The sequence below is a fragment of the Falco cherrug genome, chromosome 13, assembly GCF_023634085.1.
Source record: "Falco cherrug isolate bFalChe1 chromosome 13, bFalChe1.pri, whole genome shotgun sequence".
Taxonomy (NCBI): Eukaryota; Metazoa; Chordata; class Aves; order Falconiformes; family Falconidae; genus Falco; species Falco cherrug.
In genome coordinates this window covers 34530445-34595441 of record NC_073709.1, presented here as the reverse complement: position 1 = coordinate 34595441, position 64997 = coordinate 34530445, and the positions used below count along the sequence as shown (strand labels likewise).

At 55.3% G+C, this 64997-nt stretch overlaps 1 protein-coding gene across 3 annotated transcripts; it reads right to left on the bottom strand.

Annotated features, from left to right (window-relative positions):
• Positions 1–6327: 6327 nt before the first annotated feature.
• Positions 6328–32156, bottom strand: RRBP1 (ribosome binding protein 1). Of its 3 annotated transcripts, none has more exons than XM_055725840.1 (24): positions 32013–32156; positions 25287–25988; positions 21423–21571; positions 21076–21198; positions 19908–20060; positions 19465–19583; positions 18522–18675; positions 16774–16912; positions 16242–16429; positions 16029–16066; positions 14755–14845; positions 13977–14069; positions 13520–13612; positions 13335–13415; positions 13144–13233; positions 12620–12712; positions 11083–11154; positions 10800–10895; positions 10270–10353; positions 8891–8989; positions 7966–8049; positions 7389–7487; positions 6734–6877; positions 6328–6448 (listed from the first exon to the last, which is right to left on the bottom strand). In XM_055725840.1, exons 2-24 carry the CDS (start codon positions 25966–25968, stop codon positions 6410–6412), a joined length of 3003 nt encoding a protein of 1000 aa, XP_055581815.1. In that variant the 5' UTR covers positions 25969–25988; positions 32013–32156; the 3' UTR covers positions 6328–6409. The 3 variants fall into 3 exon arrangements, with proteins under 3 accessions (XP_055581815.1, XP_055581814.1, XP_055581813.1); XM_055725839.1 differs by lacking the exon at positions 8891–8989 and adding an exon at positions 29923–30853 and having other exon boundaries at positions 32013–32107; XM_055725838.1 differs by lacking the exon at positions 8891–8989.
• Between the last annotated feature and the right edge of the window lie 32841 nt (positions 32157–64997).

The window sequence follows — 64997 nt, the reverse complement described above, 5'->3', positions numbered from 1 at the left end:
CTTCCCTTGTAAGAACTGAGGGGGCTTTCTCTGGCCGGCCACTGGAGCCCAGGCGCTTCCAGGCTGCCCCCTCCCCTGAGCTCTGGGCAGCTGTGTGGGGACAGAGCTGCACTGTCCCTGCCGCTCCCGGCACAGCAGCAGGCTGCCCTGGCTTAGCCGCAGGGCCAGGGAAATGGTGGTCCATGACCTCACGCAGCATGTGCCCTCTCTGGCCACACTGCGCGGTTCAAACCTTGAATTCAAAGGCAGGCGGTGACTGACTGCTCTGACTTGGCACCCACACGGGTCACCGCATTGGGAGCACAAGGGTTTCCGATGCAAAGAGATCCACCGGAGCGAAGCTTTGTGACTTTTGAGAAAAGCAAAGCGGCCTGGTTTGTGCTGGGGCTTTTCGCCTGTGTTTCAGTCAGCTCTGAGCTCACCCAAAAGCGGCTCGTCATCGTCCTCATCAAGGGCTCCTCCTTGCTGAGGTGTCTGCAGGACTGGTCTCTGTCCAAAGTCCAGGTTGAGAAGGAAATGTGACACAGCGGGACTGGTGCTGCCTGACAAACCACGGGAACTCGCAGCCCCAGATCCACCTGATGACGCGCCTCCAGACTGCAGGCATCTTCCAAGAGACAGCCAGCCCAGGTGACGCCGTGGGGGACTTCTGCCTGGGATTTCCTCCCTCGGTTAGGAAACGCACCAGGAGAAACCCTGCAAAGGGGGAAGGATGTCAGACCTGGAAAGTAGGAGTGCAGTTTGCACAACAGGAAAGCCCTTGATCGCATCAGGGACTTGCCTCCAAAGTGCCTTAGTCCCAGGGATCTTTTGAGGGATGAGAAGCCTGAGGTGGCACTTCAGGCCTTGGCTACATGCGCTCCCACAGCTTAAGCTGAGCTAAGGGGGTTTGGGACCCTCGCAGGAAGTCCCCAGGTGTTGTACTGGCCTCTGGAATACTCCTGCATGCCAGGGCTGGCAGTAACTCAACTTTCAGAGCTATAATGCTTCAGGCTTGTCCCCGCCATGGAGTTATTGGGCCCAATTTTATTATCTCCCAAGGCTGTTTATCCTGCTGCCGCTGGAGACTCTGTGAAAAGCAAAGATGTTTCTTCCTGTGGCTGTTCAAATCCTTTCCGTTAAGGTTTCTCCCACATCACCCAGACCTTTTGAAAAGGCAAGGCGAGCAGGGAGAGAACATGAGGAACGTTTCCTGTAGCCTGGCCACTTGCTGGGGAGGAAATGGCTTCCTGGCAGGACTACATGAAGAAGAAAAAGGCGAAGGGGTTCAGGTGATGGACCCAGCTCAGAGCCACGCCAGCTCAGCAGGACTGCAGCCCAGGTAGGGCAGCTTGGCTGAAGCAAGAGCACAGCGGGTAGAAACCCTTTCAAGTCCACGTGCGGGCAAGGGTTTCCCAATAGCCATTTTTGTCCGTGACCCTGGGGAGAGGATTGGGATGGGAGATGGAGACTGGTAATTGAGGCCTGAGCGTGAGCAGCAGGTGCTGCAAAAATAATTTAGTGGCTCCAGCAAAGGTGACCTTGGGTGTCTAAGCTGTGGCTTGATAAGCCCAAGTAGCCAGGTTGAAAGGTGATGTAAGGGGTCCCTGCGGGGGGATCCTGTGAGCTGTACCTGCGAGGGGATCCTGCGAGGTGTACCTGTCACCGAAATTGGGAATCAAACCCCTCAACACCAATGCAGCATTAAGAAGCAGGCACTCCTTTATTGCAGCGCTGGGTGCTCGGTGGCATCTCCACAGACCAAGCACACCTGTGTAGGTTTTTACCGTTATTTATACACAAAATTACAGGGTCGTACACTCCCAAATACAACGATTGGTTAGACATTTACAAATAATTGTAATATTTGCTGTGTCACCCTTCTCTGTTACTACACTTGCGCGGGGGAAGGGCCTTCACCTGGGCAAGGGTCTTTTTGACCTGTGGGCGTGATTTTTAGTATTATAATGAAGCCAGTTCACTTCTGGACACCTTACAAGTAAGTTTTGTTGCCGGGTTGGAAGGCTGGATATCGGCCTTGCCACGCTGTCCAAGAACTCATCCTATACACAACAGAACCTGGGCGCTCTGGTTATGGTCTGGAGAGTAAGGACTGAGGCTGTGATGGTCTATAGCATGGGGACTTCAAGGAACAGTCTCGGATAATCGGCAGTACAGCGATTCATACATCATTGGTTAATAAGGTGCTAACACGATTCCACCATGGAGGTTAACTCTTTAGAATCAAAATGTTCTTCTATGTAACTGTTACATTAACACAGACTACAGAAAGATTCAATAAGATCTGCAAGTAATTTGCAACATACCTGCAAGGGGTCCGTGCGAGGTGCCATCGTGAGGGGGTCCTGTGAGGGGATCCTGCGAGGTGCCATTGTGAGGACATCCTGCGAGGGGATCCTGCGAGGGGATCCTGTGAGGTGTACCAGGTGTACCTGCGAGGGGATCCTGTGAGGTGTACCTGCGGGGGGATCCTGCGAGGGGATCCTGTGAGGCGAGTCCCGCCCAGCAGCCGGCCTCCACGGGGCCCGGCCCAGCCCCTCGGCCGCGGCTGCCTGAGGAAAACCTGCTTCAGGACGGGTGAAACAGCGCGGAGACAAGGAGCTGTGAGGGAAAGAAATGCGAGGAAGGGCCCTGCGAGCACGGAGGGCAGGGAAAGAGGGAGCTGCAGGCGGGGGATTGCCCTGCAGCCCCCGGAGACGAGGCCTGTTCCCCCTGCGGGGCCGCAGCCCGCGGCGGGCGCTGGCGCCGGGGCCGGGGAGAAGCGCGGGCGGGAAGGAGCGGCAGCGAGGAGCCGCCGTGAGCTGAGCTGAGCCCCCGGCCCCGGCGCCACTCAGAGGGGGCAGAGGAGGCGGCTCATGCGAGAAACGCAGTGAAGCACCTAAAAGCCGACAGGCAGCAGTTGCACAGCTGACAGGAACCACCGAGAGGCAGGCAGGAGCCTCAGTGGCTGCGAGAGAAGGCCTGGGGCTCGGCCCGCTCAGCTCTTCAGAAGGGACAGTCAGTACTGGTGCAGAGGGGCTCCACAGGAATGTCAGTCAGCTAATTGCTGAAAGGAAGACTGCTCACTTGATAAGAGTAAGGACAAAAGAATGGTGGTAGTGGGACCTCCTTCTCAAATGGCCCCCCGAAGAGAGTGAATCCCCTGCTCGGGGAGCATGCCTGGAAAATTTAAAATGAACTTTACCTTTACATTGAAGCGAGGAAGCAACTAAGCAATAATTAGGTAGTAGGTGTAGACTCTGGGCAGAACTAGCCAACTTCACTGTATAAATATGCACTGTGAGCACAACTAGGTGTGCAAGTTAGGCGGAGCGATCCCCCTTGCACCTGGCGCCGCAATAAACATACCTGCTTTGTGACTTACCCGAGTTACAGAGTTTAATTCAGCACGACAAAGGTAACTCCGGCCATGGCTGAAATCGGGCAGAAGGATCCAGCATTCCCATCCAAAATCACCCCAGCTGGGCAATTGCTTCATCTTTACCAATTAAGTGCCTGCCTGCGGATCCCAGCAGCCGATCTGCCTGCCCCGCGTCACAGGCTGACAGGTGCCCAGCCGACAGCACGAGTGCCCCCAGCAAAGCAGGCATGTTGCAAAATGCCACCGGCTCCCGGGAGAGCAGGGGCTGGCCAGTGCTCAGCCCTGTGCTGGTGGGCAAGGCTTGGCTTTCCCTACCCCCTCAGGGTGGACTTCCCCTTCCACCAAGGTGCCGGGGGAAGAAAAAAATCCCAGCAGTACCACTTCAGGTGTGGAAAATAAAGTTAAGCCTCTTTCCCCAAAGAGAAGTGAGGTTTTTCAGCTTTGCTTAGCAAGAATCTGCCCATCTTTCTTCCTAAACCAGTCAGCTGGGCGATGTGTTCTGCAAGGGCATCATGTCCCCCATGCTGGGGACACCAAATCTGCTCTCATGCAGTTTCTGGAGCATCATCATCAGAGCCCTTCATGTGCTTGGGACACCGGCTGCCCTCCTTGCATGGGCCAGTTTGGAGGCTTTGTAACTGCTTGTGTGTTAACGCCTGGGTATCATCTGCCCTGTTTTGCACAAGAGCTCACAATAAAGGAAATTGTTACAAAAGCAAAAAAGAAACAGCTGAAAAACGGAAAGATTGCATCACTTTGCTGCACATGGGGGTGCACTGGGGGGCACTTCCTACCGGGGGCTCTCCGAGGGCGATGGCCACCCCAATACGCTCAACAGCTTGCTTCAGCCTATAGGTTGGGGTGGGGTTTTTTGCAATCTTGGTAAAATCCAGGCGTTCCCTCACTTTTTGAGGCTCTCCAGAGGCAAAAGGTGTCGGGCCAGGCATGCTGCTGACATGACAGTGCTGTCACTGGCCGTCCTTGCTTCATGAGGTTCTCCCCATGCTCCACAAAGTCCAGGAAGAGAAACTGAAGGCTAATGGTGGCTGCGGGGAAAAGCTCTACTCACGGGGTTTGTCCCTCCACTGCGGGGAGATGGACCTGCCAGAGCCCGGGGTACTTGTCGGCTATGCAGCCTATGCACGTACAACAGGGCTGGGGGATGCAGCAGCAGCAGGGCTTGTAAATGAGTGTGTGGGGTCTCAGCTGCCACGCAAGGGGCTGGGGCCACCACCTGCCGGGGACACACAGCCCTCTGGCCACGTGCGACACTCCACCAGCTCCTGTCCCGCAAGGGACTGCAGGCAGTGATGGAGGGGTGTCACCGAGCCACCCACCGAATCTGGGGAGGCGGGGGTGGTCCTTCTCATGGCTCACCGTGACCCCCCGAAGGTGCTCAGCCCATTTCTGCAATGAGCACTGACGAGCTCAGCACTGATGGGTGCCCCACGTTCTGGGAGCGGCAGCCCTTGCTTGCTCAGCAGAGCCCCAGAGAGCTCGGTGCCTCTGGACAAGGGTGGGAGGCAGGTCTGGAGGGGGGTGGGGGGTGGGGGGCTCTCAGCTTGCCGTTCCCTCAGCCAGAATTCAGCAGGACCCCTTTTTCTTGCCTGATCAGAGACAGGTCACGCACATACCCCACAGCCCAAGTGTGATTTGCACATCCCTTCTCCATCATGACCCCAAAAGCTGCAGTGCTGGGGGGACAGGACACGTGTCTACCCAGTCCTGCCTGCGTGGAGTCTGGTGTGTCTAACATAGAGGTTGAGCACACACTGACATCTCTAGGAACAAAACGGAGACGGGTCTGGCCTTCATCCCCCTTCCTGGCCTTGGTTCTTCACACACCCCAGAGGCATCAAGTACTTTGGGGGCCTTTTCCCCCCACCAGCTCCTCAAATCCCGCTGATGTCAGTGCCGGGCTCAGCAGCTTTATTGGGAGGAGGCAGGCACCGAGCTGTGACGTGGTCTCTGCCATTTCCTAAGAAACCAACTTGAAATAAAAAAAATAAAAAAAAAAAAAGAGAGAGAAAATAAAAAAAAAAAAAAAGGGAAAAATAGGGGAAAAAAGGGTAAAAGGGTGGGTATGTGTGGATTTTCAAAAGGAAAGCCACAACAAGGGGCGAGCAGAAGGCTGGAGAGCATACCCTTGGGCAGTACCCAAGGACCACCACCACACAGGACCCACAGGGACAGAATTTCAGGGGTGCACTGAGGTTCAAGCGAGCAGGAGCAGCCTGTGCTGGGCTGGCATGGCTGTGCTGCTGTGCCCTGTCCCCATGGCAGGGGACCTCGGGTGCACCGTCAGCGTGAAAACTCACGTGGCTGGAAGGGAAGGCTTCTCTCCTTTGTGTATCTTGGAGAAAAAACAGAGGGGATGGCTTTTTGCAGCACAGCAAGCAAGGTGGCGAATAGAGGATCTGCTCCTGGCCACAGCAGGGTCCTTCTTCACTGACCCCAAGCACCTGGCTGGCTTGCAAACTTCATAAAAAATTAATAAATAATAACCGGGAAAATGAAGCAAGGATAAGCTCTTTTCACTACATCATTTTAATTGCATCGACACCCAGAAATACACAAAAGGATACGTGCCAAGAGCCACCCATCAAAGAGAGGCTTCCTTCCATGGTGGGTCTCACTTTCACACTTCTTTCACTCCAACAAACAAACAAAACAAAACAAAAAAAAAAAAAGAGAGAAAAAAAGGAAAATAAAAGAAAAAAATAATTGCACCAGTTGATGTACAAACACAGTCTTCCCTTTTCACACATTCGTGGGTTCTGCCTGCCCCAACGTGGTCAGTACGGCGCCCTGGGGAACAAACGGTAGTTGTACAAAACAGTATGAAGATTTTCTTATAAACATATGCCTGCACTGTTTACTGGCTGGGTTTTTTTGTTTGGTTTTTTTTTAAGTTTCAAAACTAGGTTTTAAGTCACTAATGGCTTGTAACTTTTATCTACAGTAAATTCAGCATATATTTTTATTTTAGTTTTAGGAATGTGTAAGGCATTTTGGTAAGGTGACGGTAAGGTCTAGGTCACAGACTCGTCAGACTGAAGTCCCTTCCTTCAAACTGTCCTCTTCCCCCTGGAGAAGGAAAAGAGAGGTGGGTTACTCAGCTGGGTCTCAACCTTATCCTCGTGGCAGCTCAAGCATCAAAGCGTTTCACAGATGGGCCAGGTCCTGCCTTTTGAGCAGGGAGAACCATGACCATCATCTCCTGTGCTCCCAGACCTTCCCAAAAGCCACCCAGATGGTTTCTGGCAGCAAGTGCCACCTTGTCTCTGGTTTTCAACCACTGCCTGACACGCGCTCCCCCCTGCCCTCCACCCCAGCACCAAGGGGAGGGATGACTGTGGCCACCACAAGTACCGTTTCCTGAAGTTGTTCTTTCAACTTCTTCACTGTTTCTCTCTCTTTGGCCAGTTGGTCCTGGGTAACCTTCAGTAGCTCCTGTAGCTTGGTTGCTGCCTGGCCCAGGTCCTTTGTTAATTTTTTTTCTTTTTCAAGTTTTTCCTACACGGGAGACAAAAGAAGGCATCTGCCTGAGCCTCCCTTGGCCGTCTGGTGACATTCCCCCCTCCAAAACATCTCAGGTCACCTCAGATCTGCACTGAGCCACCTCGGCAGCCAGAAGCCAGAGGAGCACCCAGCTCCCTCCCTGCTGAAGGAGCTAGGTATCACCCCACCACACCGGCTCCCTTGGAGATGCCATGGGCCGAGACAGCCTCGTGGCAGGAGAATGGTTTCCCGAGATGTGAAAAGCCCAGCCTGGTGAAAGTATCGGCTCGGATCATCCGCCTTCTCTTGGTCAACATGGACAAAGTGGCTGTGACTTGCCCCCTGCTGTCCATAAGCCATGCTGGAGCTCACAGCCAGCCCTGGGCAGGGAGCAACCTGCAGGGGAACCATCCACCTTGCCCCACCAACCCCAGGAAGGATAAGCTATGCCCCTAGTCCTGCCTGGAGACAGCTTTTGCTGTCTTGGTCAAACCCCAAGCACAAGAGAGCAGGGCAGCCAAATCACCTGGAGATGCTGGGCCTCCTCCGTGCCTGGAGCTGCTGCATTTTCAGCTAGTCTCAGCTTTTCCAGCTCTGCCTGCAGACTGCACGCCAAGCTCTGGGCCTGGAAGGGGGACACAGACCCGGTAAGCGGCAGGTGCCTCCCACACCCTGCCCCTCACCACCCCTGGTCCCACTGGCCCTGCCTCGAGGGACCAGGTGGGTCACGCAGCCACTGTCAGAGGGCTGGATGCTACATGTGATGCGCCTGTGGTTGCTGATCCATGGGGAAGATGGCACTTGTCACCAGCAGCGGCGTGAAGCCTGGCTAAAGCCCTGAACCTTCAAGGGAAAGAGCTGGCAAACCCCACGGGTGGGCCAGGAGAGGGGCAGTTCCAGGGACCAGCAATGCCACGTGGCTTCAGTACAGCTGCTGCCGGAAGCTCTTCAGATGCGTGAGGGAGTGCAGCCATGTCTGAGATGCAGACAGGGATGGGGAAAAAACCTTCAGAGCAATTCTTCAAATTAATTCTTGAGCTTCATTAGCAGCTAAGAAACCATAATGGCTTTGTAAACCCTTGTATCCTCCTCACCACACCCACCTCCTCCAGCTCCAGCGCCAGCTTTTGCCGCAGCACTTGCTCCTTCTCCACTAGTGTTTCGTTTTGCTCCAGCTGGGTTTTCAACTGTGTTGAGAAAAGGAGAAAACACCCAGAAATAAAATTAAAAAAAAGACCCAAGAGTGAGCTGGTGGGGACATCGCCAAGAAGGCTATACAGAAGAAATGAAAATTGAAGCTTTCCCCAGGGCATCAAATGGCAATAGGTACCAGCATCCCCGCCCCACAGAAAAGCTGGGATAATGCTGATGGCAAGCCCAAGGCTTGGCTTTGCATTGCCAAATTTTGCCTGCCCCTTGGGCAGCGCCAGCTGGGACCTGGGACGAGAGGTACCCCATAGCAGAGGACCTGCCCGGCAGATGCCCATGCCAGGCAGAAGGCTCCACACTTAACTGGATTAAAGGAGATGGAGCCCGGCTCGCGGCAGCAGCACCACTGGTGAAAGGGAAGGGCCACAGCTAATGCCCTCAGCCCAGCTCCAGCAAGACTTACGGAGCCTCTGTAATCCTAATCCCTGCCAGCTGGAAAGGGATCCTGGCGCAGCTGTCAGGCTGTCCCCTTCCTCCAAGAAAACCCAAGCCTGAACCCAATGGGCCACCATCGTGTGACCATGTTGGCCCAAGGGCTTGCAGCATCCCTTGCCTGCCTCCCCCAAAATCCTGCCAGCCTACTGCCAGTGGCAGAGGGCTCCCAAGCGGAACAGCCTGGCAAAAGCCGGCTGGCGACGTGTTCCCAGCAGGAATAGGACGAGGGGCTGGCTTCCCCCCCCCCCCCCACAGGACAGGAGATGACAACCGTGACAGCCCTGAGCAAAGCCATGTGCGGTTCTCCATGCGGTTAGAGACTGTCAGACAGGACAAGGGACACAGTTAAGGGTCAGGTCAGTGCCCCATGGGCAGCACTCTCACCACCCTAACCTCGAGGGGTGCAGGCTCACTTGGGTAAGCTTGTGACCCTACTTCTCCATCCTGTACATGACTCTTCATCTCACTTAACTGCTGCCTGACCTGGAAGGAGGATCAGCAAGCCTGGCTCAGTTACGCATCTCAACACTGTAGCCGTTACAAGACCCACAAGGACCTACAGGTAAAGTTCGCTAGCTTTTTTGCTTGCACACGAGCTAAAACGTTTGGAAAACCATCTCAGTTTCTGCTGGACGCAGGACAGTGGTACCTAACACAGGCAGCCTGAGGCACAACAGTTCCCAGGGGTGCAGAGCACATGCTTGCGCCTCATCCGCTCTCCTTTGATCACTCAGCATCTTGGGTTAAAGCCACTGCTGAGGCTTTGTACTAACATAGTTGTGTTAAAAAAAGCAATCAAGGCAGGGTAACAGGTCCCGTTTTGCCATAGATCACAGCTGGGGTGGCTGGGGAGGCAGTTACTTGACCACCACCACCTCAAATAAACCCCCCCAACTCCATCCACCAGAGCTCCATCCTGCATTGCAGCAGCACCGGCAGTCACACTGTAAGCTAGCAGCATGCCTCGGCCAGAAGAAAGGGCAGGTTTCTGGATAAGCCCAAATGTGTTCCACACTCAAAGGCACCTGCCCATCTAATGAGATTAAGGCTAATGACAACCCTGCGCCACATTCCCTCAGGAGCAAGAGGCTGAGCAATAGCAGCAAGGCTGGGAAGAGTCACGGCACCCAAGGGACACTGCACTCCCAGCTTGTTCTACTCCAAGTGGCTCCACCAGCCAGCGGTACCCCCAAGGACTTTAAAAACAACCTCCTGAGCCTCTCACAGTGAAATTACGGATTTAAACCCAATAGCTCTTGTGGTTTTGGCAGATCTGGCCCTATATCCCAGTCCTCTCCCCCACTTACCTGCAGAAACCTAGCCCCATCCTTCGGCTCCCTGAGTGACCCCTACACACGGGCTGCACAGCCTCAGCCCTCCCAGCCAGAGGAGGATGGATGGATGGATGCTTAAGGCACCCAAACCCCTACCCCAGGGTGGCGGTGGGGCAACCAGTGTTCAGTGGTGGGGTGGCTGGTTTCTTCTGCTACATGCCAGCTCACACAAGCCTTGCTGCTCTCCCTTCCCACGCCCATCACGGAAGGAAAGGCGGGTAAAAAAAATTTTCTCCTGGGTCTTCAACATCCCCTCTGAAAGCTGGATCAGCCTGGTGCCTGGCAGCACCAGGTTCCACTGTGCCCTGGCCGTGCCTTCCCCCTCTCCCTGAACCTGCAGGGAGGATGCTGGCCCCACCACAGGGCTCGTGAACCAGCCGCACACAGAGCAGCCAGGTCCCAGCTGGGCAGCTGCAGGATCCCCCTTACCAGGGTCAGCTCCTTGCTCTGCTTCTGTGTTTCTGTCTTTGCTGCCTCCAGCTGCTCCTGGGACTCTGACAAGAGCTGCCTCAGCTGTTGAGGAACAACAATAACAACAAAAGTCCATTTATGCACTTGGTTTTGGAGCCGTTTGGCTCAAGGAAACATTTTTACGATGCAACGTCTTCTCAAAGAGGCCGTGATGGCGTTACTTGCTAACGTAACCTGCCTGCCGATGCCTGCTCAGAGAGAGACAGCTGTGACACAGCTCCGCCTCACCCAAGCCACAGAAATCCCACAGGCCACCGTGGAGCAGCAGACAGCATCTCCTCACAGATCTGTCCCATCACCTTGCCAATGGATCTCCTGAATTCAGGTGTCTACAGCCCAGACTGGAGTGAACACCTCCATCTGTTTTCTCCTGCTTTGCAAAGCTGCAGGTCCCCGATGCACCCCCCAAATCCCTGAAATGTGGATGGGTGGCGAGTCAGGCTTAGAAGAAAGAAGCGTTTAAGAAGGTAAATGGCCGCCACACTTACAACTTCAACTTCTTTTGTGTAGTTCTGGCGTTCGGAGCTGGCTGTCTCCAAGTGATTTTCCAGTTGCCTTTCCAGAAGAGACGTGTATTCCTTTAGCTGGATGAAAAGGGAGGAAAGCATGAGGGGGCTGATTGTCTGTGGTCCAACACATCCCAAACATCCCGTGGTCCAAGCCTGCCTTTCCCAGGGCAAGTCAGGAGGTGGGTTCCGACTCAGCCCAAGCACAGTACGCATCCATCTGGCACCTGCGCGGTGACCTTCTCCCACACCCAAAAAGCATTACCTGATCTGTGCTCTGCAGATCTGCTTTCAACTTCTCCACCATGTCTTCAAGAGGTTTCAGCTGGAGTTGTGACTAAGCCAGAAAGGATCAGAGAAGGTCAGTGAATGGCACCTCACATGGACACTGAGCATCTTTCATTCAACCAGAAATGGTCCAGCGTTGCACTCCCACCTCCCCCACTTCATCCTGTACCCCAGTGCAGAAGGACCTGACACCAAAGTGGAGCTCCACAGCCTGCAGGGCAGGAGCTCCTCCTCCAGGGAAAGACGAATCCAACATTACATCCGATGCAATTACAGCTTGGGCTGTAAATCATGGAGCAAGGTAACAGCTTTTGCCCACAGGACCAGCTGGCTGTGGTCAGCTTTCAACACCTGAGAAACCGGCACCAGGCTCGGTGCAAGTTCCCTACCGAAAGCACCTTTGGTTTGGAAGCGGCAAGGCAGACATTCCAATGAGGTGTCCGAAAAAGCACAGAGTTTGCATTTAAACCTGGCCTGATTCTTGAAGAGAACTCCACAGTTGCTGAATTTTTTGGAAGGGAGGAATTCACCTCTTCTCCACAGAGAGGCAGGACTGCTCTGGGACCTGCCGAAGCCAGCAGCCATCCATCCCACCACGAACACCCTGCTGCCAGCAGCCACCAGCAGCCACGTCACCCTGCGCAATGAACAGTGCTGCTCCAGGAGCAGCCACCTGCCGGCAGACACCACAGATCTCTCGTACCAGAGCTCCCCCACCTCCCTGCAGCCCCACTTGACTCCAGAATCCCGTGTGAGCGGTGGGGAGCCAGGCTGGGGAAAGCAGCTCCATCTCCGTTCTGCGTTCAAGAGGGAGGAGATAAGTCTGCTCTGCAGAAAAGGCACAGCTGGCCAAGTTCTCCCAGGCTCCAGCTAAGTCACGAGAGCTCGTGAAACACGCTCCTCACTCAACCCCTGGGCAGCAAGGGCTCTCTGGCAGCTGCTGGCTGGCTGGCTGACTAGGGAGAGCGGTACCGAGAGCTGGACAGACAGCTGGACCCAGAGCTATGTGCAGTGCGTGGCTTGGACCTCTCCTTTCCAAAGGCTGAACAAACGCCAAGGTCAGCCTGGGTTTTGAGAACAAGCCAAGTTCCTCTGACAGCGGGAGCCCCTGAGCCCCGCACGTGCTCTCCTCCCGCCAGGCCACCCCCGCCAGCAGGGCTCAGCCCAGCTTCCCAGCACTGGGTCACTGCAGCGGTGACAACCACCATGCCCAAACCCGGGAGCTGCGCCATTCCTCCCGCTCCGCTGGCAGGCTCTCGGCACCCACCAGGCAGGGAGGTGGCATCCAGGAGGAAGAAAAGCTTAGCTCCTACGTGAGGTGGGCTTCTTGGCGGCTGGTTTGGTGACAGGAGGGGTGGGTTTGGGGTGAAGAGAAAGTCCCCGTGTCTCAAGAGTTCGAGGCTGGCAGGAACAGTTAGGGCCATCAGCTGATCTATAGCTCACAGCCCCTCTGCTCCCCCCCCGAGTCTGGCCCCACGCACAACAAACCCGAATGGTGTGCCCTGAACACGCACCTTCTGGAGTTCCTCTTCAGATGCTGTGAGCTTTGCCTTCCACACCTGCTCCTCCTCCTCCACACTCTTCTGCAGGTCTCGCAGCATCCCTTCCTGTTGGCAAAGCCTCAATGAGCCCAAACCTCCCCCGGCCCCCCCCAGGCTGAGCAGTGTCAGGGCTGGAAGCCCTGGCATACCCAACACCTCTCCAAGGATCTGGGTGACAGAACTAGGTGCCTCAGGTGGGGCTAGGGGCTCCCAGCTGCCAGGCTGGCTCAACCACCCTGATCACCAGAGCCTCTTGCCGTGCCATACCCCACCACCACCAGGAAGGTTTCCAACACAATTAGGCTGAAGAAAAGCTTTAAAAATCCAGACTTCTCCTATTCCCCTGTCTCACTCACTGACAAACAGCTTTCCACACAGCACCCACCAATACACCAAGAAATGCCCACCATGAGCTCACGGACAGCCTGGGCTGCCAGAGACCTCTCAAGAGGTATTTCTAGTGGAAGGACACCCCAGCACAAAGGGCTGCAACTTACTGTCTCTGCAAGGATAGCTCTGTACTGCTCGCATTCTGCTTGTAAAGTGCTTTGCGCTTCCTCTGCCTCTTTTAATTTAAGTGCTGAATCCTGAAAAGAGAGGGAAGGGATGGAGAGAGAGAGGTGAGGAAAAGGAACGAGTGACCCTCAGGCATTCCCTCGCCCTTCCATTTTCCACCCCCTTCACTTACCAGTGGCTCTGTTGCAATTCTCTGCTGCTTTAACGCATCCATGGTCTTTTCCTTCAGCTCTTGTAGCCACATGTCATAATCCTGAGTTTGAAAAAAAAGAAGACAAGGAAGAAAAAGGATGCTTAGACACTTGTCCTTCCCATGCGGTGGAGGCTCTGCGGGGGGCTGGGAAAGCCCGTGCCCACCTGCTGCGAGGACACATCGACCCCAGGGAGGACAGAGAGCAGCGTCTCCTTGGTTTGCGTCTGGAGCACATCCAGCTGTTGGGCCAGCTCCTCCTGTAACAGGGAGAAAGTGGCATGGGATGGAGATCTTGGCCGCCTGCTGTCCAGGCTGCCAGTGCCAGTCCTGCTTTTTTACTGGGGTGAGCCAGCACCGGGACACCAGCCAACAGAGAAAACTGCTGCCGCTGAGAACCATGAAAACATTCTTTCCAGTTCAGCCGTCCCCTGGTTCCCCCATGATCAGTACCAGGACACAGGGCCCTCAAGACAAACTCTGGAGACGCTCGCAGGAGGGTTGGGCCAGCGCTGTGCCCAAGAGGAGGCAGGCAACCCAGGGCAAGCATCTCTGGTGGCTCAGGGAGGCTGAATGTTCCCTTAAACCACCAGCACCACCACTACAGAGAAATCCCAGGCTCACCTTTGCTTTTGTAGCAGCAAGTAGTTTTTCCTCGCACACCTTCTCCACCGTGGCCAACGCTTCCATTGCTTTCCAGTTCTTCTCACGCAGGTCCTGCCGAGACCACACACACAGAGGCCAATAAGCCACACATCACGCCAAAGGCCACCAAGCTGCTTGTTGGCACTGTGGAGGATTCAAAGCCTCCGCTCAGGAAGAGAAGCAGCAGCCAGTTGCTTTGGCCAAGGCTCTTCCATCCCACCGCCCACGTGAGCCCCCTTCCCCTCCATCCCTGCAGCCGCCCAATGCACCGCACCGTTCAGGGGGGGACTCAAGGGAGCAGAGCAAAGCTGGGTACAGGCAGGAGCCCCAGGAGCAGCTCTCAGGGCGCCTGCAGAGGACACAGGCTAAGTGGAAGGCTGCAAGGCTGCCTCCACACAACCGATACCACCTTGTAGTAGAGGGATAAGGAGCAGAGGGACCCCTGCTCAGGGGCTGCCTTGACCCTGCTGGGGTAGGATCTCCCTGATGTACCACGTCTTAAACCTCCCAAGAGAGCTGGGGGCGGACATCTCCACCCAGGCAGCCCACCAGCTCAAGCTGCGCAGCCTGCCGGGGAGATTCCTGCTCTGGCAGACGAGGCAAGCCACCAGTGCTCCACGGGGCTGGAAGAGCCTCTGGCCGCACCATGGAGCCATCGGTAGCTGACTACAATGGGTGGTCATTCAATCTCCAGAGATCTGGGTTTTGGAGGAGAAAACCGTGAGCAGCAAAAGCTGAGCCCAGTTAGTTCACTCACATTGTTTTTAATCTTCTGTTGCTCCATCGCCTCTCGCAGCTCTGTGGCCTCCCTTTCCAAGGATGATAGTTGGTCCATCTTCTCCTGGAGCCTGGAAGGGCAGGATGCAGGAGTGAGTCTCAGCATCTGCGTTCCTCCCAGGTAGCAAGCTCCTGAGATGGGGACCACAGCCCTTCCTATCCCGGTCTGCTCCAGGATCTATCCACAGCAGGAGGAAGAGGGAGCAGGACAAAAAACCACAGCCATGGCAATACCGGAGGGAGATCTAGTTTTCTACCTGCTTATCAGCAATAACCAGCCAGTGAGTAGCTGGCTGTACACCCAGGACAAGAGGAAGAAGTAACCTGATCCAACGGCTAGAAATTCCAACTTACACAACTGGGACTGCTCCCAACACACTCCCATCCACGGCTCACTAGGCTAAGAGAGCCCACAGTGCTGCTTTTGAAAGCATCACCCTACTACCTTGAGCGACCATAAATCAGGGCTGTCGACCAGCCACCTGAGAGCCTGCAGCTTCCCCCCACAGCCCCAGATCCACCATCTGCCCTGAAGGGAGCCTCAGCTTGAGCAGACCAAGGAAGTTTCAGGTCCTTGACAAGAACCACTCAAGTCTCTTGAGGGTCCCAGGACAACTGAACAGCTGCCCTCCTTTAAAGGAATGCTGCATGCTCGCTGGCAGTGAGGGCATCTAAGAAATCCTCCTCCTGTGCAGACCCTGAGCCGGTGGAGGTGCCCAACACACAGACAAAGGGCAGCAAGCACAGGTCGTGACATGGGAAACTCCAGTGAAATGCCAGGAAACCTTTCTGCACTGGAGGGGAGGGCAGAGGTTGTTGAACACTAGGACCCAGAGAGGAGGTGAATTTCCACCCTTGGAGACACCTGGAAACATCCCCCGAGAGCCTCCTCTGGCTGGCCCAGCTTTGAGCAGGGGCCTGGATCAGAGACATCCCACCCAACACCCCATCCCGCCACCACCAGAACCCCCTTATTCTGCAGGACCAGCCAGCTTCCATGTGTCTGCCAGCAGCTACAGCCTTACTTCGGAACGGACTGGCTGTTATTTGGGGCCAGCACCGGAGCCAAGTTTTGTTTTACACAGCTGTGCTGGCCAGGATTGACCTTGCCTTCCCAGCTCCACAGTCCCCGAGCCTGCCTAACAGAGAGGGCGGGAAGCCCTCACCCATAGGGCTCAGCTCCTGGGGAAGCCTGGGACACAGGGACAGCAAGCTGGAGGTGCTGCGGCAGTTCCCATGTGTAGCCAGACCCACCTTGACCGCAGCTGCTTCATTTCTGCTTCGTTGGCTGCCTGGAAGACAGAAAGCACTCTCATTACCTGTCCTAGGCAGTGATGCAGGTCAGCCTTCTCTGCAGCATCCCAGAGCAAAGAGAACACAGGTACCGCGTTAACCCCGCGTAAAAACCCCTGCTCGAGCGGTGTAACCCCCTCTCCTCCCCCCACCCCAATTAAACGAGCATGTGACCTGCAAGTCTCTGTCTTTTTCTGCCTCCCTCATCTGGCCTGCCTCCAGCAGAGCTTCGATGGATTTGATCCTCTCCAGGAGTCTCATATTCTCCAAGCTGGCATCCTGCAGTTTCCCCTTCATGTTGTCCAGCTCCAGCAACTTGCTTTTGACCTCTGTTTCGGAGCTCAGCAGCTTGGCCTGCAGTTCTGTTGGAGGAAGGGCAGAGAAACACGGTAAGGTAGGTGCAAACAAACCGGGAGACTCCCTGCCCTGCCTAAGCAGGACTCCTGGCCAAGGAAGCCTTGGCTGTGGGTGCTTCCAGGAGGCACAGATGGGGCAGGGCAGGGATGCAGGACAGCCCAGGAGAGAGGGACTGGAGTGGCATCCTAGGACAGGACCACAGAGCAGTCCCACATCTTGCTCGCACCAACGCCAACCTAACAAGTCCCTGGGTCTACTGCTTGCCCCAACCAGCCCCACCAGTAAGCACCCGTCCCCGAAAGCTCCATGCCTGCCCCACAGCCCCCCCATGCTGATCCAAGGCCCTCACCAGCAATGCTCTGCTGCTGTCCTTTGGCCTTTTCTGCCTCCGCTAACAAGCTTTTGTAGCTGGTTTGGGTTCTGCAGAGCTCGTCACTGACTTCGTCCAGCCTCTTCTGCAGCGTCGCCTCCACTTCCCTTTGGGAAGCCTGCACAGCAGGAAGAGAAGGCTTTCCATAGCGTGCCAGGCACCCCAGCCAATTTGAAGCAAAGCTCCATGTGTCACAATGTTATTTTTAAGCTGTGCTTTGAGGGGTGGTGGTGGTGTAAGTCATCCTTCCCCCCATGCTCCCCCTATGCATGAAGCATCTTGCCTCATGCTCATGTTTTATCATTTGCCAGCCCTCAAGTGGGAAGCAGACAACACCCCAGCATCTCCGTTCCGGGCCAAGACCACGGCCATCTTCCCCGGCCATCCTCCCCTCCGGAAAGCCAAGCTCTGAAAAACCTCTTAAAGCCCTGCTCCTAGCGCAGCCCCAGGCCAGGAGGGAGAGGTACTGCCACGGTGCTTAGCAGGACAGAGACATCCAGCCACGTGTTTCCACACACGGAGAAATTTTCTGTGCGGTTTGGGCCAGGGTATACTTTTTTTTTCCATCTTAGAAAGCAGTGAAGAAGAGGCCTGGCCAAGGCAGGCCCTTCGAAGGGGAAGGCAGAGGAGGGGGACGAGGAGCATGCTGCAAACCAGCAGCTCTACGAGTAGCGCCCTTGCAGATGGAGGGAAATTGCTTTGCATGGAGGGGACATAAAGTGGTAAACCAGCAGCCCCATCTCTGACTAATGCTTCCAGAACCACCAAGCAAGCAGGACTTTTCTGCTTTTTGAGGATTTGACCCTGTATCCTCAGCTCAGAGCTCCAGGTGTTACTGTGGAGCACATTCTCCCTAAGTGCCTTCAACACATCGCTAGCTTTAAAGTCTTCCAGGTATTATGGTTTGTTTAATTAGTATTAAGGTGTACAGCAAGCTGGAAGCCCTGGAGAAGTTCTCCAAAAAGCATGCCAAGAAGCTGGTGTTTTGGGTCAGGAAGGCGGCTTCTGCCTTCACACCGGCTGCATGCCTACATCACCCCCCTCACTCCTCACCTGCAAAAGCAGCAGGGGCCAAAACCAGCCCAGCAAAAGGAGATCTGCACCCTCAGGCACCCAAAAAATTATAAGGATATTGAAGGCCCCTTCCTTTAGGACCGCCTCTGCAAAACCACTTTGGCATGCACAGATAAAGGCCTCCACCACAACATACCCTTCACTGAGAGGCCAGAGCAATTCGGAGACCACAGTGCAGGAGGGACACATTGCATCCCTTACCATGTCTGCCATCCTTGGGGGAAAGAAGTGAAAGTTCCCGGGTCAGGGGTACTTGGGATCAATGCTCCCAGCCCCTGGCAGAGCTGAATCCCAGCAGGAGTGCTGCTACCCCCCAGAAGATGCTCCTCCCTGCTTGGCTTCAGCCCACCTGCCAGCGATGCGCCACTGCTCCAGCAGCGTGCTCAGAGGCTCTACCTGGGAGGTGTCCTTTAAACACCCATAAAACCCCAAATCCAGCCACACCCCGGAGACAACAACAAAGCCACGAGCTCTACCTCCTGCACCAAGGGCTTAAGACTCAAGAGGGAGCACCCACGTCCTCGTGAGCACCCACTGGCAGGGGCCACTGGGTTCCTCTCTCACCTGAGGCTACCACCCAGCACGGTGCACCATCTAGGCTTCCCCCCCACCCTCACACCCGGGGGGAGCAGGTTTGCAGGCGCTTGCCTGACCTGCAGCTGCTCCATCTGCTTCTCCAAGGCCAATGCTTTGATCTCCCAGCTCTTCCTCTGCTGCTCCTCTTGCTGCAGCACCTCCGACTTCTCAGACAGCTCTTTCATCAGCTTGCTGCACTCCTGCCGTAGCTTGGCCACCTCAGCGTTTTGCCTGCACCAAGAGAAGCAGCGTTATTCCAGCCCGCAGGCCAGTCAAGCATCCCTGGTGTTACCCAGGGGGAACACATCCTCCTGTGGGTCTGATAACAGGGCTTGAGACATCTCAACAGTTGCATTGGCCTGTTTCTGGGACACGCCTGGTCCTTCAGGGATGGGGTGGAAGGAGCTGACACATCAGTTCCAAAAGCTCCGTTTCAATCACAGGAGACATTCCTTTCTCATGAAATAGAAGATGCAAGGATCTGTGTTCCCAGACACAGGAGAAAGCACTCTAAGCAGCTGGAGTCTGCTCTGAAATTAGTTGACCACTGTTAATCACCAGCCATTTCAGACTTTCTACAAAAAGGAGCGCCAAATTCTTCCCCCTAGCTCCTGGTTGTTCTGTATGCACCAGGCAGGTCTCGGTTCTCTGCAGCATCACTCCCATCAAACAGCCAGCGACATTTCTTCTGAAGTTGGTGAGCACAAGCTCCTCAAAGTGTGGAGAAATGCTGCAGCGCCTTCTGGTCCCCTCTGCCCCCTCCGCTAGCATCAGCACAGGTGACCCCAAAGCAGAGAGGGTTTCCCCTGCCCTTCCACTTGGGAAAAACATCCTTGTTTCCCCTGCCAGGCCGCCAAAAGCCATTTGGCAATCTCTTCCTCACTCCCTCCTCTACCTCCAGCTAGCTGGGGCGTCTGTAGAAGCACCCTCCAGAAAGGGGGGTGGCCAAGCCTGATGGGCAGTCACCCCCAGGGCTTGCCAGAGGGCGGCCCCAGGCTCTGCCCCCCGCCCCAGTCTTACTTGCTCTCCATCTGGCTGCTGGTCTGGTTGAGGGCATCCCTCAGGATGGAGTTCTCCTGCTGCAGGCGAGCCAGCTGCGTGTTGGGGCCGTTCTCCAGCTGCTCCTGCAGGGTCCGGATCTAGGGGGAGACCAACAGCGGTTAATGCCGCCGCCGCCAGCCCCTCAGCTCTCCCCTGAGGAGCCCACTCCATGGGCAAGAGGGACTGGCAAGGAAGCCACAGCGAGCTGTCTGCTGATGCTGACAGTCCCCGGGGCTGCCGCATCCCATGAGGATGCTCCCACATCCCTCTTCTACAGCTCAGGAGCACTGCGGGGCTCTCGCCCCTCCCCGAGGCTCTGGCCCCCTCGTCCACCTCGGTCTTCTCCAAAAGACCAGGCAGCTGCCACCGAGGGCCAGCCGGCAGCCAGCGGAGGAAGCTGCAGAGCACCGCGTGGGGCTCACCTTGCCCTGCAGCTGCTGCGTTTCGCTGACATGGTCCTGGTAGCTGGCCTGCATGCGTGCCTGCACCGCTGCCATCTCCTGCTCGCGGGCCAGCAGCTGCTCCCTCAGCTTGCCCTCCACGGCCGTCGCCTTGGCCCGCTCGGCCGCCAGCTCCTTCGAGGAGACAAGCCACCCGGTCAGTCCTCAGCGCAGGAACTTCCCTGCTTTAAGGGGACTCTCGAAACAAGTGGCCTCCGAGCTCAGAAGACTTTAAGAAGTGTAACCCTTTCGGCGCTGCCCCCAGGCCCAGCTACACCGTTCCGCACTTACATTTCCTCCTGCATTAAGCTTTGGGCTCAGTGGCCACTGGATGCCACTGTTGTTCCACACTGGGCCAGCTAAGAGACAGGAGTGACAGCCTGGAATTTTATTCCCCTCCCCGGCCCCAGGATCAATATCATCACATCAAGTCTGGGGCAAAGCAGGAAAACTAAAAAAAAGAAAACACCCCCACAAACCAAACACACCCCCCCTCCGCCCCCTGCCAAGGCAGGGGTGCTCTCTTGGCCGGCTGGGTGATGCCGTGCCGCTGCCCGGGGCTGCCTGCACAGGCCGGGGCTTAGCACAGCACTCAGTGCACAGGGTGGCTTCGCCCTCTCCTCTCCTGCCTGCAGGCAGATGGACCTGCTGCAGCAGGGTCCTGGCGGCTGCGGGGCAGGAGGTGCTGAGCACGACGCGCCGGGGGTCCCTTCTGACTTCAACACCCAACGAGAGGTGGAGGCAAGGGGCTGAGTCAGGCAAGGGGGCTGTAAATAGCACCAGGCTCCTTAAAAAGGGACTGATCAACACCTCCTCAGCTCAGGGGCTCTGCCAAGAGATGAGAAGGGCTTTATTGTCCTCCGTAAAGCAGCAGAAAGCTGCAGTCTCTTGCGGGCACGGCTTCAGCCCGCTCCTGCTGCGGCTGCCAACAGGACACGTGCCTCCCCGGGCTGGATCAGGCCCAGGAGAGGAGCTCAGGTGGGCATCTCCTCCCCTTTTGGGGGAGAAAACAGCAAGCAGATGAAGGGCCCAGAGAACCCCTGCGCTTCACCTCCAAGGGCGGGTGAGATGCGGGGAGAGGGAGGCACACGGCGAGCCGTGAGGCGCAGAGCCCGTGCCAGGGGTGCCGGGAGGGCTGCGCGGCACTTACCTTGCTCAGCTCCCGCATCTTGTTTCTGGCAGCGGCTGCAGCCTCCTGCTCTGTGGCGAGCTGCTTCTCCTTCTCCTCCAGCTGGCGTTTCAGGACAGTGACAGGGTCACCCTTCTGCGTGGCCTGCCGGCGCAGGGTGGCACATCAGCGGGGACCACCACTCCGGGATCCAACCCCTCCACCCCACACGCACAGGGTCCTGCCCTCTGCTCCAGGGAAAATTCAGCTCCTGCCTCTAAGGCTGCCCCTCGGGGGACAGCCTGCCCGAAAACGGGCTGCCTTCACCCCTCCGCACCCCCGGAGGCTCGGCCCAGCCCTGGTGGCCACGGCGGTGCTGGCAGCCCTACCATGTGCCAGGTGTCCTGGACGATGCCCGCTTTCTCCGTCAGGATCTCGATGAGCCGCTGGGCCTCCCCCTCGCTGAACGCCGTGCTGCTGACAGTGGACACAAGCGTCTTGTAGGGCAGGTAGAGGGGCCCATCCGAGTCCGCAGGTGCTGGGGAGGAGAGAGGAGGGGTTGGGAGCGCTCGAGCCAACGGCAGGGCTGAGTAGCATCACCTCAGTTGACTTCAACCCCATAACTGCCATTTCACACCAGCAACCGCCCAGATGTCCACAGCCAAGTTTGATACCTCTCTAATTGAAAGCAACGTGACGAGCGCTGGGGACGGCGCCCACCACAGACAAGTGTTCCCTGAGCCAGCTGCCACCTCTGCCTGGCTCTGCTACTGCTCCCGCCGCCCTGCCACCGCCCTCCATCACACTGAGCGATTGCAGCCGGAGCTGGGCACGCTTTGCTCATGCCAGGGAGCAGAGACATGGTGGGCATCAGAAGCTGGACTCCATCATGACACAGCCTCGCTGGGGGATTTTGCTCCGCGCAGTGGTGCCGGTGATGGCAGAGCAGCAAGGTCATCTCCTGCCTTTCACCAGGCTGGTTCGTTCCAGCCCTTCGCTAAGGGAACGAGATGACTCCAGCCCTTCTCCTATCCCTCTGCTAATCCGGGAAAGCCAAGGAGCATCAGGGGCCATGATGCTGTCGTAGAACTACAGTGCAAGTGGTCATGACAGTTAAGAGGGTGGCAGGCAGTGGTCCGGGAGTTCCTGCACAGTAGGTATGGCCTAGTAGCTTATTTTCCTTAAAAATCCCATAAGAAAGAGCAGTTTGGATTCCAGTCTCTTGAATGCAGAGCTCAGACGCCACAAGCAGCAAGGACAAAAAGGAGGAGGAGGTGCTGCAGGCATCGAAGCAGAGCTTCCCCTGCAGCGCCTGGGGAGGAGCCCACGCTGGAGCAGGTTCACCCTGATGGACTGCAGCCCATGGAAGTCCCCAGGCTGGAGCAGGGGAAAGGTGTGAGGAGGAAGGAGTGGCAGAGAGGAGCTGTTATGGACTGACTGCAGCCCCCAGCTCCCTGCACCACTCAGGGAGGGGAGGTAGAGAAGTCAAGCGGGAAGGGGTGAAGTTGAGCCTGGGAAGAGGGGTAGGAGAGGAAGGTCTCATCCTCCTTTTGTCTCTGTTTCTCATCTACTTTAATGGGGAAAAATTTAAACTAGCTCTCCCCAAGTCACGCCTGGGTTGCCTGTGATAGTAGTTGCTAAGTAATCACCCTGTCTCTCTCCTGACCCACAAGCTTCACCATCATATTTTCTCCTCCATGTTGTTGAGGAAGGGGGAGTAAGAGAGTGGCTGGGTGGGTGGCTGGCAGCCAGCCACAGACAACCCACCACAGCAACAGAGTAGCAAAGTCTGGGAATGCCTAGCAGCTCCAGCACACACTCTTTGCTCCTGGCTTCTGCTAGATCCATTTGGGATGGCTGCGCTAAGCCCTGGCAGCAGCAGAGTCTGCGTCCCCAGCAGCAGCCACTTCCCAGCAACAGAGTCAGGGCAGCTCCACCGACTTGTGCAACCGGGGCCCAAGAGCTTGGCTCAGAGTTTACTCCTTCTGGCCATGGCACAGGCGCAGGACAGCACGTCACATCCCCTGGCCCAGTCCCACCAGGTGGAGGGCCCCACCAAACAAAATTTTGCCCACCTCCTGCCAGCGCCACGCGAGCAAGCCTTGCACAAGGCAGACACGACACAAACCCCACCTTGCAGCTGGCAAGGGGAGCTGGGGAAGCGTGCCAGCCCGTGGTGAAAGGCAGCCAGTGCTGCTGCCGAGCCTGCTCGCAGAGTCAGAACCCTCCCGCCTCACCGAAGGAAGCGGCGAAACAAGCAGCAGCCATGCAGGCAAAGCTGCATGGGATGAGGGGTCTGAAAAGTTGCTTCCCAAACCCAGGGAGACACAGACAATCCTTGCATGGAGCCCCCCACCTGGGGGCTGCAGCCCGGATTGGGTACCCACGCGTGTTTCATGGCAGAGCATGGCTCCTGCTACCACAGATAATGGGGCGCGAGTACACATGAACCATTTGCGAGCAAGTTTTTTGTGTGATGCAGGAGGCTAAAAACAAACCACACAAGAGGAAAATACCCCAAGCCGCTCTTGTCAGGTTTGCCATCTGTTTCAGTGCCGAGCACGTGTCTTTGAACACTCTGAACACCCACTTTTATCTGCCACGGGATAATTTGTTGCTTCTGCCTTTGAGGAGAGACCGACCACAGCCGTCAAAAGGCTGCCCGCTATACCTTGGGCAAACTGCAGCCAGCTTTGTGGTGCAAAAGAGCTTTCCTCTGAAAAATCCCACAGGAGCAGCTAAGACATCACTCTTGGCTTTTAAAACATGCAGGATCGGGACTTCATACCCAAAGGAGTAGATGCTCAGAGCAGGCAAAACCACTCCCAACTTAACACGTGCTAAAAGCCCATCTCCCATCCAGACTCCCTTGGCTGTTACAGCTTGGATTCAGTGTTTTTCAGCATTAAGAGAAGTGCATCCCTGCGTGCATGTGCCAAAACCAGCCACCTACAGTCTCCCCAACACTATCTCTGTGATACCCTCCAGCAGCGGCCGCTCACACTGTTTCAAACCTGGTCACTATGTGGAGATGGCCTTTAGGGAAATCCTTTCCTCAGAGGAGCAGATACGAGGGTTTTAACCTGACCTCAGAGACCAGCAGCCACAAAATGTCCTGCTGAGTAGCAGGGCCCTCTCCCAGAACACGGGTGCGGGAACTGCCAGGTTCCATGGCAGCCTAGGTTTGAACATCTGGAGAAGGCTGGCAAGTAGGGGTGTCTTTTTGTTTGGTTTTCTTGTAAAGAAAGAAAGAAATGAAACCTACGCATCACAGCTTTGAGAACACCTGACAGATATTCTCCCGCGTGTCCCTATGGGAACACTTCTACAGGTCTGAAAGCTCTCATGTTTTACTGCCTGTAATTATCACTTAACCAAAAATAAAACCCAAACTGTTCATGCTGGTGCAATGAGAAGCAAGAATCCAGCTACAGAGCCGCTTCTCCCCTCCCTACGCGCATTTACACCCTGCAGAGTGCAGGACCACCTTCTTTAATCTCTCCCACCTCCGAGTCAACCAAGTGAGGCATGAAAGGCAACAGGCAAGTTTTCCCTTCCCTGTGATGTATCCAAAGTTACTTCCCCCTAACTATCCTATCATCAGCCTCCCGCAGTACAAAATCCCTTCGGTCCTCTCTCTTCCAACAGGCTGGTTTTCACCAGCATTGAAGAAGGAGGAAACTAGCAGTGACCCATCTCCCCGTAGAAGAAGAGTAGTAGAGCTCCTGTGTACTCCTAATAATCAGGGGTGGAAGGAGAAAACACCATGCCTTGGCTTCCTGTCCAGATGTCCAGCACCCTGGCAGCTGCTTCCCCCTCCTCCAGGACAGGTCCGTGCCCCTCCTTCTCACTCTCGATGCACAGACCTGCTCAGAGACCCGCCAACAGCACATCTGAGAGGAACCGGCAACTCCCCAACATCTGTGCGCTGGACTGAGGAGCTAAGCACCAACCAGGGGTACCCGACGCAGGAGGCAACACATTACAGAGAGCAAACGAGTCAATAAACTCTTGACCTTAACTCTACTCCCCCCGCCCCAAGAGAACTACAGTCCAGTACGAGCCTTTTTGAGCCCACCTTCCCCTTGGTGCACATGGTCCATCCCACCAGAGACAGCCTTTCTGCAGCTGCCCTGTTTCCAACACTGAAGAAAAACAAAGAGATCTCGGACTGGGAGAGCTCTGCTTTGACAGCACCAAGATGCCCTGCCAGCTTACCCAACAGGGATATATGCAGAGGAACTTGGCCTTACCTGGCTCACTCTTCTTCTTGGATGCAGCTTTCTTCTTGACAGGTCCATTATGCTTCTGCTCCTCATGGGTTGGAAGAGCATTGCTTTTCTTGATGGTTACGGAGCTGACCACCGGAGCACTTTGCTGTGTGCCAACCGGTGGCACGGCCACAACAGGCACCTCCTTAGGGGTCACCTCCAGGACAGGAGAACTTTTGGAGACGCTGACAGGAGGCGAAGCCAACACCGGGCTGGGAGCAGGCTCTACCTTTGCCACCTTCTTCTCCTTCTTCCTCTTCTCCTTAGGTGACGGAGCAGGTTTCTCCTTTTCCTGGGGGGCTACGGACACCGTTGCAACCGGAGATGCAACGGTTACAGGCTCAGGCACCACAGCAGGCTTAACAACCACCTGCTTGGGAGAGTCCCTTGCTTCCCGAGTCAGGGGCTGCTCTGGGATCTTTCCATTAGGCTTCTCTTCCTTTTTCTTTCCTTTTCCTTTTTTCTCAACAGGTTTCTCTTTCTTCTTTGTCTCTTTTTTCTGCTGCTGGGTCGTCTTAAGCTCTTTGCGTTGCTTGGCCAAGGCTTCCTCATAAGAAGTCTCCTTCATGGAGAAGGTGGACACCAGGAAGATCCCGATGGCTGATACCACCATAAAACCTCCAAAGACCATAACACCCAGCGTCTGAGGGTCATAGACATCCATCCTGCCTTATTCTTCTGTGCCTACAAGACACCAGAACAACAGTTAGTGGGGAAAACAAAGAGGTACAATGGCCTTTCTGTGAGCAGCAAGTTTCCTATGTCCATCTGTGTTTCCAAACGGCACCACGCTCCACAAAGTGCTCAGGATTCACACACCTCTGGTGAGGGCAACCTGCCGACACCCCCCGCCACCTCCCAGGTTTGCAATCCCCCGCTGCGCTGCCTGTGCACGACCCTGGGCAATCCCTGCAGCCCTGCGGCAGTAAGAGAGCCCGTTTCCAGACGGCCTGGTGCAGTCTGGCCAAGACCTGGGGTCTCCCTGGGCCACCTGGCCTTATCTCTGCGCCCAGGCGCAGGTGGAAGTGCATCCAGGGTCTCAGCTTTGGAATAAAACATCCCCCTGGAAGGGGAAAGCATACACGGGAGAGCTTTCCCCAGCTTTGCAACAGCCCTGGCCGCCTCCCTTTGCCACCCGCACCCTGCGGCACTGCTGGCCTCTGCCCAGCCTGGCAGGGAGGACGCGCGGTGACCACATCCCACTGGGTAGCTGCTCCCAGCCTCCAGTGACAAGAACCACCCCAGCAATGATGCTACAGATGTCATGTCACACAGAGAACCAAGACGCTACCATCTCCTTGAGATGCAAACACCAGGAAAAGGCCTCAGTTCAAGCCAAAAAAATGCAAAGCATGGTCATTAACCATCTCATCTCCCCAGTAGATGCCTGCAGGAAGAAACGAGACTTGCAAAGGGAGCACTGGATATGGCGCTTCTCTTTCCAACTCTGCTATTAACTGGCGGGCAAACTGGGCACATGGTCCTTTCCCACCCTCCTCTCCACGCTCAGGTTCTCCATCCATAACACATGGAGCAGCAACGGAGACTGTACTGCCTGGTCTGAGACCTGGCAGGCAGGGTGCAGCCCCACGTGAAGGAAGATGCTGCTGCCTCCACTCTTCTTAACCGCTAACCAAACCCCGTCCCAAGTCTGGAAGCCAGGCTCTTCCCCGCTGTCCCACTCGCGCGTTTCCCCCGTGGGCATCACCTCCACGTGGCTCACAACCCCCCCGATGCTGCAGTCAGGCAGTTCATCTGCGCAGGGGCACTCCCCAGGAGGTGCCCGGCTGCGCTTTCTCGTGATCAACGCATCAAGCCCTCGGCTATCAGAAGTTCCCATCCCCGCGCTTAACTGTAAACATTATTGAATTTCCTCTTTAAGAGGTTGCGGGTTGGGGACGGAGGGAGCGGCTGGAAAGGGAGGAGGCAAAAATAAGAATAAAACTAAGGAGATCAGCATCTTTTCAAAACCTCAGTGCTCGCAGGGAGAGACCTCGGAGCTTCTCCCTTTCTCACAGCCGACAGCTGCCGAATCCGCACCGGTGCAGCCAGGAGGTGACAGTGCAATGAAAATGTCACCTCCAACCCCAGGGGGGTTGTTGAGAGCTGTTTCAACCAGCAGCCCAGCTCTCCCTGCCCGTCTCGCCAAGCAGAAGCAGCAGAGAGCTGGCAGGCGGGCAGGCTGCCAACGCCAGCTGGAACCAGCCTCCCCCGGCAGGGCCACGGTCCTACCCCAGGGCACCGCGCGAGATCCCAGCTGATACTACCGGCATCGCTACCACAGGTCCGTCCTGGCCGTCTGGGATTTCAGCGGCCTCAGCCGGCTCCATCCCAGCACAGCTGGTGCCAGCCCCCTCCCCCCTGACAACGGAGCATCACTTTGGGATGGTCCCCATCGGGACAGAGGGATTATTCCTAACCTGCAGGGTGAAAAGGGCTGGATTTCCTCTTCCTGGCAGGAAATAGAAACGAGGGTCCAGAGAACATGTACCCATGTCCTTCTGCTGGCTTTAGGGCCAGACCAGTGCGCCCTGGAGCTGACCAGGGCAGAACTGAGCGCCCTGCATTCCTCACCTGGCAACCCCAACAATGTGCTGGTACCAACAGAGCTGCTGACCTCGTGCTGCCACCACGTCAGACTTAGGTCAAAATTCACCACTCCAGCTTAGGGCAAGGGCATCACTGCTGGCAAACACCCTCCAGCCCCGTCAGCTGCTCCCGCCGCCTCCCAAAGCAGCTGGATGGAGCCCACGGAGGATGGGAACAAAGGAAAAAGCCCAAAACTACTGCTACAGAGGCATCTACCATGCAGAGGACAGATGAAAGAGGACAGCATTATTAGGCAGAGGCTGAGGCAGTGAACTAGGTGAGATGGCAGTGCTGGCCTCGCTGCTGTCATCCCCCCCCCCCCCCCCCCCCCCGCCAAGCCCTTACAGGCAGGGTGATTGAGCCCCATGCTCCCCCTCCCCTGCAGGCAGCCTCACCCAGCACCACTGCAGTAAAAGCTGCCTGTACCTTTGCCTCCTCTCAGGCTTTACAGCCAGGGTGAGATAACAACGCAGATTAGCCTTAAAGTCCTCCCTAGCTAAACAAAAAAAAACCACCGAAAATTTAAAAAGCAAAACAACCCCCTCCAAAACAAAGCCCACAGAAGAAGCAAGCAGCCCAGAGCGCTAACCTAGAGGAGCTGCAAGACAAGCTGCCGCAGCAGCCGGAGCTTGTGAAAGCAGTGGAGATGCTTGCATGGGCCATTTGCAATGTCCCACTGCTGGACCAGAGAAACCCTGCGCTGCTCCCAAGGACAAACGTTCCGAGAGAAAATGCAAAACAGAGTGAAAGATACTGACGGGGCAGCAATTACTCCCAGCAGTGCTATCACGGCAAAGAGAAACTTTGGTCCTGTCTCAACACACGTGCCCCGCAGCCCCGGTGCTGACTCCGAGGAGCAAGTTCTACCAGTAGAGTTCCTCCTGTGGCCGAGACTTGGCACGGACCAGCCCAACAACTCGTCCAGGGAAGAGCCTATCACTGGAGCGGCGCAGAGCTGGCAGCAGGCTGTGTACTGCCACACGCGCTTCAATCAAACCAGGCTGGCTTTGGCATTCGGGGGATAAGGAAAAATCTTCCTCTGGGAGCTTCCTGATGCATAAATGCAAGAAGCAAAGTGCCGCAGTGTTAGCATCAGAAGCGCAGCCCTGCACTGGCATTTCCTGGCCTCGCTGCCTTTGCCCTTCCAAGGGCTGAAAGTTTTGCTCCCGGATTTGCCCAGCAAGGCACGGCACGGCACCCCTTGCGAGCACGGTGGCAGGAGCGCACTTGCCTTGCCCTTCAGCAGAAAAGCCCTCTGCACTTCCTACCTGCACACAGTCTCAGCCAGGACATGGAAAAGCAGAGCACTGAAGGCACTGTTCCTTGTCTGTTCACGGATGCCTAAAGGGTAGTTTTGCAGGTACAGGTTTGGCTAGACAGCCAGGCTTTGAGGAGGCTTGAAGACTTCAGCATCCTCTTCTCTGTATCTTCTGGTTGTCCATGGGACTTTGTCCCACGGCATTTTTCAATCTGATGCCCAGGCTGTTTTGGGCGAGGGCTGGGTGCCCAAGGGCAGCAGGGCCACCACCAGCTATCAGAGTCCACATTCAAAAACTCATGTTCACGTCCAACACTGAACACGTTTACCTGCATGAAGTTTCTTGAGCGGGATCATCCCCTAATCCTCACCCAGCCAAAACAGTGGAAATCATCAAATATCTCCACATGCAAACTCCTTCCCCAAAATAGCTTGTTCCATTAAAGCTTTTCACCACCACCAGAACAGGAATAAGACGGACAACTGGTATTGCACTTGGCCTGAAATGCTGTGCTCCGACTCTCCCATTCCTATGGCTTTTCTTCATTATCCATCAAATTTTCCAACATCCCAGATAACAGCCCAGGTGTCCAGGCCTCCCTTGCCACCCTGCAGTCACCTCTGCTTGCCCTGAGCAAAAGTCCAACTTGCTCTAAGGAAGCAAAACCAGTAAAGCACTCAGCCTTGCTGTTTTTTCAGCACCAATTTCCAAGCTGAACCAACCCCCAGACACGCAGTGCAATGGCACCAGTGCCACGCTCAGCGACTTACTTGCCAGAGACAGCTAAGTGTCCGAAACCAGGCTACAGCTTTCCCACCTCTTCAGCCTTTCCTCCCTTCTGCGACCACTTCCATGAAATCCACGGGAATTCAGTATCGTTGAGACTCAGCCCTCCACCAACCCTGGTTTAAATCGGCTGGGTCAAGCGCCAGGTGGGCAGAGGCAAAGGAGGAGACAAGGTTGTGCAGTAACTACAGAAAACTTCCTTCTTTAGGCAGCCAAAAGGAAAATATTTGTTATCTTCTCCTGGTCTGGATAGGTGCTGCAGATGGGAAAAGATGCTCTTTGGAAGCAGGACACCACTCCTCCTGCAATCCAAGGCTTGCACTTTGCTGTTGAAGTGGCATCTCAGGTTAGAGCCACGCAGAGGAGGAGGTGATGGGGTGGTCAGAGGGCAGAGAAAGTGAGAACTGGGGTCGCACAGCTGGGCGCTGCACAGCCCACAGCAACACCTGCCTGCGAGGCGCCCACGGTTCCCTCCACAGCCCCTCGCAGCAGGGGAAGAAAACACACAAATAAAAAGCTCTTCCCTTCCTAAACGCACAGAGACAGGTCAGGCAAAGCTGGCTGACCCAACACACAAGTTTCACGGCTGAGATTTTGGCTTTTTCCAAAAGGCACCATTATCTCCTGGGCCATCAGGGCAAGCAGCAGGCAGCGCCTAAGGGACCGGCCGCTGTGTGGGGGAGACACTGCCCGGCCCCCCCTCAAAGCAATAAGGTCTTGTCTCCTTCCCTGCCCCCCGGTGCGAGCTTTCCTCCCCAGCGGGCAGAGGCACGGCCGGGGCAGCGTTCTTCCAGCAGGACGGGGCCAGGGAACCGGGAGGCCTGATCCTGCCGGCAGCCGGGCAGCCCGGCCCCAGGAGCGCTGCCGGCAGGGACAACCCCCGACACTCCCGCTCCCGGAGCTCCGCTCTCCGCCCTGTCGCGACAGAGAAGAGACAAGAATTACAATCCGAGGCGCAGAGCCGAGGGGCGGCGAGGGGACCCCGCCCGGCCCCCAGCAGCCGGCCCCACGGTAGGGTGTCCGGGTGCGCGGCCCGTCACCCCGCGCCGAGCAACAGCCGCGGCCCCGCGGGCGCCCCGTGCCCCGGCGGGCGGGGGTCCCCCGGCGGCGCTGCCGGCTCCGTGCCCCGCCGGAGAGCGGGGGGCAAAACAGGAAAAAGGGAGGAAACCCCGAGAACCCCCCCGTCCGTGCACGGGAGAGCGCAGCCGCGCCGTAAGGCAGCTGCAGCTGGGGTAACCCGGCGGCGGCGAGCAGGAGTTTCCCTCCCCAGGAGCGGCGTGTCCCCCCGCCGGTTCGGGGTGCGCACCCCCAGCGGCACCCGGCCACGCGGCTCCTGGCAGCGCCGCTGTGACACTGACACTGCCGGGGGGCCCCGCCGTGCCGCCGGCCACGTGTGCACGCCGGCCCCGCCGGCCCGCGGCGGGAGGAGCTGGGGGGGCCGCCGGGAAACCCACCGGGAAGCTGGTGGCATCCCCACGGCAGGGACCTTGGGGGGGGGGGGCTTCGCTTATGGGGTCCCCGCCTCTCTCCAAAAGCTTCAGGCATCGCCACACTGTGCTGCTGGGGGTCTCCCAGCGCTGGGGGGGATTTTTAAGGCGGGGGGGGGGGGGGGATTATTAAGGAGTAAATATAAATAAATAAATGGGGAACAACGCCGGAGAGCTGTGACCTTCTGTAACCGCGCTTAATCAGATTAATGAATTTCATCAGGCCGGGCTGGGGAACAGTCTGAGCGCTGCGGGGCGGCGGGGCGGCCGGGGGGGCGCGGGGGGCCCTCGGCGGCGGCCGCGCACGCCGCCATTCCGCACCGCCCTCACCGCGGGGCCATTCATCCAGTCGACCCTCTCGCCCCCCCCGCAAACGTGGCCAGACCCCAAACCCGGGGTCGCAGGCACGCGCCCCCCGCCCCGCCAGGCGGGACAGCGTCCCACGCGTGGGAGCGGCGCGGCCGCGGAGGGGGTCTCCGCTCCGCGGCTGCTGACAGTCGCGGACGGGGGTGTCGCCCCCCTCCCCACTCAAGACCCGCGCAGAAGGGGATGGGGATAGGGAGGGGTCGGCACCGGCGCCTACCCACCCGTGCGGGTCGCGGTCCCTCCTCAGCGCCGCGGCCGTGTGGAGTCGTGGCACTTTCCGCCGCGGTCTCGCCGGGCTCGGCCGGCCCGGCCCGGCCCTCCCCGCCCCGCCCCCCCCCCCCTCGCGCCGCGCCGCGCCGCGGGGCCCACTCAGCGCGCCGGGGCGGGCCGGGGCGGGGGGCGGGGCCTCTGCGGGGCGGGGGGCGGGCACGGGGCGGGGCCGCTGCGAGGCCGGGGGGCTGGTGCACCCCGGGCGGGGTGGGGGGTCCCGCTGTGCGTCCCCAGTGCGCGGGCCGGGGGACGGGTGGGACATCACAGGGCTCTGCCCCCGCGGGGGCCGGGGCGGGGGTATGGGGGTGCGGACCCCAGGGTGGGATTGCTGGGGGTAGGGAGCCCCAGAGGGGGATTACCGGGGATAGGGACCCCCAGGACGGGATTGCCAGGGATATGGGAGTGCAGAGCCCGGACACACAGCTGAGAGAGGATGGGTGGGAAAGCTGGGGAGCTCCCTGCAGGGGGTGGGGGTGCTGGCTCGGGCTCTGGACCCTCTCACAACGGGCACTATGGAGCAGAACCTCACGGATGCCCGACCCCAGCGGGAGCCTTTTCTCAGGGTTCACAGATGCTGTGCGGTTCGACAGCACTGGGGCTGCTCTACCACCCACCAGCTTGCGGGTCCCAGGACAGGGACAAAACCATGCCCAGAGCTGCAAACGGTGGCCAGTGCCACCAGCGTGACAGCTGTCCTCTGGGCATGCACCCTCCGTCTGCCTCCTGGCCTGGCCCCAACCTTCTGTGGTGGGACAGAAGAAATTGGAGGGGTAGCACTCAGGTGCCTGTTTGCACTGGAGGGAACCGGTGCTCTGGAAGCGATCTGGATGCCCCAGTACCCTGGAAATGAAAAAGGGTTGGAAGGCACCAGCTATTAGGCTGAGGTGCTGGAGAAGAGCCAGGGCACCCTTCAGGAGATGCTGTACCTGCTGCTCTGTGCCCTGGGAACACGAGAACCGTGTGGGACCAAAGGCCTGTCTCTGCAGGAATGTGCCTCCAAACCCAGGCAGCCACCCAGGCACCCAGCCCGGCGGGAGCCACGGGCTGGCAGCTCAGAGGTTTCCCGCATCCCCTGTAACACACACATGGTGCTGGCCACAGTTCTCACCCAAAATCGCACAGGTCTGGCCTGGGAGCACGTCTCCCCTGCCTCCGCACCTTCAGCCAAGCTCAAAGCCATCTCTCCCTGTCCCCACGTTGTGCCGCACACCCTAGCTTCTGCAGTCGCTAGGCACCGACTGTGGGGTAAGAAATTAATTTATTATAAAAGTAGCCGGGAGGGAGCGATAATCCAACGTCATAATGCAGGCTGTTGGGACCTTCCAGCCTCCTGCCCTCTCTCTCCTTGCAGCCTGGTGTAGCTGCCTGGGGCACCAACGTTACCGTATCTCAGTGGCCAGACCTCCTGGGGCGGTGGCAGTGGGGGCTGCTCTCAGTGGCGTCCCTGGGGTTTGCACCAGCTGCCGCCCCATCGTCGCCCCTTGCGCGGAGAACAAGCTGTGCTATTGAGGCTGGGCTGGAGACGGGCAGCAGGGCCTGCCCGCAGCCTGGTACATCTCGACACAATGGCCAAGAAGAATAAATGACTGTTTCATGCAGGCTGATGTGACGGAAGAAGAGAAAAAAAGTATGCTAATGGATAAACATTTTGGCTAATTATGATAATACAGCTTCTGCACAGGGAGCTGAAATAGGCACTAACGCTTCTCAGCATTCAGGAGAGCTCAGAGACTTTTTTGAGTTTTCTACAGGCTGCAGGCAAGCTGGGCAGGGCAGGGCTCCCCACCTTGGGCAGGACCTGTGCTGGGAAGGCCCATGAACACAAAGGATGGCCCATAGGCAGAGAGTGGTCCAAGATTCAGCCCTCCAGGCAAAGGCGCAAAGGTGCAGGATCCAGCCCTGCCCCTGTCCCCCCGGCATCACCAGCTCGTTAAACCCACCAAGGAACTTCTCCAAACCAAAACGCTCCAAAGCAAGGTCTGAACAGCAACGACGTCCCAAGCTCCCCCCCCTCTGTGGGTCCTCGTTTCCCCAGCTGCAGCCACGGTGAGCCGGCACCTGCCCAGCCACCTTGCCTGAGCATCACAGGGTATCTCATGCCTGCTGCACATGGGAGACGCAGCGCCAGGCTCTCTAGAGCTCTCTTAGCAAAGCTCTGAGTACTTCATTACTCACTAGGGCAGGGACTGGTATGCACTGCCCCAGCTGAGCACCCGGGGCATGGAGAAATGGGCTCACTCTTGCCATCTCCAGCCAAATAAATAATTGTCTGCTGCAGTGTGGAACAACGAGGGCAGAGTAAGGCACACATGTGGGGGAATGCACGGCGTGGGGTGAAACCCCAGGCAGGCGGAGCTGGGATGTGAGCCTGGGCATCCTCTGCTACCCTGGTGCAGGTGTGCTCAGAGGATGGCTCCCTCTGCTCCACCTCCAGCTGTGTTGCAGGGCTGTGGACAGATGTCTGAAACCTTTGCTTGCCCTCTGCTCTCCGATACCTACGTGGCTCAAACTGCTTTACCCCACACCACTCCCCCTGGCATCCACAATCACCAGTTGGTCTATTCTTGGGTCTTTCTCCCCAGTTTTTAAGACATCAGGCGTCTACCTCCCACCGTGGTGTTTCCCTCTGATTCTTGGACTGAGCTGCTGATCCAGGCCACTGGGTCCTATATTTTCAGTATAATTTGCTTTCACCCTGTATTGCAGGAGTTCTCTCTAACTACTAGTTCTCCAAACTCCTGCCCAGAGGCAGCATCCAGCCCGAATCCAGAGGTCTGTGTATCCTGTTGTTAAAACAACCAAAGTGCTGGCGATCATCCACAGTTGTCCTCACCGCTAGAAAGTTTTTCTTGGGTTCAATTTGAAAATCCCTTGCTTCAGCTCAAGTTTTTTGGTTCCTAGTTATTTTTGCATCCACAAATCTTTGGCTGTTGGTGAAGAAACTGTTGTTTAGCCCTGGAACAACTCCAGATCTTTCCACTGGATGTATTAGTTATCCTAAATTCACAACCCTCGCTGGGGTATTTTTAGCTCTGCGCAGCAGTCGTCAAACAAACCCTGCCGCAAGGTCTGCAGGACTTCCCGGGGTCCCTCGCAGCCCTGCTCCTTCTGAAGTTCCAGGCTCAGTCATGCAGAGATGACCATGAAATCCTACCTGGGGGGCCAGCTGGGACAGTGACCATCCCGTGTGCCTCGTCCCATCCCCATGCGATCCACATCCAGGCTGCGGCTGAGCACGCAGACAGGCTCAGCTTGTGTTTTACAGGAAAGCGGTCAGCTCTGCCTGGGCTCAGTGGTGCATTTTGCTCCTGAGCCTTTGGGGAGGTGCCTGCCACCCTCACTCCCACCACGGAATACTTACTGCTACAAAAATATGCCCCAAAAATAGTAGGAATAAGAGCAGAGGAGTCCTTTGCTCCAGGTTTGGCTGCTGCCTGTGCTACGGGCCCAATGCTGTGTTGCCTACCAGCTGGGCTGATCCTCCAGGCAGCCCCACATCCACACTCAATCCCTTCAGAGGCTCTGGAAGCAGCTCCCCGTTCTTTATAAAGCAGGAATTGGTACGCCTGGCCTCCCCTCGGCTCCCTGGAGGTCCCTCCCTGCCTGCACGCCTTGCCAAGCGCTCGCCAGTCTGGGTTTAATAAGCGGTGGCTCTGCTCCAGCGATGGAAACTGGAGGTGGCTGCTGCCTCACAGCACGGCGTGGGGCAGTGGTGCGGCTGCAGGGAGGTGGTGGCAAGAGCTGTGGGATTGTCCCTCCTTGCCCATGTTTCTGCGGTGGCATGGCTGAGGTTTGGGTTAGAAACTGCTCCATGCCACATCTGTACCTCATTCTGGAGCAGGGTATGCTCCTGTGGGATTGGAAAATACTGCCTGAAAATGAAATAGAACCAGGACCTCCCAGATACCCCCACTTTGGTGGGCTGGCAGGCAGAGAGCTGCCCAGGTCCCAGAGGGCACTAACACCCTGTGTCTCAGCAGCTGGGCTTTGCCCTGGCTGTTTGTAAAACAACACTTTTCCAGGAGCACTCACGGTGTTCACCCCTTAGATCCCTATTGCACTGTTCCCCCATCCCCACAGCCCTGCTCTGTGAGATGCCCCACATGCTGGCAGGAGGAGCGCTAGCCGGGGAGTCATGGGGTGGGAGATGGGAACATCCCTTGGGAGGTCCGCACAGCCTCTGCCATTCCCTAGCGAGGCATTCCCCAGTGGGCTACCAGCCTCCAAGCAGCTGGTAGCCACTTAGCCAAGGAGGTGCACCCACCCAACTTGCCTTTTCGGTGAAAAAAATGCAGTTGCACTGCTGCTGCAGATGGGCATCATGTTCCTGCAGGACAGAGCTACCCCAGGGTCAAGGAAGGGGTTTGGTGGAAGCCACGTTCCTCAGGTGGCTCCCGCTTTGGGGATCTCTTATGAGCCAGAGGAAAGCTCTGATACAGCACAGGTGAACTTGGGAGGTGAGGCCAGGGTAGCGGGCAGTAACATCCTGCAACCTGCAAATCAGCTTTGCAATTAGACATGTATAATCCCAAGCCCTTTCCCTCCGAGACAGGAGTGACAGCTGTATAGAAAGAGAATTGCCCTTGGTCTCCTGGGGTGCCATGTGGAACCTGGGGATGGCTGCCTTTCTCCTCAGCTGGAGAAGGGGGGACACCTTGTGAGCGCAGCAGGCAGACCCTGGGGACAAGATGAAATTGAGTAGTCCCGAGGGTGAGATTGTGCACCTGGAGACACAGCAAAGCCCAGGGGAACCCCTGCAGTGGAAGGGGATGGGGGAGAGAAGGACCTGAGTGTGCTCGGGTGGGGGTGTTCAAGGCACAGGGGCAAAACCTGCAAACACAGAAACCCCTCTGGACACCGGTGGCATTGCCCTTGGAGCCCTCCAGGATGGCGGCTGCAGCTCCAGCTGCTCCTGTTCAAAGGAGGAAGCAAATCCCTCCAGGAGCAGCTGCTGGGTGAGGCCCGGGGGCCATCGGGGAATGGAGACACGGAATTACGAAGAAAACCAAGAGTTCAGCTAGTCAGCCCACGCAGGGAGCGGGGTGGGAAGCATGCTAGGGAGGAGCGAAGGGCTGAGTCTGTGCTGGCACAGAAGCAAGTGGGTACCAAACCTGCAAAGCAAGGCACCTGGTGGTGCACATGGCGGGGTGGGCACAAAGCCCCTAAACCCAGCCGTGACATGACGGAGCAAGCATCTTTAGGAAAAGGATGCCAGAGTGCCACCCTTCCTCTGCCGCGCGAGCCAGAGGCTGCTGGCCAGCCCCTGCTCTCACACTAACACCCCCACTTTGCCATGAGGAGCTTATTCCTCCCCTTTCCAGCCACTCCAAGCCTGCAGAAATGGCAACCAGAAGCCAAAAGTTCAGCGGCTTTGTCTTTGGGCCCACTGACGATCAAACTATTACAGAAGCAGTTGGTGTTAATGAGGAGCTTGGAGTTAGATTAGCTGATGAAGGCTTTGAGAAGGTAACTTCTTTCTTTTCTCCCCAGCAACTTCCCGCCTTGTCCACTGGCCTCCTCAAGAACTTTATGGTTTTGTGGCATCCTTTCCTCTCCCCTCCCAGCCATAACAAGGCTCCCACTGCGTAAGTCCATCTGAAAGCTGGTGGGAGATTGCTCCAGGCTGTTTCAAGGCATAATGACATGTGCTTTGCAATGGGGCAAGGTCAAATACCCTTGTGGTTCATCAATTCCTCCATCCGCCTTTGGAGATGTTTTAGGCAGAACTTAAATGTGTTCCATCAGAGAGTTTACTTAAAAAGGCTTATCTCCTCTGAGGGAGGGTTGTGAAGCTACACCACATTCCATGGCTCAGCTGGCAGTGCTAACCAGCTGGTTTCGGACCCCCAGACACATCTTCTGGGGATAAGGCTTGACACCAAAGAGACGTGCCAACCACTAACTTCAGCTTCTCAGTTGCACGCCCGACCAGCCCAGCTCTGCAGGCAGCTCCAGGGCACTCAGGAGCCCCTGATTAATCACTCTGTGTGTGTGTGTGTCTGTCTGTCTGTCTGTCTATCTTGTTGGAACTTATTTCACATTCTACTCTTAATTTTTTCCCAGAACTTCGCATTGTTTCAGTTCAGAACGATTCTTGGCAGGAGGAAAGTAGAAACGGGTGAGCCACTGGCAGAGGGATGTGCCAGGTAGGCTTGGACCTACCTAGCCAGGATGGCTTAAGATACCAGAGCTGTGCATCTTAACCACTGCCAGAAATTAATGCTCCCTCTGCCACCATGGCAGCAAAGGAGGTGCATCCTTGTCCCAGCTGCTCCTAGTCTCAATCCAGCACATGCCGTGGTCCCCCAAGCCTCGCATCAAAGCTTGGGCTGTTTGAAAGTTTCCGCCCAGCTACGCCAGGCACGGGCGAGCTGCAGCGCAGTGGGACCAGCTCTCTGTAGCCTCAGCATCAGCCCGAGCTCACTCAGAAGGGCAGCTGGTGCACTGAGCGTTAGCTGGATCCATCCTGACACAGGCTGCGCACTGCGATGCTGCGGCACTGCCTGCAGAAAGCTGCATCACCCTGCCAGAGCAGGCTTGTAACAGGAAAAGCCAGCCTAAGGGCAAAGCCAGGAGCACGGGCTAATTTGGGAACACAATGGCTATGCTAATCAGAACACCTTCCAGAGGAGACAGGAAGGAAATTACCTAATCCTTCACCATGCAAGGTGGTGTCCCGGTGCCCACTCTGCAGGACCAGGGCTATATACAGCTTGGAAGAAAGGGCATTCCCATCTCAGCAAGGGGAAAAGCATAGGGACCTCTTTCCTCCAGACCCTCTTCATCCACGCTGGATGCAGGAGAGCCCCGCTCTTCCCAGCCCCAAACTGGCTTTAAGGTCCAGGTGACTTCACACCTCTCTCAAAAGTTTGGCTGGACGCAAACTCAGGTGGCTGCAGGAGCTGGGGCTTAACAAGAAACTTCTTCAGGAGTTGGAGAACCTGGCGAGAAGGGTTGCAGTGACTCAGGGACCTGCAACTTGTCTTGCTCCACCGTCAACAGATAGCGATGGGGCAATCGCTGGTTATATCAAGGGAACTCTTCTCACTTCCCAAGTATAATCTTAACTCGGTTCATGCTCGTTGCCTGACTCAGCATCTGGAAATTCTAAGCCAACTGAAAACAGCCTAGGAAGGACCTCCTTGCATGCCAGGAACAAACACAGCTCCCAGCATTGACAAATCTCAGGGCATGGTCCGAGATGGAGAATTTAAGGTATTTTGGGGATGCTAGCACCACAGAGCACAAGAGGACACGAATGCACTTGCAGGATTAAATAAAAAGCCACAAAGTACCTCTAGCTTAAGAGAAACACTGCTTCTGGGAGCAGGTTTCCCTGGCCGAAGCTCTCCCATGTTCACAAGCCTCCTCTGCCTATTGCCACCACACCTCAAACATGAAACTCATTTGACACCGCTCCTTCCCTGGCTGAAGGACCCCTTGGGGAGAGCAGAGGCGTTTGCTTCTGCGTGTACATTTTGCCTGGTGCAACCTTCATAAAGCACCGGGGCAGGGAGAGAGGGTGCATCCCTTCAGCTGTGCGTCAGCGCGAACCCCTCCGTGCTGATACCGCGTGCAGATGGCAGCATCGGTGGGGGACAGCCAGAAGGGTGACTGAGTGGCTGGTGACACCAAGAAATTGCAGGCATGGTTGCTCTGTAGGGGTGGACACGCGTACCCCTGCAGGGCAAAGGGAAGAGGGAGCTCGAAGTGTGGCAGCCATCCCCCTGCCACACCGGCTCCTCTGCTCTTTGGGCTGGTTTGTCGGGAAAAGTGTGAACCGTGTCAAGAAGTTTGGAAGCACCCGGAGGGACGGCAGAATCTTCACCCAAGATCCAGGAAAGGAAAGGAAAGACCTGAAGGGGTTTCTTCTGTTCCACTGCTGCAGACAGAGATAATGCCTTCTGCCCAGACCCTCACCGCCAGGCAGGTAATTTGTTTTTATGCATTTATTTATAACAGCCACATCACTCTGGCACACAGCATGAGCCTCTCTCACCTCGGGTTCTGCCTGGCAATGAGAAGCAGGAAAAACAAAGAGCACCTTTCTAAAGCCGTCCTCCCGGGCTGCTCAGTGGGACTTCCAAGGGAAAAAGTCTCCCTGTGGCTTTGTGTCATGTCTTTATGGACACACTGCTAATGGCAGTTTCCAGTATGTCAGTCCAAGCCCCTGCAACACACTTTACGTGAGAGATGCTGGTAGAGGGAGGGTGCAGCTCCTCATAGCTCTCTCCTGCGTGGAGGCACCTCCCAGGCCCCAGCTAAGTGTGCTGACCCCCTGGTCGGCATCGTCCCACCATTCATGTCTTTCCATGCACAGTAGCTTTTCCCAAAAATCACGTTCCACACATATAAAAAAAAATACGCCCTCTAAGTGGCATATTTTTCTGGAGGAGAATATTTTACTGTTTTGAATATGGACTATTCAAAATGTTTGAATATGAAATTCCCTTCTCATTCCACTACCCCAAATTCTTAAGGGTCTTTCTATGGGGAAAAAAAATACTGCAATTTTTTTTTCCCCCTTTGATTTTCTCCCATTTGAACGTTTCTCCAGCCCACAGACACTAAAGGGACAGGTCTGTGAGTCGGCAGGTGGGATGTCAGTGGATTCCTTGGCTGGGGGAAGGACCAGGGCAGGCAGATGTCCTGGGACCCTCTCCTCCAGCGCAGGACAGGAGTGCTCCCCCGGCTCCCACAGTGCAGGAGGGAGCGGGGGCCCTGCCATCCCTCTGGTCTGCTCGGGGGGGCAGAAACCTTCAGCCCTGGAGCTCAGCACCACCTGAGCTTACACAGCATCCACACCGCTGCTTATTCCTCTGCGCCCAAGCACTAGCAAAAAGCATACAATTCCTCCACCTGCACTTTGTTAAATCTCTTTATTTCCATGTCACTTCAAGCCTCCTCCCCTCCACACACACCTCAGGATGAATTTCTCTTGCCGGGCACTGGCACCCAACATGTACCTGCTGTTCCAAAGGGGGCTTTGCAAAGGGCCAGCAGCCCCTCTCCATCTCTGCTGGAAAAACTTTGATTTAGATGCCCTGGGTTCTGCCACATCAGCACTGAAATGTACCAGGTCTCTCGACCAGAGTCACCCAGGGATGGTTATTTACCCAGACAAGCCAAACCAGAGCACTCTGAATGTGCCGACTCTGTAACAGGACCAGTGAACCACAATCCTGAGCAGAAGAAGAAGGAGGGGGAAAAAAAAAGAAAAAAGAAAAAAAAAAGAGAAAAATAAATAAATAAATGAAAAGAAATATTTTTTTAAGCTGCTTTCCTTGCAAAAAATATAGCAGGCAACCTCAGGCTTGAGGAAAAGTTAAATCTGTGTGTGAGGTGACACTGAATAATGCCAAGGTAAATCCTAACTCTGAATTACTCTTCTGAGGGCAGAGCCCTGTACCTGCACACCGCTGCCCAGGAACATGCTGTGCTCGCCGCCTGCACACAACACTTCATGCTCAGGATCCTGACTCCTAAAAGAGCAGGGATTTTATAGCAAATAAAAAGAAGAAGGCTGCTCCAAGTACATCCATAATTACACCAAGGTGCCAGGTTGACATTTCAGCCAGGTGAGGGGTTTGACGCAGCGCATGGCTCAGCAGCATCGGACCACGTGAGCCCCAGAGCTCGCTGCAGCAGCACAGTGCGGTGCTTGATGTTGGGGTGTCAAAACGCCAGGGTTTGGGGGGAAGTTTTTGGGTGTACAGGGGGGAGCTGGGCATTGTGGGAGAAATTCAAAGTCCAGTTTCGGGCTTGCCAGAGGTACCTCATTTGTCATGTCTCATCCCCTGTCCCCCGTCCCCCCCTCCCCAAGGCAACAGACTGGTATTGAATTAACACATAGGGGTGGCTGGTTGTGCCAGCCCTGTGGTAGCAGCGCTGAACTCTGGCAGGGGAAAGGCACCCTAAAATCCAAAAATTCCCTGCCCTGTGTCTCCAAGGGGAGCTCTAAGGGATGCTTGCAAAACACCTCTTCCCTTGGGCACTCCATCGCTCAGCCCCTGCCGTTTGCCTGGCTCACCCGGGAGCATTTTAAGAAGTTCCCCAGATACTCACGTACCACCTAAGAGACCAGCCCCTTCAACCTGGCCCAAAACCTCGGTGCTATTACCTGGTCCTCCAGGTGTGCTGAAACAAAAGCCACTCTGGATGGGGGAGGCATGTCCCCCACCACCCGCGCTTCGGGTTTGCTCTCCCAGCACAGCCACGAGCGCTCGAAAACCATTGCCTGCGGCTGTACTGGAAGAGGACTTCTAGCCAGCATCACCTTGGCAAGGGGCAGCATTACTTGGTGTTTGACAAGGGCCTTAAAAATAAAACCAGAGCGAAAGGCTATTGAACAGGAGAAAGCTGGGGAATAAGGTCATGCCGACACGGGTCAGTGTGAGCGCTCTGACACAGCCGAGCTGTCCCGTGGGCAATGGTCTCTGCCATGCCCATAGCTCCGGGGGGCCGAGCGCCCGCAGATGCCGAGCGGATCCGTCCCAGCCAGCAGAAGCGGTTCCTTTTTCCACTGCCGAGAGCCGTGACTCTCAGAAAGGTAATTAATCTCTTCATACAGCATAATTAACCTGCGGGAATTGCTTATAAAGAAAATGTCATAAAAGCCAAGTGTTAAGATGTGACATAAATGCCAAGATTATCTTAAAAATATATATTATATATTATCTTTAAAATGCCATGCTGAATCCCTTCAAATAATACATTTTGGGGTCTTTCTGACTCAGCAGTACGTGCTTAAAACTTAACAGAGGGCAGGGGGTCAGGCTCTCCGGACTTTTTCCCAGCTGTCCTGTTTAGAAATGATCACACACGCTGTCATGCCACGTGTCCGTGTGCTGTTGGAGGAGCAGGCTTCCAGCGGAGCTTCCCAGCAGCAGCCGCCCGTGCTAGAACTGCGAGAGGTCCCTGCAGCACGGCAGAAGAGGACAGGGCAAGCACTGACCCAGAATAAAGCTGCCATACTTGCTGCTGGAAAGCTGCAGTTTGTCCAGGCTTTGTGTGCATATACACATATACATACAGGGGTTTTTTCCAAGCTGTATTTTGACCCTATATACCCAAGGGAAATAAATACCTTGAGAGCAGCAATGTAAAGCTTTGCATACCTACTCCTGCTCCTAATTGCATACTATCTCATGAACCTTTGAAATGCCTTTGAACCTTTGAATCACCCCACTCACACACAAAAAACACCTCCAGGGAATAAATGTTGTATGCAAAAAGGCTATCCTTCACGTGGGAGTGCAGGTCTACCTCTGTGTGTGTGTGTGTGTGTGTGTGCGTGTAGCTCAGAAATGCTGGAGAGAGAGGGACCTGGTTTAAAAGCTGGGTTATTTTTCCAGCTGGTTCCCAAAATTAAAGGATTATCTTGACTCCTGGATGCCATGGATATTCCTAAAAGAGTCAAATTTCCATTAGTACCTAAAGAAGAGAGAATAGGTCCTTGTCAACCTGCCCTAGTTCAATGGATAAAGCAAGTTACACGCTTGTTTGCAAGTCTGTAGATCCTGCCGCATGCGCTGTGCCCCAGCCAGCACTTTGGGACTAAATGCACTTTGGTAGCAATTCAGGCAGGATCATCAAAGCCTTGCTCAACCATCAGCACCTGAGCTCCTGAGTGAGAGGCTGGAGGTGACACCACCACCCATCTAGGAGATGCAGTGCAGTGGACTGCTCTCCACCATCTGCTGGGGCTCCAGGGAGAAGGACCCACAAGCATCACCATGGCTCAGCCCTGCTCCTCCCCAGCCTCTGCTCTCCAAAACACACCCTCACTTTGGGTTCCTCTATTTTTAAGTGTCAGGCCACGTTACCCTTCAGAAGGTGCTAAACACTTACAGCCAGGGCTTTTACCCAAAAATTTTCCTCATTTACTAGGAATACGTTAGTACTAGAAAAGTAGGGGGAAGAGCCTGGAGTATGGACTGTGCAAACTCAGACCCTTTTTGCTCATAAAACGGGTTTTCACCCTTACCTGATCCAAAAGATATCACTCCTAGCAGCCAGGTCTCTGTGCCTGCACTGCTGCTGAAGACCACAGCACCAAGCTGTTCTCAAGGTCACGGGAGGGCCCAGCACGAATCCCCCCATCTCCCAGCCCAAAGGGCAGGTTTGGGACCACAAGGCTATGCTTCCTCCCCAGTCACCTCCAAAAAATACACCGTCCCCCCCAAATTTATCTGCACCACCCTGCAGCAATTCAAATAAATCCCAGCCAAGCCAATAGAATGTTTGATTTATCCATGCTCGTTTATTAAGTGGATTGATGAAGCCACATTCATTAATCCAGCTAATTAAATATTCTGCCCTATCCATGCCACTGCTCAGGAGCAAGGAGCTGTGTGCTGACATGTTCCCGTTTTGTGGGGAGAGGCAAGGCTCACATGGAGACCCAGGGGTAATCACCAGGGTGGGCAGGGATGGGCACAGGCAGCTGGGGGGGGGGCTCTGCCTGCTGTGAGCCGCCTGCCACCGAGCCAATAATAAACACAGAGCAAATGCATCTTCTGGGCAGCTCATGCCTTTGTGACAGAGAGTCTGAGGCTCAAAAAGAAAAGAAAAACATTAACAATGCTGCCTGCCACTCCTGAACCTTCTCCAGCCACACCAAATGGTTTGCAAGAGGCACGCTGGTGGCGGGTCTGGTGCTGTTTGAAGTTACACGGGGCCAGCTGGCAAAGGGGGTGCCCGGGGACGTGCACAGCAGATTTTGTGGGAGCAGCTCCGCTTCTGTGATCAGCAGCTGCCGGGAACTTTTTGTAATCAAACGCAGGAGTTAAAGAGAAAAGCAGCCTGGCAGTAAATATACTTAGCAAATTCAAACAGTGAACAAGTTCCAGGAAACTGAGATAACCCTGTAGGCACAAAGATCCTGATCCAAAGCCCACGGAAGTCAGTGGAAAAGAAAATCGTGTTAGCTTTTAGCAGGCATGAAGCCCAAGGAAAGTCAAATAAGCGATCCAGTCCCAATGACTAATTCTTCCCAATTAAACAGCCACACAGATCTCACACACCTTCTCTGGCAGCTCCCGGCTTACAGCTCGGTGCCCACGCTGGGCGATTGCACTGAGTGTTGCCCGTCTGTACGCCTCTCTGCTCACTGACTGCTACGGGGTCCTGCTCTCCTGGCAGCCCCCTGGTGCCTGTGGCTTTATCACACGACTTGAGCGTTCTGTGTTTCCCCTTCAGCCTCCTGCAGTTACAAGGACAGTCGAAGATTTCAAAAGGCAGCAATCAGACACTGAGCAGCCCCAAAAGTGGTGAATTCCCAGGAAACCCCAGGCGTGGGATCCAAGGGTCACCCAGTGGGGACCGCCATCCCACCCCATGGAGAGGGCACATGACAGGACCAGCCTGACACTTGCCAGCCTGAAGAAGACCTGCTCCCGTCACCCTGCGTCCATCAGAGGGTGGAAGCCCCCAGCCTCCTGCAGGCACCCATTTCCCAAGGGAAGATGGGCCCAGAGGCATCCATGAGAGACAGCAAAAGTCAGCTCTTCGTAGACCCAACCAAGCTCTGGTTACGTGCTCTACCAACACCGAGCGGCTTTGCCTTGTGCTTGCTGGGAAAAGCATCGCAGGCAAGCTGGCCACCCTCCAGAGGTCCACGATCCAGCAGGGAAAGACGACCCAACATCTCCCCTCTCCCAGAAACATTCAACCATCCCATCAGTTTTTAAGCCCACCAACCCTGACTCAGTCATGTTGAAGGCTAGTGGTGGATGGCGGTGAATCATTTCATGTCAGACACCCTGCAAGATAACCCCATGGCTGTGAGTTGGATCCTGACCTGGGGCGGGAGCCCGGTGCCCATCCAGCCACATCTGCCCACACTGGGCCTGCCTGGGGAGTTCCCCCAGCTTCAGCCACCCCAAAATGCTGCATCTCTCACCTAACCTCGCCGTTCGGCTCCTGTTGCCGGCAGGCAGGCACCTGCTCCTCCAAATAACAGCCGTGCATCTTCAGGGGAGACCTCGCCATCAGACTTCCCACCGCCGCCTGGCAAGCAGGGTTCCACTGGTGGTGTCACCACCCCTTTAACACACCCGTGCTGTCTAGGGGTGCAAAGCAGGAATTTGGGTCTGTCAATAGAAAGATCCTTTTGGAGAGTTTCACTGATCCAGCCTACATTGCCCACAATTTTCTTCGCTGAACCTGGTCTCTGGTGGCATCCACCAGCCTCCACGCACTGCGCATGGTGCAGAAAAGCCTCCGCTGGAGCAGCTGCCTCTATGAATACTGAAATTACTCAAAACAGTAGGAATAACCAGACCTTACAGAGATTTGTGATTTGCTGCATGTATTGCAGATTCCTGACATGCTCACCGTAAGGTCATCGGGTTTTTCTTTTTCCTCCCTCCTTTTCACAAAGCCCTTCATTCATTTAGAACACAAAATCCAAAGAGAGAAATTATAAATCTCTCTTTAAAAGAGGACAGCACAGTTTTCCCAGGCGGTGAGCAGTGCGGTACCTCTCTGCTTTGGGGGGTCTGGCGCAATACCCTGCTTTAAGCAGGATCCTTGTTTCAGCTGCTCAGCAGCCGGCGGACCTGGCCCGAGCACTTTCCTTCTAAAATAAAATGTGGGCTTGTTTTCTTCACTCCCTTCAACTGCAACTGTCTGGGTTAAAAAATAGCAGTTACACAGTCCCTGCTCCAGAGACCACTGACATCAACAGCAAATTGCTCCTGCCTTCAGTGGGCTTTGAATCAGATCCTAAAAATGCAGCCCAGCCCATCCACATCTGCAAGACCACAGTCAGAAATGAGTTCAAGCATCCTAGAAATCCAGAGGGGGTGGGGAGGAAAAACCCAAGGTGACATCTAGGAAAAGAAATGTGCCGCAAGGCATCAGCTGTGTTAGAGCTTGAGGGGGGCTGGCGGAGGGGATCGTGTGGCACTGCCGCCGCGGAGAGAGGGGGACAATTGCCCTGTTAACACCAACGTTATCCCACTCCAGCTGGGCCACTCAGTTGCTCCACGCTGACAAGTTTTACTGTCCCTGGGCCGTCAGGGCAAAGCTGAGCAGCCGTTTTCCAACAGAAAGTCCCTTGTCAAAGGAGAAAGTGTCTTCCTAAGAACGAAATGTTTATATGAGAAAATACAGACATTTTATCTCTAAGCTCTCCCTTCCCCCACTGAATTTATAACATTAAAATGAAGTGGAGAAAAAATAAGGCTGTTGGGGTTTTTAATTACAGTATTTATCAAAGAGTGGCTTTCATGACGCTGGAAAGGAAATCAAGCTGAGACTCTGGAAAACTTTTCCTGGAAACAACTCCTTTATTTTTAACACCGTTTTAGTATGGTTTCTTAAGGCCATTAAAACTTAAGCAAGAGCTGCATCTGCTCATCATTCCCCCTCCTCTAACATTCTAGCCCTCTGAGCCCTTTCAAATGGATTTGATAGGGGTAGGAGCTTCCAAAGACAGTAAGTTCCAGTGAGTTTCCTGGGGAAAGCACTCTGGAAGAGCGCTCCCACAAAGCCTTCCCTCCCCACTGGAGAGGCTGGAGTGTGAGCTGAACCATGATTAGCCATCAGAGAAGCCCTCACAAGGTGCAGATCCATCGAGACCTGCCACATAGGACTGGCACAACCATTTGGGATGGGTCTCTGTTGCAAGAGGCCTGGAAGGGGTTGGTGGTTTATCCTTTGGAAGCAACTGGGAGGCAGCTCGGCTACGAGGGCATCCAGCGCTGTAGGGCAGCACAGCTTCACCACCCACAAGACCCATGGACAGCATGTGGGCAAGGAAAAAGGTTAAGGCTGGATGATCCAGCCTGCTTCGAGGTAGAGATGTTTCATGGTTTCCGTGCCAAGCGTCAGCTCCCCAGAGGTCACGTCCCCACTGAAGGAAGCAGGGAGTGGGGTGCGACCCCCGTGCTGCCTACCCGTCATGCTGGCAACAGCAATGGTCCAGAGCTGACACCAAAAACCAGCCCTGTTCAGGATTACTGCCGGGAGCGTAACGCACCCCGCCGCTGTGGCGTGACCTCTGCAGACATCTGACAAGGGATGGACCATGCCCTGTTCTCTCCCTCCTGGAAGGGTTCAGTCTTAGGCCAGCTCTTAGTGTGACGGTTGAAGGTCTAGGCTGGGCTGTGCTAATGGTGCTCCAGAGCAGCATCCCTCCGTACGGTCCTCACTGGGTGCCACGCAGGAAAACCAGGCGGCAGGTCAGATGCACACGCTTCCACCTCACGGCAGAGCCCATACCTGCCTGCACTTCCCCCCACGGAAACTACCGCTTGTCTGGCAATGGGGAAAGCCGGGGACAGCCACTCCCAACTGCTGCTGCAGGGAGGATGTGGGTTACAGCTGTTTTATGGGGACATCCCCTGCTGCAAACTCACATGCCTCTTTCCACAGGTTTTTTTCCCCCACTACACCAAATTTGATTTTCTTATCAAATCAGAGGCATCAGATCTTCCTTGGTCTGGCTGGGTCTGCTTTGCAGAAGGTGGTGGCGATGTGCATAAAGTGACACTCCTCTTCCTTGTGCCATCTTCACCCCAGCACCAAACCCTCCAAGGGTCAGCTGAAGGGCACAATGCTCGGACTCTTCTCCAAGCCGAGTGACTCTGGGGTGGTTTCTTTCTGCTTCCTTTACTGAGGCACAGTAGGATCTTCTGGCATTCATCAATGTTACAGCTGATCTTCCTATTGACTTCTCCATTCACAAGTGGAGCTTCTGATTCTGCCAGCAAGGGCTGGGACATGCACGCCTGAGGGCCATCAGCGTTACAGGGGTGTCTCCTATCCTGCCCACTCCCAGGGCTGGAGATGCCCGAATTTTGCTAGAGGAAGGGTTTGAAGGATCCATTTCCCAAGCTGCCCCTCGGGGGTTTTGTCCAAGGACTAGAGATGTGCTGGCCAAGGCACAGAGCTAGCCTAATATTCTGTCCAAAGCAAAGCAACGTCTTTTGATGTTTGACAGACGCAAGTTAAGTCCCAACTACACTGATGCAGGCAGAACCAGGCAGAGAAATACAAGACGACCACCTAGAACTAAAGAAGATGGCCTGGAGGAGACAGAGAGCCATCTCTCCATTAGAGGACAGATTAACACCTAGTCAGAGCAGCTAGTTCCCAGGCCTGGTGCAGTATTCCCTAGGCAAGACAGCTCTCCATCGACACAGGCGGGTGTCAGTAAGGCTGCGGATAGTCTCCCATCTCAGCAGCAGGTCAGATCAAGTGCATGCCAGAACTTAACTCCTCTGGAGGCCAAGACCAAAGGGCTCTGTCCTTTTTCCCCTGAAGGAGACTCTGGGCATGGCATCTCCTCCAGTTTCCCAGGCTCCTAGTATCTGTTGTTGTAACTGCCTCTAGGTGCAGCTTGGATTTACCGGTTTTCAGCTTTGAGTCTCCCTGTGCCTGCACAGAAGAGTCCTGGGATCCCTCTGGATGGAGATGAGGACTGGACAGAGCACTTCAAGTGAAAGCTTCAGCGCTCTGCAGCACATGATCCCTGTGAGCGCAAACGTCCTGCAGAGACAGGAGGGGAGTGTGGTCACCCACTGTCTCAAAAGTGTTTCAAAGGAAAAGAAACCACCCCTACCCCAAAGCAGAGGGTTAAAGTGACCCATACCTTGGGAAGTGGGTGGCAAGGATTCAAGTCTTCAGCCTGGCTTTGGAGCTCTTGCACTTGTAAGCAAGAGCTGTAATCACCACGCTCTCAGCTCTGCAGTGGGCATGCACTCACCATCCTCATCCCCCCCTTCATCAAACTGGACCCTGCATTCCCTGGAAAAGCTGGGCTCCAGCTGAAGCGTCCACACACAGCCTGAGGTTCTCCCGTGAAGCCTCGGTGCACCTCCCCTTCCAGCGAGGGCTCGGTGGCGGTGGCAGGTCTAATGGGAAAGGGAGGGAACAACACGGTACACTTCCCGAGGCTTGCTTTTTGAGCACATTCCTGCTTGAAGACAGAGGTTTCCAGCTCCTTGCGGCATTTCAGGGAGCCACAGCAGCAGCTGTTGGACGCCCCCGGGCCAGACCGCCTGCAGCTGCATCTCTGCACCTCTGTAAGCTGATGTGCTCCTGCTCGCCTGCCAGATCACCCGGGGAAGACCTGCTTTGCTCGACTTTCCTATAGTTATTTCCTCTTCCCCATAGCATTTTGAAGAGTCAGGAGGTTTCCTCTCTATACAAAACAATGCTTACCTCCCATCCTCGGGCAGCTCAACACCTAAGAGTAATCCTTTTACAGAAGCCTAGTGGTTTGAATTACGTCACGTCTGTTCTGATTGTCATTAATAATATTGGATTAGCTGCTCTGCAGCCAGTCCTGTAATGAGGACAAGGTCCCCCCGTACCCGCTGCTGTCCAGATGCGTGGGCAGACACGGGACCCTTCACGTTTCGCTCCTTGGGAAGCTGTTCCGAACCAAGGCCCTGGCCGGCAGCAGCTGGAAACTGCTGTTAATGCCCCCCGACAGCAGCAGAGGCTGTGCCCCCTCCAGCCCCAGCCAGGGATGTTTGTTTTTTCCAGCAGCTGAATTATCTCAGCTGATGCTGCCGATCTTGCAGAGACAGCACAGGCTTCCTTCGCACCCCTGCTCCTTCCAGCGACATCGGGAGAACGCTGAGTAAATAACACAATAAATAACATCCTGGGCAGAAGCTGCAGGGGAGAAGTGCTGTGTAGGAGTGCGCTGGAGACTGAATCGTCACAGGAAGGTACACTCATGTATTTTTCCAGCACAGATCTCGCGATCTCTCCATCTCCTGGGGCTTTCCCAGCCAGCCTGGAAAGTCTCTGTGCTGACATGCGTTAGCCAGCACACGCTCTCGGGTTCAGCACAGGGCAGCGTGTCATTGGGGCGTATTAGCAAGGGCCTGTCCCTCTGATGCTGCAGGCTCTCCTGGCTCCCGTGGGCATCCAGGGGACACGACAGCAGCCCTGCCAGCTCCAGGAGCCTCTGCTGCTTGAGGAGCACCAGTCAGTATTTTTGGTGCCGATTTTCCTGAGAAATTTTAGGGGGTGATGCAAGGAGTGGAAGACACCACCTCCCTCCCAGACCACTTGAACCAGCTCCTGCTGCCGTAGCTGTGATGGACAGAGCAGGGCAGCTGCAGTCGCGATGGCCTCGGGATGCAGGAAAAAGTGCAATGACTCATGGGGCCAAGTGGAGGAGAGTTGTTGCCTGTCCCTGTCTGGGTCTGGCAGTGCTTTTGGTAGCCAGCCTACCTCCTGTGCCTCCCCATAGCCATGGGCAGCACCCCCTGCCCCGCTCCGGACCACCCGCCGCGGCTCACCCTGTCCCTGGCTGGAGGGACAGCCTGATCAGGGAATGGATCCAATCCAGCTTTTCCCCAAAAAATACCAAGGAAAGAGAAGGAGCAGGGATTCCTTTCAGAGGCAGGACCTCCCCACGCCTCCTGCAGCGATGGGAGCTGGGGAGAGGCCGTCTGGGCTGAGGGAAGGAGTTTGGTGAGGCAGACGAGAGATGCCAAGCGCCTGGTGAGTACGTGCGTGTCCCAGGCCGGCTGCCGCTCCAAAGATTCCCGTTCCCCAAGGCTGTGCTTAACTCCTGTGCTCACAATTTCCTATTGGAAAAAAATAAAGAGAGAGGGAAGTAAAGTAGGTCTGAGGGAAACATCCTTTCCTCCTTGCCAACTGGCCAAGAAGAGCTGGCAATAAAAGGCCAGTTCTGCTTGGTGCTCGGTTTTATTTGTCTTTACAACACATGGAAAGAGACTTTTGGCTGGCATGGAAGCATTTTGAAAGGCTGAACTTCCAGCCTTACCTAGCTTTCCACAGCAGGGGAAGCACACGACCCACCCCTGGCACCAGCGGGGACCCCCCGATCTGTGTGGGGTCAGGCTTGCCTGTCACCCTTCTTCGCAGCTAGAAGCACCTGCCCAAACATCTCCCTAAACTCCACCAAGCTCATTTTTGTCTTGGACTTCAGCTCACAAGCTGACACAACACCAGAAACTGCGATACTAGCCCCACAAGTGAAGCCCCACGTGGTACGTCCTGAATGAAAACGGCTGCAGAGCTGAGCGAGGACAGCGGTGGCGGGAGACAGCAGCGAGACAGCAGCGCAAGGCTCAGGCTCAGCGCGGGCTCCACCACCTTCCTGCTGCAGCTTGGCCACGTCGCTCAGCACCTACCACAAACATCCAGCCGGAGGCCTGAGGAGGATGGCGGCATGGCCATGAAGGTGCAGGACCTCAGGATGTCATAGTGAGGGGACAAATCCAGCCCACTGCTACCTCTGTGGCCGATCTGCATGACACCCACAGCACTGCCGGTTTGGGGGGCAGGAGGCAGAAAGCAACACCCCACCTGCTGCAGAATGGGCTGATGGAGCAAGAGCTGATGGTGCATCACTGAGATAGTGAGTGGCCCTGCTCCTCACATCCATTCGGTTGGACTCAATGGTCTTAAAGGTCTTTTCCCACCTAAAAGATTCTGCGATTCTAAATGCCACCTTCTAGCAGCTCTGAGCGACCGGCATGTTAACACGGATGTCTTTAAAAACACAGGTTAAACGTCCATCAGGCAGACACTGTCCAGAGTTTAAAACAACAAAAGGTCAAGGGCCACACAGAGTGTTGCCCTGGTTTCAGCTGGGATAGAGTTAGTTTTCTGTTCCATAGCTGGTACAGCGCTGTGTTTTGGGGTTGGTGTGAGAATGAAGCCGATAACACGCTGATGGTTTTGGTTGCTGCTAAGTAATATTTATACTAAGCCAAGGACTTTTCAGTTTCTCAGGTGCTAGCAATGAGGACACTGTGGGGGCACAAGAAATTGGGAGGGGAAACAGCCAGGACAGGTCCCCCAGACTAGCTGAAGGGATATTCCATCCTACGGGACGTCACGCTGAGTACATGAAGGGGGGGGGCGGGGGTTGGCCAGGGGCTGCTGATGGCTGCTGGGGACTGGCTGGGCATTGGTCAGCGGGGGGTGAGCAACTGCACTGCGCATCACTTGGCTTTGGGTTTTTTTTCCTTTTGGGTTTTATTCCTCTCTCCCTCTCTCTCCTTTTTAATGCAATTGTTGTTGTTATTATTATTATTATATTTAATTTTATTTCTGTTATTAAATTGTCCTTACCTCAACCCAAGAGCTTTACCTTTTTTCTGATTCTCCCTCCCTCCACCCCACCCGGGCAGGGGGACTGGGTGAGCGGCTGTGTGGGGCTTAGTTGCCAGCTGGGGTTAAAACATGACAAGGGTACCAAAGTGAGTGCAGCCCCCACCAGCGATGTTTCTGCACAGCTCTGTCTCCGAAGGGATGCAATACACATACACGTTAGAAGACACTAGAGCTTTGTAGGGATTTTTACCCGTCTGAATAAAAGAGTGTGAATATTAGTGCTTAAACTATCGTGTTGCAACCAGAATCAGCACCAATAACCTGTCCTGTCAGACACTATGAGCACACGTAGCAGAGACAGGGAGCAAGCTGAACATGAAACAGGCCCAGGGAATGAAAGCATAGGCAGGGAAAGGGAGGTGAAGTGCCTCTAAGCAAACCCAGCAGCACGGGGAGGTTTCCTGAGCCCAGCCCTGCACATCCAGGTTTCCTGGGAGGGCACATCCTGCCCACCTGAGGCTGCAGAAGGACAGACCCGCTGTCTGTGCCAGCTGCATGAAAACCAAGATGCTAACCCCACTGCCGGGCTGTGGAGCACCCCAGGAGCAGGCATTTCTGCCGTCCCAGTGCATCACACCCTCAAAGGCAGAGCTCACCAGAGTCAGGCTGTGGCCAGGTCACGCCAAAGCGCGCTGGGGACTGCCAAAGAATGAGATGTGAAATGCTGACAGGGCAAAATCTCCCCGTGGGACACATGATGTTCCTTTGGCAGCACAGCCATGTCTGGAAGAAATTCAGACAAGCTTGGTGGCTGTGGGCTCAGGTCCATGGCCCCGCCAGCAGCTTTGGGGAACCATGGCCCCAGGGCTGCCTCCTTGGGAGCGCAGAGGTTTCCAGGCGAGCAGGCTGCTGAAGGAGGAGAAGCAGAAGAGGGAGACTATGTTGCTTCACCACGCTCCACATCCTACAGGGTAATGGGACTCAGATTTCCCCACCCAGGCAGCCGCCCTGATGGGCATCCTCACTCCAACCTCATGCTCGGGCTCAGGGCTCTGTGGGCTCTTGAGTGTGAAGTCACCCTCGGGCTCCTTTCTCCTGGCCTTGGAACCAGCCCTGGACTTCCCAAGGGTGAGTGACCGAGAACTAGGGAAGATTTCTATTTGACTTTCGTGATTCATGCCACCACACCATGACCCAGAAGCAAGAAGATGCAGAATTGATGTCAGTTTAGTAGCTGATGGTGTGTGTCCAGGGGCTGGTGCCATTCGACCTCCTCGTGGTGACCATGCCAGGGGTCTGCCAACTGCCTGGTCTTTCACGGTGGTCACTGGCAGAGCCAGGATTTCTGGAGTCACTTTTGGAGACAGCTGTTTCCCTGCTGCCTTCCCCCTCCTGCCTTTCAGAAGCACTCCTCTGCAAAACGTGGAGGGGCACAGGGGGACAGAGAAAGGACAGCTGATCCTGCTTAGCCCAATGTTGTCTGGAAAGCGTTAAGTTCACATTATCAGATTAAAATTGTCATTAGTGACTTCTAACAGGTTGCAGCCTGTAACCCACAGGAACCATCCAACTCTGCTAGCAGGAGTAGAAAAAGTGATTATTATATCCAACTCACTTTTTGCATGTGTTTTCATTCTCACTTCATAGAGAATTTCAAATGTGTTTTGATGGGAAAAGGACATTCCCCAAACTTATTTTGGCTAATGCTCCAAAGCAGGTGGATTCAAAACATACTGCAACAGTGATGTACAGGTATGTAGTCTGATGCTCACTTATCCCTATCCTCCAGAGTAGATATCCTCTCCCAGTTGCTCCGTATAAGCAACTTCATGGTAGTGTTGCACCTTCTTCAGTGATAAAAGCAAAGCACCTCATGGAAGATACGGTCAGCCCCCTGGAAAGATGGGGAGAAGGCAACACCTACCATGCAACTCTTGAAAGGCAAGAAAAGTTTGAATCAAAAATACTTTTTTAAAGTGGGTTTTTTTTTTTATAAGACGCTTGCACTAGCCAGGCAGCAGCTTCCCTTAGGGCAAGAGCCGCTTTCCTCCTCCCTGCCCAGGAGGGACCGACTGACCAGCTGCAGTTCGTGGCTTAAGAAGGGGAGTAGGAGAGGGAGAAGAGCTGCAGTTTCAAATACAGAACAATACTCGTCGGTGGGCTGTACATTCCTGTGTCAAATGACGTCATTTAAGCCATTGTCCAAAACAAATCACATCCGCAGGTCCAGTCGCAGGTTGGCCAGATTCACGCCCAGCCTGTGCCCAGCACAGATGCTGGTTCATGTGGGTGTACCAGAAAACACTGCAGCGCAGCACTGCCCATTTCTCTGACCAGTTCCTATATTAAACATAAGTCCTGGGGAAAAGATGCACCCTCTAGGGCTGGGCAGGGTATTTATACGAAAGCAGCACCTCAACAGCAGAGCACAAAGCCAACTGAGCTCTGGTCAATGCTGCCAAAAGTCTTGGCTACCAGAGAATCACAGCACTGTTGCTGGTATTCCCAGGAGGAACTGGCACATAGTGCAAGAGCCTTCGTACAATCACACTGCCAGCCCAAATCCTGGCCTCTGCCCACAGTCACTGACACCCCAGTTACAGCAATTTGCCTTTCTGGAAAGGGGAAATGGGAGCTGAAACCAGAAGCTCATTGCTGCCGGCAGCCGCAGCCATCACCGGCTGCTGAGCTCGTCCGCTTTCTATGCTGCAAAGGGCCAGGCAAAGCCAGAGTGGCCAAGACAGACGGGACCGAGCTCAAACAAGCCTGCAAGCAAGCAGGTTACCAAATCAGCAAGGCCATCCTGCAAGAGAACTGGGGCACCCTGCCTGGGGCGAGGGCAAGCCAGGCTGGGGAAGGGAGCCCTGGGCTAGGAAGAACCGAGGTCTAGGGTAAGGGGAAGGTTCCTCAGAAACACAGAAAAAAATACGAACAGGAAATAATCTAGTTAGCAATGCAGTGTTTAGCTAGTGAAAAGCACAGAAACGGTTCTGCCCAGATAACTATAAGCAGCAGGGGATATCGCCATAATTAATAAGAATTGCAGGTTACACTCGGTAAACACGAAAGGAGGCAGGCGGGCTCACGCTGGGAATGTCAGTCCCTAAGAGGAGCTGCTGCCGAGAACAGCGTGTCCTGCACCTCAGCACTGCCTGAGCGGGGCCGTATCCCCAAGGTGTGAAAGGCTGAAGCTCAGTTTCTAAAAGCACAAAAGCCTGTGTGAGGGGAAGCCGCCTTTCAGGAGAAAGGATGCCTTTTTCCTGGGTGTCCAAGAGAGGACCTGTGCTGTAACAGCTCCACCCCGCTCGCCTCGAGTTCTCCCTCAGACACAAGCAAGATATCTGCAGGGAATGGGGGTGTTCACCTGCCCACAAAGCGAAACAAGAGGGTTTGTGCTTTGGTTGCACTGAACCGACAAAGAGGGCTTGGGCCACCACATTGCATCAGTAAGGAGAGCCTGCCCTCCGGCTGCTTGGGGAAGGACAGGGTCCCCAGCAGGGATAAATCACTGCTCCCCACCGGTGTGCGCAGCCACAGCCATTGCTCCAGCTGACATGGCTGCAGAGGGATGGCCAAGCCTGCATCGCACAGGCACAGAGATGCCCCCGGCACCACCTTTGCTCAGGAAAAGCTTTCTGAAAAAAAGAGTGCTGCTGACAGCCTTGCCCCCAGGGCAGGGGTAGGTTTTACCAGGGTCTGGTGCTGGGTACAGCTGGAATTAAACCTTGCAAGAGGCGTGTTGCCTGTAAGGAGCTCTTCCATCCCACCCTGCGCTCGGCTCGTGCTGAAATTCCAAGTGGCTGCCAGCGACCTGCAGCTGAAATCACCCCCGTGATGGGAAAGTCTGAAGGTCACAGATGCAAACAAATATTTGATGAATCGATACAAGGCAGCCTTGACCAGTGCACCCCCAGCACCAGGGAGGACCCCCTCCGCCGCGCCTGTGTGTGAATGCCCTCCAGCATGCCACCCACGCTGTGTTTGAGCTGCCCCGCCGTGTGCACATCGCTTGCTTTGTTAATGTTTAGATTTTCCCTGAAAGGCCTGTCTAGGCTCAGTGAGCAGGAATCGGCGACATAAATTAGTTGGAGACAAAGTCTTTAACCTCAAATGCTGCTGTCATGTCTTTTTTCTACATGTGGAGGAGCCGTGTTTCTCCTGAGCTTCCCTAGGTGACTGTTCCTCCACAGCCCACTGTCTCCCGGGCTTGTCTGACCGACATCCCACCTGCCCTGGGGATGGCCACCAGGAACCCCCTGCCCATGCTCCTTCCAACCCTTCCAAGCCCGACCGGTCTCAGCCCAGCTCCTTGAAGCATCTGAAGGGTGCTGAGGGGCAAACACATCGTCTGACTAGGGGCACCAGCTGAGAGAGGCTCAGGACCAAGCCTTTGGGTGAAAGCCCTGGTCCATATGGCAGCAGGACATGGGTGTGCCACAGGGCGACAGCCCGACGTCGATGGACCTGCTGTGCTGATGCATATGTGGCTTTGCCCTCAGGATGCATGAGACTGTGCTCACGGGAGGATGAGGGACCAGGGCAGTCTCAGCGTTGTGCTTAAACCGCTGTCGCTGATAAACTGTGGATATTGTCCCCGTAAAATCATGGGAGGTTTGTACACGATGCCAGGAAACTTGATTTTGACATGCTCAATAGGCTGTTCAGTGTCTCAAACAGCCTCTCCTGGTACCCAGCTCTGTCTCTCTCCATCTCCTATTTGCATCCTCCTTCCCTGCCTCCTTCCAAGTCCTGTGGGATTTCTTCCAGCCCAGCCCCAAGGAAAAACCAGCAGCCTTGGATCCTGATGCAGGAAGATCATCACTTTGGGCCAACACCTTTTGCTCCTTTAGGACCTGTGAAATGGGGGGAATTTTCCTCCCCTCTACATTTCGTTGCAGAAGGCCTGCAAACTGCATGGCACAGTGGAGGGAAAGGTCTTCCATGAAGGAAGAAGAAGAAAGCGTTTTACTGAAACCTGAGACTTGGTGGGATGGAGTTTATGTCTTGGCTTCTTTGTGGAGAGAGTCTCCTTGTCTCAGCAAACCTGGGTGGACCACCTGTATATGCCCCAAGCGACTGCTTGCTCTGCTGGGAGTTTTGTGGAAAGCTGGGAGGGCAGAATCATTAGGGTTGCTTTTTTCCCCCTGCACTGTACGTTTTCATGTAGAAAAATAAGCTTGGCCATCCCACAGGCCCTCTGGCCGAATTTACTGCCCCGTCACAGCCTGGCAGGAGACTGTGAGACCCACCAGCCCTTCCAGCTCCTCCCTGCATCTCAGCACAGCTCATTCACCCCATGCAGGCTCAGGGCTCTGCTGCGGCTATCCCGAGGAAAGTTTGGTTTAAAAGGAATTAAGAGGATATTGCAGCATTTTTACAGGATTAGTTTAACTGAGAGCTGTGCCACAAACAGCCACGAGCCCCGGCGCCGCTCCTCCGAAAGAGGAACCTATAAGACAGATCCGCTCACAAATCTCTCCCACAAAAGTCAGTTAGTTATTTCCCCCAGATAGCTTGGCAAAGGCGAGCCATTTCACAATGCCAGATTAAAACTCCACTCCTTTCTCAAGAGCTCAGCTTTCATTCACTCAGGCTCCGTGTACCACCTAAATCGAGAGCCACAAGTTGCTACTTGCCCCGGTGAGCTGTGAACCCCCCTTGATGCAGGAGCTGGGCATTTATCCTCACTAAATCCCCCCAAACGCTCCTCAACATGGATGTGCAAGAGCAGCAAAATGCTCCATTAATGATTTTTTTGCTGGCGCTGCCTCATCTTTCCAGCAAACCAGGTTTGCAACAGGTTTTGTTTGAATTCTCCAGCCACGTGGCTTTTCCTTTTTCAATGCCTGGCTGCCCAAGCACAGCCACAGGGCTCAGCGAAGCAGGCTTGACTTTCAGCCTTCGAGGTGGTTTCGGACCTAAAACACTTAAAATCCTGGTGCTAAAAATACACCCTGCCACTTTCAAGAACTAAAAAAGTGGCTAGTAGTCATATCAATGTACTTGTCGGCCAGGCTTTAGCATGCCCATATGTCTGCTAGTGAGCTATTTACCACTTTAAAGAGGCATGTTATCTCGTGTCTTCTTTCACTTCAGACTTAAACGTACGATCTGCAGTGAAGGGGCCATTTAAGAAACAGCATCATGCTCTTCTGCAGCAGTTTCAGGTGCTCCAGTTCCTCCCAGCCGTACAGCTGCGTGAGTTTCTGGGCAGAGGCCCACATATAATGGCCATTTCTCTAAAAAGCCTCTCAAAAATGCCAAGGGGTGGTTCAGCACCAGGATTTCCAGGCCTGTGAGTGGATGTGGTCCCATCCCACCAGCCTCAGGTTGCTTCAGGGCTGGTGCCTCCCACCTGGGCTTGGGACAAACCTTTCGGTTATGGACCTTGTCCAGTCCAGAAACGTCAGGACTAACTAACCTGAGACAGAAAGAAGTCCCAGGATTTTTACTGTACGTTATAGCTTGTATATACTTGTATATAATGTGTATTTGTATATACTTTCCTATATACTTGTATATAGTGATGGTTTGTATATGCTGGGAGGTTCAACCAAAGCTTGACAAGGTTGATGTTCTCGGTGCAGCTCCAGGGGATGTTACCCTTAAAGAAGGGGAGAGCCATGTATGGGTTTGTTCCTGCACGCCTGAGCAGCACTCTGCCCAGCCAGGCTTGCTCCTGAAAAGGCTGAGGACGTGTAAACTTGGAAACATAGCAGCCTGGGAATCCCATGAGTGCCATGTCCAGCCATGCAACCACAAGCACAATTGCCCATCTCCTCCTAGATGGGCACCAGCTCCCACGCTGCGGCCAGTCCAGCAGCACGATGAGGTCTGTGCCCACTTCTTCTGGTGCAAGAGCTGGCCCTCAGAGTCTGATGTTGTGATCTGGGGCCTAGAAATGTCCCTGAAGCTGCAGGTACACCTACAGAGCCACCATCGGGGTAACAAAGCTGCTGCACTGAGACCGAAGCAGGTACCTCTGCCGGCACCACCTGCCTGTCCTGATGCCCCCACAACCATCCTGATGCACTCACACATTGCTCTGAGCCAGGATGCGGTGGCAACTGAAGGACAGGGACGCACGACTGTCCACACAGCAGTTCGTCACCTTCTCCAGGAGCCCTGCATACAGTTTTCTGAAGTCCTATCAGGATTATCTCTATTATTCATACTTCCTCTAAGCAAAATGCTTGGCTCTAGGGAAGTTCACCAGCTGGGACACCCCCACCTGCGTGGCTGGGAGCTGGAGGCGTAGGTGAACAGCCAAACCAGCCGACGTGCACAGCCGTGAGCTCCGACCCGAGCGTGCCGCCGAGGCTGGCAGAGCAGCTCACACTGGAAGCTGGGGGTGCGGGATGCCGCGCAGCCCCTGGCTTCGAGCGGTGCTGCAGACCCAGCCCTGGGTCCATGCGACCATCACCGTTGCACCCAGCTGCAGGGCACAAGGAGGACGTGAAACCTGGATCAAGCTTGGGATCTGTCAGCAGGGGTATTTCAACCTGCCGATCACCGACACCTCTCACTCTCACCTGGGCACCAGCCCGGCACCGGCAGACCTCAGCATGACTGCTGTAAGCATTGCTATTACCCCACGAGTATTGCCATAGCATCTGGCATCCCTGCCTTTGGGCTTCTAAGCGTACCTAGAAGACAAATTAGCCAATCTCACCTGTTTCTACACATGTTTAAGGCTGGGTTCATCTTGCATCACTCCAGGCTTCCTGCCATGCAGTTACTGAGGTGACAGCACAGAAATGATGGAGCACTAAAACGGGACTAATGCATCGAGGGGAGCAGGCTGGCTGTAAACAGTGTTTTAAAATTCTTGTCTTTTAGCTCCTTGCCTGGGAGTTGTTGTGGAGCTTAGCGGAATTCAAGCAGAATTGGGCAAAAGCTGTGGAACGGGACATTTCCAGCACCTACGTTGCAATAAGGCCCATCAACAGGCGGGTATCACCCCAGCATGATGCAGTCCAGCCCTTGAGGGAAGAGGGATCAAATTCTGGGATCTCCTCCCAGGAGAGGAGTTGATCAGCAGCGATGTGGAGTAGCTCCCCTCCTGGAGACCCTCTGGCTTGCACGGTGGGTCCCAGCATTTGCTGCCCCCGTAGCACTGCTGGGGTGGTGGGCTTAGGTCTTCGGTGGTCTTAAGAGGCAGTGAGCTGTAGAGGCAGTCTCTGTGCTTTATCACCCTGGCATGACATCGGCTGGAAAAACAGCAGCAGGTGTTCGCCTGGTGAGGCTGAGGGAGAGAAATTAATGTGCTCATGGCCAACAGGGTGGGTGGCGAGGGGGACTCTGGCCCCCAGGTTCCCCAGCAAGGCGCCTTGCACGAACACGTGAGCCGTGCCACCTGTGCAGAGGCACCGGGAGGAGGGACATGAGATCATCTCCCATTCTCGTTACCCACAGAAGTAAATGGATGAGAAAAGAGTGAGAAACCACCTCCACAAACAGTAATCCAGAAACCGTTTAGTTCAGGCAAACCAAAAATCGATATTTTGGTTTGAGAGCCAAGCTGTAAAAGCAATCGTTCATAGTTGTCCCTGCAACCAAGAGGGCAAGCAGCTGCAGAGGGTTTGGTGCTTTTTTTGACGTGAAACTGAGCGGTGGAAGTGTGAACAAAAACCTTGCAGAGCCAAGATTTCACATATTTACATGTAATTAGGAGACTTTTGGCAAGGTGTGCTTTCCCAGGTGTTCCCCCCTCATTTCTGGGACCCCTGATGCCAGCTTGCAAGGGTTGCAGCCTTGGCACCCAGTGATGCGCCTGATGACCCTGAAGTGCCATTACGACCACCGTCAGCTCGGGGCTGAGTCAGACCCTCGGTGCACCCTTCGGGCACCTACCCCGGTCGGACGCGCTGAGAATTAAGCATCCCGGGGTCCTGCTTCCCCACCCTGGCTCACGCCCTCTCCCCGTTTCAGCCCCTTCAAGGGACCCCACCAGCAGGGCTGCTGCCCACCTCCCGCCGGCTTCGCCTGCACCTCGCACCACGTCACCCCCCCACAAAGAGGGGCCTGTCCAGGAGCCGGGGCTCATGCCGTGCCGAGAGGAGTCATAAAGCTCCTTTCAAGCTGGCCAGCACAAAGCCCAGCCTGTTCGGCCGCAGGTTGGGGGCTGCCGCCCGCCCTCCCTGCCTCTGCCAGGCACTGAGTCACCCCCGGCGTGCGCGGGGCTGCCCGCCCGGCGATGGCGAGGCGGCCAGGGCTGGCCGGCGGAGGGGGACCTGCCCGGCTGTCGCAGCAGCCGACGCGTGCCTCAAGGTATCGCTTGTTCCCAAAGGCCCAAATCGGAAATATCCCAGGTCTGCCTCGGAAATGGGCAGCCGTGCGGAAGGGGTCATGCAAAATCTTCTTTGCGTTTGTATTTTCCAGCGCAACCCCCTCTCAAAACCCTTTTTGACACAAAGAAGGAAGGGTTTCTACCTGCTGCCTTCTAAGAGACAAGGGAGGGGAAGGATGGGAGATATTTTCCAGCTTGCGACGCTCACGACTCCTGCGGCAGGGGCTTCTCCAGAGGCGGGACTGCAAAGAAATCTCCACTGTTGTCTAAAGCAGCACAAATACCAGAGACACACAGTCTTCTCCCCACAGAGAAGAAAAAGTTGTAAGAAGTGGGTCTTGGCACTTCTGCAGGTTTTTAAAGCACTTGTATGATTCTGAGCCCCTCTGGTTTCCTCGACGCTGAGCTGGCAGCAAAGCCACGCTCACAGGTCAGGGGCTTTACTGGTGCCCCAGGAATCAAGGTGTTGGTTGTCTTCAGCTCCCTTGGAAAGTTCAGCCCAATCCCCTACGGGCAAATGGAGCTGCAAGCCTCCCGCAGAGACCTGATGCATATCATTAGCAGGCAGGGAGGAGAGCTAGAGGTACACGTTGGGACTTCAGCCTGCTGTCTCTGAAGGCACAGCAATATAAAAATCGGATAAAAGGCAGGATAAAGCTGGGAGGGGGGTCTCGCTCAGAGCCAGGCATATGAGGTGGGTTGGAGAAACGTAGTCGCGACTCCTTTACCCTGCCCATGCCTGTGATCCAGGTACACAACCCCTTACAGGCCAGTTAGCACCAGCAGGAAAGAGCAGCAGCCAATTTAAATTGAGGGAAGTAAGAGACTTGGAGCCAAAAAAATAAAGCCCTTGAGCGCCTCACCTGTGCCCAGCTGTGCGAGTTCAACAGCTGGGAGCCCTGGGCACCCGCTGCTGCGAAGGCTGAGTCACGCTGCTAAAGACATCCCAACATGCTGGTTTCGCTTAGTAATTGCCTTTTTAGAGCGAAGCAGAAAAAACGGGGGGTGAAGAGGAAGACAAGCCAAACAGCTTAGAAGTCTGCAAGTTGAGAGAAAAATAACTTCAACACAGGAAAACAAGACTCTGCAGGCAGAAGATTCATCCTCTCTATTTTGAGTCTTCCCGACTCTGCCTTTCCTCTCCCTTTCTCCTCCAGGTTATTTGAGGCAGAGCCGCAGCCAGTGTCACCCCAATGTCCTTCTGAAAGTCTAAAACCAAGGCAAGTGCCAAGGACAGATTTGCAAATTGGCATCAGCACTGGGCAGGCTGGCAAAGGCTTCCCACACCTCCACGCTGTGCTGAAGCCAAATTCACTCCGTTTCTGTCCCCATAGATATTGTGGGCATTCTCCAACAAAGAAATGGTTTTTCATCTGACACACTGGCTAATCATGCCATGATCCCTCCTGGACTCGCTCACGGGTCCTGTTCTTCTTACAAGCATCACAGATTTTAGTATTGACTTCCCTGGTCACAACAGGCAGATCAGCTCCAGCTTTTACACGTGTACTGAGCTGAACAACATGTATTTGCTCTCCAAGGAAAGCCTAGGATCTTGACCGGCAAGCAGAAGGCTCTGAAGGGATGAGCTGGCTTAATCAGCACTGGAAATGGCTCGGACTTTTGTACCAGCACAGGCCAGCGCAGCACATTTCAGCCATGTTGACCCAATAGCTTCAAAGCTGTAAAGGGAAGGGGTCAGATTCCTTAAAAAAAAAAAGGGGGGGGGGGAGGGGGAGAAAAAAAAAAATTAAAGGGAAAAGAAACAAAAGCAAAGCCCTCCAGAACGAAGAGGGTCCCCTCTCCTGCCTGGTCTGGCTGGTTCCTTCTGCAAAGGTGCTGCATTCCTTGGCCACATCGCAGAGATGCTCGCTGCTCCGGCTCAGCCCACAGCCAGCCTCACATCAGGCACTGCCTCTCCACTGCCCGACCAGCGACCACGGGGCAGCTCTGTGCCCCGACCCACCCCTGGTCTGGGGAACCAAGCCTTCGCAAACACACACATCTTTTTTTTTTTTTTTTTCTTCACTGAATTAGTTGATTTTGCAGGGATGTGGGCTGGAATGGGTCTCACCAACAAAGCTATTTTAAACTAGGCTTCCCTTTGCTTTTCAAGGGCCAGCAATTCCCTCCTCCCAGTAGGATGCTCTGCCCACGCAGCCCACAATGCGCTTGAGCACGGAGACACAATGGCGAGGAAGCACTGTGAAGCCACCGGCCCGCCGGGACTCCTGGCATGGCTCTTGGCTCAGCCACCCCTCCCCAGGCCCCAGCTCCGCCGTTTGCTCTGAGCCCTGGGGACGCTGGCCCCGGCTGGGCATCTCCTGCTGCAGGCATGCCAGCATCCCTTAGCCCCTCCATCTCAGCCAGCTGGGAACAGCTGGCAAATCCAAGCTGGAGAGTTTCAGGCAGACCAAACCAGGGTTTGCTATTGAATAAGCTCCCTCAACAGCACTGCAACGTGTTGCAGGCATTTGAGAGCAGGCCAGCCAGCTGAATCCCCCTTGATGCCCTCCCATCAGCCCCCAGCCTGGTATTTGCCCGAGGACCAATTTAACCTCACCACAATCCTTCCCCCTCTGCAGCTTCCAGA

What these genes read in the sequence shown, in the direction of transcription:
- RRBP1 (XM_055725840.1), bottom strand. Translation starts at nt 25,968, where the DNA reads ATGGATGTCTATGACCCTCAGACGCTGGGTGTTATGGTCTTTGGAGGT. An exon ending in CAAGAAGAAGAGTGAGCCAG is followed by an intron (nt 21,572 to 25,286) that starts GTAAGGCCAAGT and finishes TCTCCTCCCCAG; the next exon opens with CACCTGCGGACTCGGATGGG. An exon ending in ATGAAGCAGCTGCGGTCAAG is followed by an intron (nt 14,846 to 16,028) that starts GTGGGTCTGGCT and finishes CTGCCCTTCCAG; the next exon opens with GCTCCAGGAGAAGATGGACC.